Source organism: Psittacula echo, assembly GCF_963264785.1.
Source record: "Psittacula echo genome assembly, chromosome: 1".
Lineage (NCBI taxonomy): Eukaryota > Metazoa > Chordata > Aves > Psittaciformes > Psittacidae > Psittacula > Psittacula echo.
The window spans coordinates 11,383,455-11,455,543 of NC_137735.1; the positions used below are offsets into that span (position 1 = coordinate 11,383,455).

General features: G+C 39.1%; 2 protein-coding genes across 6 annotated transcripts; one reads left to right on the forward strand and one right to left on the reverse strand.

Annotated features, from left to right (window-relative positions):
* Positions 1–7,839: 7,839 nt before the first annotated feature.
* TRMT44 (tRNA methyltransferase 44 homolog) lies at positions 7,840–25,764 on the reverse strand (the record flags this gene model as incomplete). Its single annotated transcript, XM_080634435.1, has 11 exons — positions 7,840–8,072; positions 10,369–10,485; positions 13,127–13,508; positions 14,129–14,312; positions 14,922–15,028; positions 18,370–18,441; positions 19,738–19,845; positions 20,687–20,755; positions 21,759–21,978; positions 22,791–22,908; positions 25,335–25,764. 11 exons carry the CDS (start codon positions 25,762–25,764, stop codon positions 7,840–7,842), a joined length of 2,040 nt encoding a protein of 679 aa, XP_080490561.1.
* Positions 25,765–29,005: 3,241 nt separating this feature from the next.
* On the forward strand, positions 29,006–60,606 carry ACOX3 (acyl-CoA oxidase 3, pristanoyl; the record flags this gene model as incomplete). 5 transcript variants are annotated; one of them, XM_080622335.1, is made up of 17 exons in its annotated part: positions 29,006–29,167; positions 30,271–30,504; positions 31,473–31,544; positions 32,970–33,059; positions 34,706–34,849; positions 35,714–35,802; positions 44,181–44,277; positions 44,682–44,864; positions 46,215–46,337; positions 47,895–48,015; positions 48,515–48,634; positions 49,303–49,416; positions 51,083–51,198; positions 53,808–53,982; positions 54,434–54,501; positions 55,210–55,296; positions 59,483–60,606. In XM_080622335.1, the coding sequence occupies 17 exons, from the start codon at positions 29,006–29,008 to the stop codon at positions 59,600–59,602; spliced, it is 2,115 nt and encodes a 704-aa protein (XP_080478461.1). In that variant the 3' UTR covers positions 59,603–60,606. The 5 variants fall into 5 exon arrangements, 3 of the variants coding, with proteins under 3 accessions (XP_080478461.1, XP_080478462.1, XP_080478463.1); XM_080622336.1 differs by lacking the exon at positions 59,483–60,606 and adding an exon at positions 58,141–59,476 and having other exon boundaries at positions 29,015–29,167; XM_080622337.1 differs by having other exon boundaries at positions 29,099–29,167; positions 30,276–30,504.
* Between the last annotated feature and the right edge of the window lie 11,483 nt (positions 60,607–72,089).

Below are 72,089 nucleotides of genomic sequence, written 5' to 3' on the forward strand. Positions count from 1 at the left end.
GCTGAGCATCTGTAAGCAAACCAGCACGTCTATTATTTTTACTGAGACACATGGAGTTTAGTACTTAGCTACTCATGTAGTTCTAGAGTATTATCTTAAGGACATGAAGTAAAAAAATATCCATCTTGGTTTTGTCTGGGGGAGTTAATTTTTGTCATAGCAGCTTGCATGGAGCTATGTTTTAGATTTGTGCTGTGAATAGTGTTGATAATACAGGGATGGGGGCTTTCCTATTGTTTTTTCCTATTGCAATGGTCATTTTACTTCTAATTTATGTGCCTTCTTGCTCAGAGCAAGAAAAGAAAAGAGTTCACAAAGGCAGCTAATGGTACTATAAAGATACTTCTGCATATAAGAACTCCCAGGAGACACTAATCTGTATAATTTTGCAGCCTTTCCTGGTTTGTTTTTTGGCCATTACAGGTACAGAGAAGCCTTGAAAACAAGTTTGTGAGATCTCTCTCTATTTATCAGGAGGTATTGCGACAATTCAGGACTAACTTACCAGAACAGGAGAGCTGGCAAAAACCAGCCTTCCTTTCCATCCACTGCAAGACCTAGAACACCACCAGGCATTTTTAGAAAAGGAAACATTTCAGAGGAAAAAAAAAAGTTGCAACATTTCTTAAATGCCCAGCTTCCTATTAATAATTTGCTTTTCAGCTTGCCAGGAAATTACTTGAAATAATTTAGTCTCTCTCATCTTATCAGGGCAATTATCAAAATAACACCACTTACTTGTAATATACTTCAGTTACTTCACTTAGGCAGTTACATTTATACAGAAGGAAGATCCTAGAGAGAAGTAAGTGCAGGTTGTATTTTCAAGGACGAAATACAGGAATACCCTGGAAGAATGATGCAAGAACCAGTTGCTTACAATGTCTAATGAAGTACAACGCAGCCAACAGCCCTAGCGCTGCAGGAGCAGTTCCCAGGACCCGCTGAGCGCGGGGAGATGCAGCCTTTCTGCAGCTTTCTCACTTTCCCCACCTGCTGGCCACGTGGAAAGCAGCACGGCATCAGTACGTTCGGAAACAATAAGAATCCGATCCGCGTGATGCTGCCCTCACACCGAGGAAATTCCACAGGCCGGGAATGAACTTTCTCTGCATTTTTTTACTGTTAAAATCGAGATCTCATCTATGATGAGACATACCAGTAAGAAATAATGCAAGAAAGGGCAAAACCAGCTGATCATTAAAACTTTTCAAAAAACAGTAGACTCAAAAGCATTTCCTATCCGCTTAGATTCCAAATACAAGAATATGACTGCTTGGCTAAACTCAATATTTATATTCACAGCGTTATCAGATCACTGCTAATAGGCAACGTGTTCACTGTGGGATTTAAAGTCTCTGAAACGATCTGACAAAACAAACATTAAATAAAATAGAAGGAAAATTAGAAAAAGATCAAAATGATTACATCTACACTGTTCTGCAGTATAACAGGTAAGGATGACAAAGGCTGTACTGGATGGATTTCCTCATGATGCACCAAAGGCCAGTGAAGACACTAAGGTGCTGCAGAGTGAAAGCATTGCCCCTGGGAAGGCTACACATTCAAAATAACCAAAACCATGACGTATTGGCAAAAGGCAACTTGAAAACTGTTCTCTCACTATTCTGTACCTGAGAAAAGGGCAAACAATTTTCCCTTCCTCTCCCAGTTCCACATTTACTCACGGGATTAAAACCTGCTAACACAAAGCTTAGAGTTCAAAGCAAAAAGACTTATATTTCATAGCTGTTGTATCTCTGTGTGCACCCCACTCACAATATTAATTAGCACCAGGGACTGAGGACAGTTTCCTTACTGCTACTACAGCAAAGCAATTACCCAAGTATTCAACATTCAGGGCAGGCTTTCTAGGAGAAGACTGTTTCGATTTTGTGTACAGTGTCTGGCTAGCTGTCAGTAACAAGACTGACTGGCAGCTTGAAGGAGGGTGCTTTCACAGCATGGCAGGTGAGCCCAGCTTCAGCAATCAGCACCTGCCCCTTGAACATCCGCAGCACCACATACCGGGGAAGGGCTGGATACACAGCTCTGGAAACTAACGCAGACGGATCTGCTGATCTCTGAACAAAAATTTGCCACGATGCTCCTGCCATGTAGGAATCCAAAGCTGCAATCACCCATTTAGAGATGTTGAAACCTGTTATAATAAAATTGTAGAGGGAACAGAGGAGCTTGGTTACAATTGCTAAGCAGATTTCGTCTGGCAGAATCACAGTAATGCCCAACTAGAAATAGCTTAAAGGAGTGCCCATAAAAGTATGGTAAATGAACACAAAAGCACTTATGTATTTCTACCTGATAAATATGGACATTAAGTTATAATACAAAAAGACCTCACATAAACTCAGCAAGCCCAAATAATAGTGTTCACTTACCACATGCAGAGCCCAGTCATAAAACCATTGCCATACATATACAGAGTCACAGACTTATGAGGGTTGGAAGAGACCTCTGGAGATCATCTGGTCCAACCCCTCTGCCAAGGCAGGGCCACCCAGAGCAGCTTACACAGAAACATGTCCAGGTAGGTTTTGAAGGTGTCTGGAAAGGGAGACACCACAACCTCCCTGGGCAGCCTGTGCCAGTGCTCTTCCACCCTCAACGTAAAGAAGTTCTTCTTCATGTTGAGGTGAAACTTCCTGCGTTTTAGTTTATGGCCATTGCTTCTCATCCTGTCACTGGGTACCACTAAAAAGAGTCTGGCACCATCATCTTGGCACCCACCTTTGAGATATTGATATGCATTAATGAGATCCCATATCAGTCTTCTCTTCTCTAGAGAAGACCCAGCTCTCACAATCTTTCCCCATGAGAGGGATGCTCCAGACCTCTGGCCATCCTTGTGGCCCTCCCCAGGACCCTTCCTGGTAGTTTCTTATCTTTCTTGTACTGAGGAGCCCAGCACTAGACACAGTACTCCAGAGGTGGCCTCACTAGGTCAAGTAGAGGGGGAAGATCACCTCCCTTGACCTGCTGGCTACACTCCGGGACACTTTTGTCCCTCCTGGCCATAAGGACACACTGACAGTTCATAGACAATTTATCATCCACCAATACTCCCAAGTCCTTCTCAGCTGAACTGCTCTCTAGTAGGTCAGCGCCCAACAGTGATACTGCCACAGGCTTCAGCAAGAGGAAATGTGCCAATGCCCTGGAGGAAAAATCTTAATGATGCTACTCACAGGTCCAGCAGGATACGACAGCAGAGCAAGGTGACTGTGACAGATAATCCTTGTGGTAACGTGGTCATTACGCTCTGGGTGAATTCCCAATTGACTGCAAGTTTTGTATGAAAATACGCTTCCAAATATATAAGCAGAAATTACCAGCAATAACAAAACATAGTGCCTGACTTCAGTTGATTCCAAATGTTTAGACACTTCAGTGGACACCTGTCTCAATATTTGTTTCAGCTGTCACTTGGTAGGACTGTTACAGATTTTACGTTTCATCTGTTGATTCTGAAATATTTGCCAGTATGATGCCCTAAGCAAAGCTATGGATTGCTCACCCTTGCCTTATTTATACAGCTAAAGCTAGATTCCAGCTCATTAAAACATGCTAAGATTACTGAAGGTAAAGAGTTAATTCATAGAATCCTACAATGGTTTGGGTTGGAAGGGACCTTAAAGATCATCTAGTTCCACCACTCTGCCATTGGCACCTTCCACTAGACCAGGTTGCTCAAAGCCTCATCCAGCCTGGCCTTGAACACTGCCAGGGATGGGGTAGCTACAAGTTTTAATTTAAAACTCTGAATCAGAACAAACAAGCCTCCAAACCCATAAGCAGCAGCCTGTTATTACAAAGCATACCTAGAGGCCTATATTTGCTGTCAGGCAAGCTAGAACACTTCCTCTAGGAATTGCTCTGAGTTAATCATTTGTAACATGAAGTGGTGACAGTAACATCGTAAACAGAACAATCCAAACTGACACATAGAAAATTTTCCTGGTTTGAAATGTGCCAGAAAAGAGACTGTTGTGAAGCTATAGGTGGATATTCTATGAGTAAAAACTTTGTCTTATGGTTTTTTTCTTTAGGTTTAAGGACCTGATGAAAAACTACAATTCAGTCCTTCACTGAGGCTTAAGAGAGAACATAAACACATACTTTTTGGTTCTTATTCAATTCAGAGTATTTCTGTAGACTTACTGGAATTGTAGTTCATCTGAAGATGGAAATACAAAATCTCTAGACCCCAGCATTTATGGTTCTAGACATCTAACTTCCCTTCATAGTCTCACTCTTGTGAGGTATCTACAATACCATGTATTTTCCCTTTATAACCTACACGTCAAACAAAGCCAAATTAACTAATGGGAAGTGATACTAATAAAGCATGGAGTAAAATGACAGCATCACCTGAAAAATCAGACTTTAAGCTTAAACCTCTTGTGGAGCAAGAGCTTTGTTATCAGGAGAGAAACTGATTCTTACTCTGTATAGTACTTCATCACTAAAGCTGAATATTGTATTAATGCCATTTTAAGCATGTGGATCACAGAGAAAGCAACAAGATACAGAATTTAGAGAAAGCAGAGCTATTTCACACCTTCAGCATTTACCTTCACATTTAAATGTTCAATTACATAAGGCTGGCATTTAGATGCAAAAATGTTCTCCTACCACTTCTCCAAACAACAGGGAAGTTTGTGTAATTACAGGAGATTTGCTGGCTGGCTTGCCACCTGCAGGGATGCCAAACAGGAAGCAGAACAGCCTTTGTACATATGTAACAAACTGCATGCTGGTGAGTTCAGAAACAGTCTATACAAAGGAGGCAGGGTACTACAGTATCATAGTATGCTACACTAGTTCTGATAGCATTGCAAAAATAATAAAAGAGGTAGTTTTAAAGCTAATTCACTGGTCTTGTGTGCATTTGTGACTTCAATGAGTCAAGCAGGTATTTCATTCACCAGCCATTGGAAAGAATGAAATGAAAAAAAAAAAAAAAACCAACCTTCTTCCAACTTCTTAACCCTGGCTTCCTGCAAGCCCATCTGAGAGGCTCCACAGGTGAACTCTATCTAACTCAGGAAATCACATGTTTCAAGTCAAACACATCCTACCCCAACGTGAATCATTAAGGAAGACCAATGACAGGAAAACAATTGAAAATCTGTTTTTGCTCTTTGCACCATCTGGAAACAATCTCCATCTGCAGATCACATGAACTTAAGTTTTACAGGAGCCTTCTCCTCATCAAACATTATCAGTATGTTTACCACAGTAAGTAAGCATCCTGGGGAATTCTTCTTACCCTGCATGTAGCCAAGTAAAGGCTAACACAAACGACTTCACACTTGATTGCATGCAAGTTTATATAATTCCATGGCTGTTCTCAAATCTGTCCCCTCAATAAGCTATTTTCCTGAGATTCCTACACCAGTAAGAACACCATCAGCTGTGTTCCCTTACTGTGCTGCCCTGCTTCACAGCAGTTGCAGTTCACCTGGTTTACACTATTCTTTCCTTTACTACAATAACCCTAACTGAACTACATCCAATTTGCCCCTTAGAATGTGATTCACCCAAGGGTTTACCTTCTTTTTGAAATGCCTAATGCTAAACTCAGGACATGGTGTGCTGCTTTTGTCATTTTCTTCATAGTAGCTGGTATGGGGTTATGTTTTGGATTTGTGCTGGAAACAGTGCTGAAAATTTGGATGTTTAGTTTTTGCTGAGCAGTGATAACACAACATCAAGGCCGACTGGGTTTCTCATACTGCTCCACAAAGTAGGAGAGTGCAGAAGGGAGGGGACACAGCCAGAACAGCTGACCTTAACTGAGCTATTCCATCCCATATGGTGTCATGCTTGGCATATAGAGCTGGGAGAAGGAAATGGGGGACATCCAGAGTTACATCATTTGTCTTCCAAGTAACTGTTACGCATGCTGGAGCTCTGCTTGCCTGGGGACAGCTGAAACTCACCTGCACATGGGAAGGGGTGAATGAATTCCTTTTTCTACTTCACTTGTGCATGTGGCTTTTGCTTTGCCTATTAAACTGTCTTTATCTTAATCTGTGAGTTTTCTCACTTTTACTCTTCTGTTTTTCTCCCCCATCCCGCTGGATTTGAGGAGGAACAACAGTGAGTGGTTGTGTGGGGCTCAGCTGCTGACACAAGGTCCAACACTGCAGACCAGAGCCACAGGGAAAGACTCAGAGCCCACCACAGCTCCTGTACTACCTGGCATACTGGGTAACATGGTCTGTGATCCAGGAATAAGGTGCTGCTGCAATAATCAGGGTCACTGTTCTCTATCAAGAGCTACTGCTTCTTCCAGGAATGTAAAGAGGGAAGGGAGAACATACAACACTTCAGATGTGCTCCTGGCACGTCAAAGACATTTAGACCCTGCTTCTTCTGCATGCACTGGACTGGAACACATTGGATTAAAGTTAGGGTGTTAGAAAAGTGGCTTTGGAATGGATTTGAAAAGTGTTCCAAATGTCATCTTTCATTTCTCCTCTGCTTTGTCCTCAATTATTTCATTCCTTTGTTCTTCAGATTCCTTGAGCTCTTACAGAGTTCTCACACAGCTTACTCATTCTTATCCCTATACCTCTTTGTCTTGCAATCCATTTCTATGTCATTGCTCTCACCTCCACATTTCAGATACTGAATTTTACAAGCACTTTGCAGTTAACAGATATGAATTATGACACTAGTTCAGTAACTGTTACTAAGTAGTAATTAGGATTTCTGCTAAGTTTACAGAATCATTTAGGTTGGAAGAGACTCTTAAGGTCATCAGGTCCTACCATTAACCCAGCACTGCCAAGTCCATCACCAAACCATGTCTCTAAGTGCTACATCTACATGTCTTTTAAATACCTCCAGGGATGGTGACTCCACCACTTCCCTGGGTAGCCTGTTCCAACAGTTTAACAGTCCTTCCAGTGAAGAAATTTTTCCTAATATCCAATCTAAACCTCCCCTGGCACACCTTGAGGCCGTTACCTCTTGTCCTTGTCAAACTTGTGCTCCAGACACTTCACCAGCTTCTTTGGATGTGCATTTAAAGTTAAGCCTTTTACATAATACTCTACCACAACAAATCAGCACCGGCACAAGGTGCTAAGACATTCCTCTGCTATCTGATAAGTCAAGCCCTCCCATTCCAATGTTACTGTTACTCCTTACTTTAAAAATAAGAGGGAAAGGACAGTATGGCCTACATAGCCCTAAAAACCTACACTTACCTGTAAAAACTTCCACAATGATTTCCCAGGAATTTATTCTTCAATTTAACACTCATTTTGAATCAGTATGAAAAACATTGACAAGAGGACTAGGGCCTGACCAAGAAACAAAGGATAAGATGTAGTATACACCATAGTAACAGGGAGAAGAAGCTGTCAGATCAGGAAAGTGAAATCTCACCAGTTTCTGACTGATAGAGCCTGAGTCATAAGAAACCACAAATCCTCCTGGACAATTTCGAACAAACCAGCTGATTTTCATGGTTTGAAAATGCTGCATCATGTACTTTTGATCTCATTGAGGATCACGAAGAGTGCCCTAGGAAATTAAGCTTTTAAACTTTTCAAGTTATACAAACGCATGTTAGACAAGCCGTAACAAAATCCAAAAGTATATACATACTTTACTATGTACCTTTCCCGTGTTAATGAAAAAATAAAAGAATGAGAAATACAGAACTTGTAAATTAAATGGAAAATAAGATGCATAGGAATTGGGAAACCTCTCCCTGTTGTACAGATCTGCATGCACCAGGCAGTCCCAAAGTCAATCGCATATTTGGTTATGTACATCAGTTTAAACATAAGTGGCAGCATTTTATTACTGTATATGTTTCTTCTTTTTAATCTTCTGAGACTGCCTTAGTTCCTCAGTCCCATGAGCATACGGGCAAGATTCAGAAGGCAAAGAACAACCATCAGGATGATGAATGAAAAACCAACAGAGACGTGTTTTAAATGCTTCAGCTGAAAGACGGCGTTTCACTTCAGGCTCCGTTTTCCTTGACGGTTTCTCTTTTCTCCAGTCACGAATATGAACTCTCCCATTTAGAACTAAGATTCAGAAACAAACAAAAAGCAGCTGTTAATAGACAGCCATGGGAATTATACTGGAAAAAATGCACAGTGACAGTCTGTGAATAAAATATATGTTCTACAAATGGATCACTCAGGCAAAACGTAATGTGCCATGTGCACAGGAATAGAAAGAACTATACAACAAAGCAAGATGATACAGACATGGTCTAAAAGCAGAATTGATTGTTTTCCCTGTGAGATGCTTTATTGTGATGCTGAATAGTTTGAGGCACCTTTGTATCAACTTTGTAGAAGTTTATTTCAAATACAGCAGTTAGGATCATTTAGACTAAAATCCTCTGAATTTAGATTGCAAATCCTGACAAAGAAGTTTCAACTTCAAGAACTGTAATCCTTCCTGTGTTCAAATTGCCCCACATTTGAAATGTGATTACCAGTAAAAATCTAGTAAAAGTCTTCTATTACTTTCACTACACAGAAATGCTCTTGCAAAGGCAATGGTTTACTGACCCAAGAAATACACTGCATCAAGGAAATGACAAGTCTTATCCTTCATATGAACAAACAGGGAATTATAATTCGTCACTTTGGGCACTTTTTTAATTCATTTGCTGCATTAGGACCATAAACTGCACACACACATTTGGGAACCTTTGCCAGCTCCTTAAATGTGTGAACAAAACAGAATAAAAGTTATTAAGAGAGAAAGAAAAAAACGATTAAAAACAACAGTGAAAATGAGGAGGGAAGAATCTGCCACTTCTAAGTTGCCATACTCTACTTACTTTCATATTCTGCTTCAATCATACCTTCTGTATCACACACTCGTATCAGTTAACTGATATCATCGTTCATTCTGATAACTGCTATTCCAAAGGTAACAAGTGAAAGCTTAATATCACACATTTAGGCCTGGATGAATTAAACCCTCAAGGTTTCCCTGTGATATACAAATAGATCTGAACTCATACAACGGCAATCCAGAAGTGTGTTCAGCTTTAACATCTCTCTCAAACGATGAAGAAAAACGAGCAGATCTACTGCTATTTAGAATCAAGCGTATTTTTAACTAGAAAACTAGACCTGTATTGGACAAGATGCCAGATCAAAAGAAACTGCCACAGATCAGCCACTCTAAGCCCCTTTTTGTGTGTATGTGCATCCATCTGTTTTCCTTAACTTTAAAAGAAATACACTTTAGAAAAAATGACAAAAAAGCTTCAGCCATGTTCTTCTCTGTTGTCTTTGGCATGAGCAATGTCCTTGTAGACCACTTGCTGATAGAAGTCACTTGTTAAAGTGACATGGTGAAGGAAAGAATCAAACGGTCCCTACTGAAACCCCATGGAGCTTCTAAGCGATGTAAGTTGCTAAGAAAGATATGGCCTTAATCCTAGTCTTTCTTCAGAGGTAATGTGCAGACAGCATCCATGCCAAATTAAAATGCTCATTCCATTTAACAGGTTGTAAATCTATTCTACCTATCCCTAATGACATGGAATCCAATTCAGACACCTAATGAATGCAGTGTGACCAGCTCTTTTCAGTGGATGGCAATTCAAAAGGTTTTCTGTATGGCTTCACATTTTGTAATTGCCAAGTTTACAGAAATCCTTAGTGAATGCCAAACTTGCCTAAGATGACCACTGGAAGCAAGTAGGTTGCATTCTTAGGATTACTTGCCATGGATTAGTTGATCAACATTTACAACTGATGTAGAACTGCTGGGAAACAAGAAGTTAACCCACTTTCAAACCTGAAGCAGCCTTAGCACCAATAAAACCTTGAAGATCCTGTATTACCGCAAAGCTAGACCTTACTTTTGAGAAAGACAACCAAAATCAAAATCAAAGTAAATAAAAAACTCCAAACAAAACAACAAAAACCCCACAACAAAACCCTCAAAAAATCCAAACAAACAAAAACACACATCAAAACCCACACAGAACGTACCACTGCAATGGGGAAAAATACCCCGAACAAACATACAAGCAACAAAACAATTATTGACAAACCCAGGCAACCACAGAAACTTGCTATTGATTCCTTCTGCCATGCCATCACAGTCTATGTAAGCACATCAAGTCTCACAGTTAACAGATTCTCATGAAGACTTGTTTTATTTTGTGTCAGCATTTACACTGTGGATCTTGATAAGGCCAGACAGATATTGAAAGTGGTTAAAAAAAAAAAAAAAACCACAACAAAAAACCACACCACCACCACAGTAATTTTCCAGTTGCATTTAACTCCATATGGAGGAGACAAAATAAATTATTAAAGAAAAACAAACCAAAACCCCCTTCTTTACCTTCAAATACTTGATGATTGTTCTTGAGAAGTGTCTGCAGGCCTCCATATTCACTCTTTAGCCTTTTTAAAGTCTCTTTATGCAAGTGTTCTGCTACTTCTTTCAAGGAAAGGCTTTCTGCAATAAATAATGGTATAACTATCAAAATGTATATATATGTAGAAGTTAAATTTTCTTAGAACTTTATAAGTTAACGATTATGAGCAGAATCTATGATGCAGTACTGCATCAACTGTACTCCTGATATTATGCATGATACATATTTTATATGTATATTGTCTGTAAAATAGCAGCTTTCATTCTACAGGACTCAAGTCAGAATTTCCGCAGTAAGGCATTTTTTATTTTCTACCTTTTTTTGTAGTAACAAATAACCCTCATTCCAATAAGCACCGTTTACATGCACGTATTTAGAGTAAAGAAAATGACTCAAGGGATATCCTGTAACAGTAACATACGACAAACAACAGGTAAGTAAATAATAAAAATGGATGGAGGAAAATGGAAAGATGGTGGCGAAAATGCTTATAAAATTAATAACATCTGTTCTTTTTCTTCCTAAGACTAAACTAAAAATTCCTAATCATGTCATAATCAAATGGCACTTCAAAGCACTTCTTACACGATTCCTACAGAATTATAGCTGACTGTTACGTTAGAAAACTTACTATTCTCCACGGATGGATGTAGATGTTCCGTTTTAGTACAGAGGGAGGAGTTGTAGGTTTGGTTTGGCTTTTGTAAAAAAAATTGATGCAGGCCTAGTATTTAAGTGTAGAGCAAAAAAACCCCACACCAATTCTAAAATAGTCTTATAAGAATATATAATTCTTATAATAACTTATAAACTTATGCTTTATTAGCATCCTAGCGTACAATAGAACATTGCAGAATAAAAAAAAGTGCCTTTAATTGCTACTGTACTGCTCTTGGTATTGCCTAAAAACCATTCCTCACTTGGGAGTATTGTGTGCAGTTCTGGTGTCCTCAACATAAAAAGGACATGGAACTGTTGGAACAAGTCCAGAGGAGGGCCACGAGGATGATCAGGGGACTGGAGCACCTCCCGTATTAAAGATGGGCTGAGAAAGTTGGGGCTGTTCAGCCTGGAGAAGAGAAGGCTGCGTGGAGACCTCAGAGCAGCCTTCCAGTATCTGAAGGGGGCTATAGGGATGCTGGGAATGGACTATTCATTAGAGACTTTAGTGATAGGACAAGCAGTAATGGGTTAAAACTTAAACAGGGGAAGTTTAGATTGGATATAAGGAAGAAATTCTTTACTGTAAGCATGGTGAGACACTGGAATGGGTTGCCCAGGGAACTTGTGAATGTCCATCCCTGGTGGTGTTCAAGGCCCAGTTGGACAGAGTCTTGGGTGGCATGGTTTAGTGTGAGGCGTCTGTTCCTGCCCACGGCAGGGGGGTTGGAACTAAATGATCTTAAGGACCTTTCCAACCCTAACTATTCTATGATTCTAAGGTGCGCTCATCTGAACAATCCTAAACATTTCTGAACACTTCCGAGCATTCCTGCCTCTCTAGTGCTGTACACAGCAAATGGCAAAAGGCCACCACCAGGACAACCCAGACACAAAGTTACTACCGATTGTGAGTCTGACAAGTGCGTCTACTACCATTTTTGACATCTTTCCCAGATGAGTATGATAAATTTTGGGTTTCCAGGTAACAGTGCAGCTAACTCACATTGTGTTATACATAAATTATAAATGTCTTTCAGCACATGGGGTTTCCAACATAAGCAGATCTTTGCTGGCAGATGAGAGTTCTGTTTTCTTATGGATTAACAGAGTTTGGCCACAAACTTCTTGGTGCTGAAGTATTTTGTTGTAGCAGGATCTGAGCAAAAAACTATTTCCATATACATCAGAAACAATTTAATACGTATATAATTCAATTCCCTTTCAATGTCATGCCAAACTGGACCATGCCAAGTGCAAGGTCCTACACCTGGGTTGGAGCAATCCCAGGCACAGCTACAGGTTGGGCAAAAAAGAGATTCAGAGCAGCCTGAACATGAGCCGCCAGTGTGCGTCTGCAGCCCAGAAAGCCAACCGTATCCTGGGCCGCATCAAAAGGAGCGTGACCAGCAGGTCGAAGGAGGTGATCCTGCCCCTCTACTCTGCTCTCGTGAGACCTCACTTGGGAGTATTGTGTACAGTTCTGGTGTCCTCAACATAAAAAGGACATGGAACTGTTGGAACAAGTCCAGAGGAGGGCCACAAGGATGATCAGGGGACTGAAGCACCTCCTGTATGAAGACAGGCTGAGAAAGTTGGGGCTGTTCAGCCTGGAGAAGAGAAGGCTGTGTGGAGACCTCATAGCAGCCTTCCAGTATCTGAAGGGGCCTATAAGGATGCTGGGGAGGGACTCTTCATTAGGGAGTGTAGTGATAGGACAAGCAGTAATGGGTTAAAACTTAAACAGGGGAAGTTTAGATTGGATATAAGGAGGAAGTTCTTTACTGTGAGGATGGTGAGGCACTGGAATGGGTTGCCCAGGGAAGTTGTGAATGTCCCATCCCTGGCAGTGTTCAAGGCCAGTTTGGACAGAGTCTTGGGTGACATTGTTTAGTGTGAGGTGTCCCTGCCCATGGCAGGGGGACTGGAACTAGAAGATCTTAATGTCTTTTCCAACCCTAACTATTCTATGATTCTATTTCAGTAAGTTTAAAAACTGTCAATGCATTGGAAAAGACATCCTCTACCAGCAAAAGATAATGAAAGCAAAGGCAATCTCACCTCCTTGATTCCAGGTATTCGTATTTCCATCATGCATATCAGAACATGATTTTTGGGAGGTTGCATTTAACAGCAAGTTTGCCACACTGAGAACCACGTCATCTACAAAATCCCGAGGGAGGGAAGCACAGTTTCTGATTTGTTCTACTTTTAATCTGGGTTGAAATCCAGGCATCCAAATTGTACCAGCAGTCTCAGTCTCATTTTCAGGAAGTTCAGAGCTGGCTTCTTTGCACACATCAGAGTGATCCTTACATGCAACTTTTCTGTTACACATGACCACAGCACAGGGCTGACGATTATTAATATATTGTGTTATCTGCTTGTCAATCAGAGCATGTTCTGCAGGTGGATAGGTCCTGCTTTTTCCAATAAGGCTTACCTATTTAGTAGAAACAGATAAATAACTATTTAAAAAAAGGACTCCCATACACACGGCCTTCCAAGACACACGTCTTACACAGGCTTCTAAATCTACCTACAGGAGATATCCATTCAAACTCAATGCTCATTAACATCTGAGGGTTTCTTGATTTCAGTTTCCAAATATTGGTGCCACAGAAGAAATCCAGTAATCAGACCATAAGCCATCATGCCATAAAAGCACAGAGCAAAAAGATTACTTCTGGCCCTCAGGTTATTTATAAAATTAAAGCTGGATACCTCTTCCTACTCTGAGAACATTCCACTTTGAATTTCATAGACATGGAAAACAGAAAAATTAAGTTCAAATATGCAACACAGGCAGCTGCGAAAATTAAAGCAAAAAGAAAAAAAGCTTCATGAGTTTTCCATCCTACAGCCTGGCAAAAGAAATAATCATAAAACCCTCCCTTTCTGAGTGTTTATACTATCTTGGCAGAGCATACTGTCTCAAGCAATGCAACTGACAATAGTCTGATCTTCGGACAATAATGAACAAACATCCATATGCTTCAGACAGCTAGCAGCTTAAAGTAGCAATAATTAAAAAGACAAAAGCCCTACATAATCCAAAATTACCCTCTTTGTTGATGGAATTCTAAGGCAATCTTCCTCCACATTAAAGCCGCATACAAATCCCACTTGGGCAACAAAATCAAGATATTCTCTGTATTGGGTTTTCTTGCTTTGTCTTCGGCTGTATTTTCCATAGAAATCAAAGAAGCAACAGGGCAGCACAAAGTAGCGACATGAATACGAAGACCTACAAGGATAACAAACTGCTGAACAGAATGTTACTTCAAGGAATGCACAAATTTAACAAATAACCCATTAGATACAATAACGGGAATTTTCATTAAGTGACAGCTGCACGAAATAGTATTTATATGTCCCTCTTTTAGTAGATCTATTATCAGAATCAAAAATCCTGTTTCACAAAGTATTTGCTATAGCAAATTACTGCACCAAGTTGGATTGCAGGACTAAAGCTGCAGCTAATTAAGCTACTGCAGCTGGTTGCAAAGGGCACAATGGTTCAAAGTAAGGCAGAACCAACAGCAATTTAAAAAAACACACAAATAAAGAACAAAAAAACCACCACATTACAAAACCAAACAACAGATTCACATCAGTTCTGGGGTTTGAACTTGAAAAGCAAAATGCTGTACTGAACTCTATAAGAAAGTAAATACTACATCTGTGCTTCTCCACAGGAAATGAAATTATGTAAAAATAATTAATTGCCATCAAAAGCAGCAAGGATAGCAAATGTGGCAGCAAAGTAACAGTTTACACCAAACCCACACATGTAATTATGCTTTGGTTTGTTTGTTTAATTCCCTCCCTCCCACTTCAATCCCTCTGCAGATACCTAGCTGCAATTACAGGTATCCATGGTGTTAATTCATCTGAATGATTTCCTATGAGCCAGTCAGTGTCTGGAAAGAGATGAGTGTCACCAGGCATGATTGTAGATTCCTAAAAAAAAACCCCAAAACCAAAAAATGACAAAAAAACAAACAATACATTTAGTGAATTATATTACAGGTTTCTTTTAATCCATTTTATTTGTTAATAAAAGAACTAAGCAACAATATACAAATTATAAAAGCTTACAAATGCAAGGTGAATGAGAACCATAAACAGCAATGTTTTCCCTCAATCTGCAATTTTGCCAGGTAGGAATTTGTTACAGCTATAAAGAAGTAAGTTAGTGACACTGGTTGGACAAAGAGTGGAATAACAGTTTTGGTAAAGATATCTGGCACCCTAAAGATGGAGTCTTGGGTGACATGGTTTAGTGCGAGGTGTCCCTGCCCATGGCAGGGGGGGTTGGAACTAGATGATCTTAGGGTCCTTTCCAACCTGGACTATTCTATTAAGTATCATACATTGAATTAGGATTGCTTGCCATTCTCCTTCTGTCACATGTATGTATAGCCTTAATGTGGCAGAAAGCTATTTCATTTGGTATGTCTTACAGACCTAGCACTCACATAGCAACTAATCAGAGCACAGCTTTACTGTTATTTTCTCTTTATTCACAGACTCTTCCCAAATCAAATCCTAATAGACAGAACATCACCCTTCTCACCTGATCATTCACATAGAATAAACCTAACCCAGCCTAACACTTTCCCTCATCTATGTTGCCATTTCATCCCCTGACGAGTTGCACCAAAACTACCTTAGATACATGCAAAATCAGGAGCAAAAATAGGAAACAATAGGTTAGAGAAAGAAGGTTTCTTTGGTGGGCTTTGTAATAGTATTCTGCCTCATGGAATTTCAATGTACATGCAGTGAGGAGGCATGAGCACAGAGGTCTTCCCATCACAGTACTGACTCACAGAATAGTTTTCACACCTTGAACCAAGTTCCGCAAAGAAAGTACTTAAAGATTTTGATACTATGGAAGTACATACTCTTCTCCAAAACCCTGTACGAATCTCAAAATAATTATGGGCAGATTTGAGAAAAAGTTTTAAATTAACTCTCCAGAGACCTTTAGGAAAAGCCCTGAAAATGATGCCCATACTCTTTCTATAGACAAAATGCATGCTTTACGAGTTCTAAATTCACATGTATATACAAAGTAGTATCTATATAGCAAATAAATAAAAACACCAACCAAACAAAAAACACTTAGAGAATTTCAGAAATCTCAGACTACCTCAATTACATCCCAATTTCTCTCTTCAGAAAGCACTATGTTAGGTGTTTTAAGTATTAGTACGGTGTATTACTGCTCCCCCTAAATACAACATGTCTAACCATTTTTATTTACGTATACATACTTTTAGATATTATACATAACTTTCTTTTTGGCAGGTTAATAGATGATAAATCAAATGTTTGGTAAGATTTTCTTACAGTTGATTAAATAAGTTACTCCTACATTACTGTTCAGTTTTCATTGTTCAATTTAGGCATAGATGAATTATCAGTGCCACACTCCACATTTTGACAGTGACCCGTAATCAAATTTTTATTCACCATGTCTGACAGCAGTTTGGCAATGTGAAACACCACCTGTTATGTTCATTTATATTGTTCACGTTGGCAGCAAGTGTCACAGATGGCAATATTCATCCTGCAACTCATGCTTTAAGTAAAGATCACAGCTAAATTAGCTTAGAGGCTAGCAAATAGCTGTGAGTAGGTGATTTCTTCATCTGTGGCTCCTGTAGCTACTGGAGCCTTGCAAAATCATTTTACCCTTCCTGTTTGTTATATAACTCCTTCCCTCATAAATTAGTACTTTCTTCATATATATATATATATTGCATATTTTTATTGTTTTGTGTCTGGATTTTTCATGTGTTAAGTCTTTTTTTTTAATTTTAAAAAGACAAATAAAACATGCCCTTTTGTATTTTGTTGCCTCATGTTGCAGAGAGGGACAGCTGATGCTCCAAAGTTTCCTTATGAGTCAAGAAACCTGAGACACTGTAAACAGTCAGACCTTAATATGAAATGAATGTCCAAAATTCAACAATCTCCATCATACTGAAACGTGGGCAGAAAAACAGATATATAAAACAGGAAGGAAAAGAGAAGATACTATTTAGTATGATCTGAACTAACATAATATAATGTAACAGTGAGACGCTGGCACAGGCTGTCCAGAGAAGTTGCAGACGCCTCATCCCTGGAAGTGCTGAAGGCCAGGTTGGACGGGACTTGGAGCAACGTGGTCTAGTGGAAGGTGTCTCTGCCAGTGGCAGGGGGCTGGAACTGGATGACCTTTTAGGTCCCTTCCAACCCAAACCATTTTAGGATTCTACGATTCTGTAATAAGAATGAAGGCTTACCACAGCTTGATGTTTCAGATTGTACTGCAAGGCTTCAGGAAACAATCTGCTTGCAGAGTGCTGCAAAGGAATCTGTCAGTTTTGGCAATCTGCACCCAAAATGGCAGGGTGGCAAAGAGGAGGATGCACAAGGCTGTGAAAGCTCCACCTCCCATCTGTGAAAACTGCTGCTCTTTTACTGATTCAGCACAAGATGTTAGCATTCAAAGACATCTTGAATTAAATTTTAAACAAAACTACTAGAAAACAACTACAGGTGGAAAATTCTAATATATTTGAAGCTGCCAATTTTTGAGAGAAGAGTGAGAAATTTCAGGAGTCTGGAGAACAAGAAGCCATGAACCTCACCTCCAAAGGGCAATTGTTCATCAGTACCACACTTTTGACAAGCATCTGACCAAGAACACATGGGAGTTTGCGAATGTTCCTATGCTCATAAAAATGTTAACGTGGAACTTGAAATATAATCCCTCTTTCAGACTCATTTTCCTGTTCATTTTTTTATGAAGGCTATTATTGCTATTATTTACCATAAGCTCAGTAAAGCAGAGATTGGCTCCTTTGAGGTTCAACAATTTTGTCCCCAAAACAGCACATAGCACTAGAAGGTCAGAATCACTTTCAGTAATAAACAGCACACAACTCTGGATATTAGTATGCTTTATGAGGTACGGTGGTGCAAACAAAGCTGCTTAATACTGAACTTCCAGTAAAACCAAAGGCTGTTTCTGGTGTGCATGTCTGTATATGCAAAAGGAAATCAAGACAGTCTTCTCAGCTGAAAAATAAGGAAGTTGCGAATATACAAGCATTGCTCTCCTGATTTCCTTAACAATGTACAGTCCCACAAGATATATGTGCGTCATCATCCCAAACCCACAGATCACTTTAGAGAACTGCCTGCAACCTCATATGTTTGATTACATTTGCATTAACACAACCTGAAGCAATGAACAAATGAATAAAGTTATAAATCAGCAAAATTGACATACATTTGCATAATACCTCTAAATGAGTTCCTGGTCCATACATGTCCCATATTTTTCTTCTCCTCACATCAATTCCTCTACCTGAATGCTGAAATATTTCAAGAAGAAGAAGTATCATTTTTAAGTACTACTTTTAGCAGAAACTGTCAAACAGCCTCACAAAATGTACATATCAACACTGATTATTTCATTCATACTAAAATTTAGACACATACTGAAACACAGCCTCACCATTTTGGGTAGAAGCTTCTCATTTGCTTTTAAAATATCAAAACCTATCCCAAGGCCAGTATTGCTGTAGCACCCACAGGGCTCAGGGAAGAGGGCTACTCTAAGCAGTTCTTGCTTAAAATACACCCTTCAACTACTGAAGTCAATTAAGCTGCTGGAGTCCAAACACACTTTCCCCTGTGTGAACTGATGAGAAGAGGAAATAGGACTGGAAACTAAAGCAAGACATAAAAATGCATAAGTTACAGTATCTGAATTTCAGTAATCCTGTGCAGAACTAACCAAAATCAGGTACCAAGTCTCATAAAACTCTCACACATGATTTCTTGCCAGTCAACAATGTTTGTCAGTGCTACAGCAGTGATGACCTAATGACATACGAAAAGAAACCTCTACAGGGAAAATAGCGATTTACAGCACATCAATTTTTTCTGGCCACACAAGGATAGAAACTTATGCTAGGACAACTTGGGATTTTTTCCTACTCCCAATGACATCTATTGATCAAATAGGAGGTAGTAATTTCCTCTACACACTTTAACATGTTCTCCCAAAAGTAGAAAATACAATTTTCTGAAACGGACAGACTCAACTTCACTGGGTTTTGTTCAATCTCACTTTCTTCACTGTTTCAGAAACTATGCCTCAAGCAACTGAATTCTGCTGTTGCCACATTTTCACTCTCAAAAGTACATTACACTGATAGGCATTTTCACAATTAACAGATCACAGGATTGTTTCTGAAGATATACAAAAAAATTTTCAGGGCGTGACAAATGGAATTCAATTTCAATAAAATTAAGTTCATGGAAAGCATCTTGCTAGAGAGAATCTCTATGTTAAGATTCCTCATTCCTTTTTGCTTTGTCTACAGCATAACTAAATTATGTAATCACTTTTTATTTTCCCCCTTACTGTCTTACTTCTAAAAACTAGCCTGGAATTGAAGTGAATTACACTAATAAGAACAGATAAATAAATGAAAGGTTTCTGAAGCTCTGTTAGAATTTTATCCTGGTAACTCAAGTGACAAAAATCCTATTTTAGCAACACCAATTAATTTTGGCTATCAGCATGCCAGATAAAAGAAAACATAACAAAACTATTGATTATCTCTGGGTTTTAATTATTATTTTAAAAGCACTCTATTTACCCCTTCATTATTTAGAATATGAACCAGCAGACCATTTCCACATCCAAGATCTACAAATGACTGTTTCTTAGTCAACCCTTTTGCCTTTCTCTCTTCTTCCCAAAGAATCTAAGACAAGAAAAGAAAACATTTTAGACTTCTGCTCTCATCTCTCCTGTAAGAAAGCAGCAGAGGTTATTGGAAATTAAAGGAGAGAGCTTGAAGAGAATGCAGATGTGACAGAAAACATTCCCTGTAGTCACAGAGAAAATAACTTGACAGGTGGGAAAAAAACAAACCCACAAACAAACAACAAAACCACAAACTGTTTACAGAGAGGGGCAGGAATTATGAGATCATCAAATCATAGAATAGTTAGGGCTTAAGATTATCTAGTTGCAACCCCCTTGCCATGGACACTAGACCATGTCAGCCAAGACTCCGTCTAACCTGGCCTTGAACATCCTTTGGTGAAGGGATGGAGCATTTATAATTTCTTTCGGTAACTTGTTCCACTGCCTCACCACCCTCACAGTAAAAAACTTCTTCCTTATATCTATCCTGCACTTTCCCTATGTAAGTTTAAACCCACTACCCTTTGTCCTATCACTAAAGTCCCTGATGAAGAGCTCCTCTCTAGCATCCTTGTAGGCCCCCTCCAGATACCGGAAGGCTGCCATGAGGTCTCCACACAGCCTTCTCTTCTCCAGGCTGAACAGCCCCAACTTTCTCAGCCTGTCTTCATAAAGGAGGTGCTCTATAATTCTAGGATTCTACTGAAACCCATAAAACCCCACACCCTTTTGCCCAATATCTTCCTTTTTGCCTTGTATGCCTGTAACAAATTCAGGTCATTCTATTTAAAAAAAATGCAACAAGCATAAAATTAAAATACTGATTTTCTGTAGGCAGATTCTATTCATGAGCAATAGAAACTTATAGACTAATCTTAGGGAAGGCAGCTCCCTACCAGCAAGTAAGTGGCAATAGCAACATCTTCATAAACAAATTTCTCAGGATCTGTCACTTCAGGCCACACCTTAAAAAAAAAAAAAAAAAAAAAAAAAATTATTTTCTGCACCATCTGAAATTACTTCAAAAAGTGCTCAGAGCAATCTGGATACTCATCCATTTCAACAGGTTTCTGCACTTCACGAATTCTGTATTTTAATCTCATTAAAAATATACACAGAATATAAATAAGGACTGTCTGATTTTGTGAGTCACACAAAAGAATTGTGGCATAAAGAATGTCTGCTGTCAGCCAATCAAGTAAACAGCTACAGCTGTTCCGTAACAAAGCATGCATCCTTTTGCTTGACTCAGAAGAAAAATACTTGTACTATTCCTGAAACATTGATAACATGAACATTTGTAAATGTATTTTCAAAACATAATAGACATAGAATTATCGTGGCACAACAGAACATGAAGAATCAAAATCTGAAGTAAGAAGACAGAAAGTATTATCCCTATTTTGTGAACGAGAGAACCGAAACAAAGATTAAAATGCTCCAACACTACACTAATTCTACTGCAAAGCTAAAGACTGAACCATTACCTTTAACCAGAAGTCCAATTTTCCTCTCATTATATCTTTCTATTAGTGCAGAAATATCAACAATAAAACCTCTCAACATTTTCACAGCATGTTTTACAAAATCATTTCCCAATTTTTCTTGCTTGCAGCTACAGTCTGGTGTATAGGCATTAATTCATACAGCAATTAAGATGATCACAGTCATTTTTCAGCATCCCCAGGGTAAAAAAATAATACAACATTGCCCTTCTAACTGAAACACATACTAACATAGCATTCAAATTTGAGTAACAGTAAATTTAACCTATTTGTTATCCAGAGCTGCTTCCAGGCTAAGCTTTTGGAGAAGGAAGGGCTTTATGTATGCTTCCTAGTGTGGATGACTTCGTATTTAAATCCACTGCTTGTGGACTTAGTGAAAGAAGCAGCTTCACTAAACAAACTACAGAAAAATATAGGAAAGCATAAGAAAACATATTATTACTGCATTTACTAAATTTACCTTTACCATCTCCTTGTATTTTTCTTTAAGGTCTTGATAAACCTTGCTGTATTTTGCTACAGAAATGAGCGAGAGTGTACTTTTAAACTCACTGGACTTTTGCTCCACAGACCATTTAGCCAATTTGGACAAAAGTTCATTTCCAAGCCATGATAGTTTAGGGTATGTAATTCCATCTGAAAACCAGTTTTCTGGAAATGGAGCTACAATAGAAACAGACCTTTAAAATAAAATAAAAACTTTGTATAAATACAGTGTATTTCACAATTTCAGCTACCTCAGAAAGAATACAATGATAAAGTGGATAAAAAAAGGCAAATTAGAGATATAAAAGTAGACTGGAGAATAAGAAAATCCATAATACACAAAACCAAAATAAAACAGTGAAGTTACTGAATAATGGAACAGTCTCCCCTGAATTTTGTTAGACAGCTTAATATCTGCCTATTCAAACACTGCACATGAGAGTCCTTGCTGTATTTAACACATGGACCAAAGTCTCGCACATGATGAAAAACCTGACTTAGCAAAATGTGCAAACACTAACTCGTAAAAGTGAAATGATGAAATTTTCAGGAAAACAACAAGAAAATTTAGAAGGAAAATATCAGTTGGTATGTTTGATTATTTCATCATCTCCAGCTTTACTCATATTTTACTAGAGCTATGCCTGCAAATGCTCAGGACCAAGCTGCAATGGTCTATGTTTCAATGACTAGCTCAGTAAGTTCACAGCAGTTCTAGTCTGACCCTCAACCTTACCAACACTCTCAGAACCTGAGCTCTCACAAGCGTTGCTAGTTCCTCGTGATCAGAATATGCACACTTTTTTCTAGACCCCACATGAGTACATTCAATGTATACATTCAAAGTTGAAACAGATTTGTGTTGTTTTGGGTATTGTAAATGTTTAACAAACACTACTGTCACTTACTTAATCAAGCAGGAAATTCCCTAGATACCAATACTAAAACATGGTGTGATCCTTGCCATAACTCATGGTTTCCTTCCTCTCTTGCTTCCAGCACTTACCATTCTTCATCTTTTATGTACACAAGTTGAATTTGATAAATATTGCACTTTTTAATCTCGTATTTTCCTTCACTGTTTTCCTCCAAGGGCAGAAAGGTCACAGTTCCATTGTAAACATCTGAAAAGATACATAAATAGTGATAGGTTATCCCATGGTTCAAATTATCCTTTTTAGCACCAAACCAAACTTTCATCTCTTCACTATGTTAAGTGCAAATTAGTGAAACAATATCTAGGACAACACAGGAAAAAAAATCACAGTGCTAAGAATAAATCCATTTCTTGGTGTGTCTGACATTTAAAACTACTATCCTGTTTGAATTCCCCAAATTTAGCATACTGCTGCATGATGTTTTCAGAACATCCAAGGTTGATTGCCAAGACTGTTTTCTTTAAACCTATTTCAATAAAGTAAAAGCTAGACAATGAGATTTTTCTACCACAAAACTGGTGCCTTCCCCTACCCCACAGTAAATCCAGAATCCTGGGCACGTTCCAAATTAACTAAAACCCTGGTATTAGATTAATAAAAGCTAAAGAATAAAAAAATCAGTGCACTATTAATAATCAATATTATTAATATCTATCAATTTCGCCATGTTCAAACATGGGATCTATTTATTGTGTGATTCTACGATTATAATTGAGCAGAGCTACCTTCTTCCTGTCATGCACCTTTCCCAAACAGAGTTCCTGGATTAGGCACTGTAAAAACCACATTATCTATCCCTAAATTAGTATCTCATAACTCTGAAGGCAGATAACCTGATAGGATCTGGTTTTAGGTGAAGGTGCATGTATTATGTTAATATGTTCAGCAACAACACTACTGATCTTAAAGTATTAACCATGTCTAGAATAAAACTTTTATATCCAGTGACAGATTCTAAACACTAGAGATTCTGGAAGAATTGAAATGGGCTTACAAACCGCTGGCAATGCACTTGAGTGCCTATATTATATTTCAAGAAGATATTCTGCAACTTTGCCACATTTCATTCTTTAATATCAATCATATATGTAGCATAACTAAGTCCTACACAATTAAAAAGAGAGACTGTGTCCTTTTGAAATAACTTACAAATAAAAAAGCTACTGCAGCAGAGTATGAATTGCATGATAAAGCCTAGTACTCACATGCTACTGGTTTATTTTTCATCTTAATAACTTATTCCGTATATCCTTCCTATAAAGTGACTGTAAAAGCATTCACTTTTACGTATTTTATGGCACATAATATGTATGCATTATTGCTTTATAAAACACTTGCAAAAATCTTTTTAGACGTTTACTCAGGGTGACTTCTTCAGAATAACTGGCTCTCATTTTTGAAAACATTCTGACAAATGCAAATCTTCAAACCAAGAATGCTGCATTGGCTGAGTAACCAAATTTCAGTGGACAATTTTCTGAGACAGGAAAGGATAAATTAGCAATAGAGCAAACATTAAGTCTATCTTGGCCCATCCTTAGCCAATTCCCTCTCTAACTTTTTTTAAACTTTACTTTTAAATTTTATTTTTACTAATTAAATTATTCTCCCAAGCTTTTTGTTACAGATAGGCTCTCTAGATGTAGCTCAGGAACATCTCAACATCAAAAGAAAAAACATACACTTCCTTTTTATTTGAAGGCATCAGAGTAAGAATTATGGGCCCCAAGAGCATCCCATAAATGACTACAGGTCTTTTTGAATTGTAAATGTCATTGCTTCCAGAATTCTGATTCTTTTCAAAGCTTTACTATTACAATTTACTCCCCATCCATACTTCTCTCCAAATTTACCTTACAAAGGTGCCAACTGCTACATTGTATGTTTCTTAATGAGTAGGATTTACTGCAGCATATTACCATCATACAATGTAAAAAACCAAACCAAACAAACTCAACCAAAATAAATTTAGCTTCACCTTTAAGCAATACTAAGCAATAAGTCAACACAAACAGCTCAGCTTGCTCAGACAGGTGCCACAGCTGCCTACTCTTTTCATTAAGTGCATTTCTAAAGGCTACCATCATCAGGTGTGCACCACAAGCAGCATTTTTTGTACGGGCACATTACTCAGGGCAGAAGCATGCAGGATGACAGCCCTTCTTGCTTCTTCAAAGAAGACAAAAAGATCAGCCATCTTCTACACCTCTTCTTCAGGAGCAGGGTACCTAGCTTCCCTAAGTGCTTTTCTGATCTTAGCAGCACCTTACACATAACACATTAGCACCCCCACCCCCCCCTTACTCTGCCTCCCTAAGACTGTAGATGGGGTTATTTAAACAGGAGTCCTACAGGCGTTTGGCCTCTGTGATTTGCATTTCAACTCCCGACATTTCCCAGCACTGCAGGAAAAAAAGAGGTAAAAATAATATCTAAGCACACGACAATAACAAATCTGCACTCCCACAAGTAGGAACAAAGTGGTTTCTATCTAACTTGCGAGACAACCTCGGCCGGACCCGCAGCGGACACCGCACCTCACACACCGCGCCCCAGCCACGGCGGTGCTCCCGCTGCCCTCCGTCCTCCCTCGTCGCCGAGCTCCCGCTCACCTTGGACCGCCAGCTCCTTCATCGGCGGGGCGCGCGGGCCGGCGGGGCGCGCCCGGGGCAGCAGCGTCCTCAGGACAGCGCGGAGCTCGGCGCGGGGGTCCGGCCCAGCCCACGGCGTGAGGGGCGGCGGCAGACGCCAGCGCCCCGGTGACAGCTGGGCGCAAATCCCCCTCCAGAGCCGGCCCAGCTCCGCAGCCCCGGCAGACGGCACTTGCTCCCCCTGTTCCTCGCTTCCCCGTACGGCAGCGAAGGAAGGAGACTCTTCCCCACCCTCCCCAAGCGCCACCGTTCCCTCCACCTCAATGGCGGCGCCGCATAGCCGCCTGTTGGCCACTTGCGGCTTTTCCAGCCAGACACGCACCGCCGCCCAGAAGCCGTGAGGCAGCGCGGACCCGCCATCCCGCACACCCACTGTCCGCACCGGCCCCATTGCCCGCCCCGCCGCCGAGCAGGGGTAGGAGGCGGAGCGCGTCGCAGGCTGCTTCCGTCAGTTCCTGAGGCGGGGACGGAGACGGCAGCGGCGCAGGTAGGAACGGCGTCCTCTCAGCCCAGGTCGCGGCTTTGAAGCCCAAGCGATGCAGCCGCGGGGTGTCCGCCTCACAGCGCAGCGACGGCGGACGGGCAGTGCGTCCCGTTTACCCTGCCCGGGAGCCGCAGCGGCTGCCGTGGGGGGCGCGGTGGGTAACTGCCGCGGGTACTGCAGATAGGAGACATGGAGCTCCGTCCGTGTCCAGAACGAACGTGGTCTGGGCACTTACTGTGTTCATAGCGTGTCTTTGAGGGAGGGCGGTATCATTGTGCTAGCGGCTGCGGTACATCAGCATAAAAACACCTTCTTGAAAGCGGACTCAGACTTGGGAGGCAGACATTTGCCCGGTGCTTAGGGAAACAGATCTCGGTATATTTTTAGTAGTACAACCGGTGTGTTACTTAGTTTTTTCTTTGTGAGGAGGAGCGAGGCCCCGCTCCGAAGTGGAGCAGTTCCGATAGCGGTTGTGCAATGAAACCTCAAGGACTCTTAAAAAGTGATTTCCTTCCCTGCCTTTAACTTCTCCGGTGTTGCCTTTCTCTGGGCAACTGCCATCGGTAGCTCTTAATTTCATTTTCTAGCGGCTCTCCATTTGCGAGTGTTTCTGACAGCATGATGGCACAGTATCGTTATTGAGGATAATTAACGGTAATACACTGCAAACGAAAGTACTCCCTCGTGATCTGCACATTGGTGTTGTCCAGTCGCGAATGTGAGTTACCAGCAGGAGCACCTTCCACATATAGAGGTTTTCGACTCGGCGTTTCTAGTGAAGCTGCAGCAGGTCTCTGCAAGTTGCAAATGACATGAGTTAGGACTGCCGCATCCTCAGGCAGAGTTTGAAATATCAGTGCAAGGCTGCAGTTAACACTGATGCCATTCCTTGGGGCAGTCTTTCACTACTTTCCTATTGTAACTGCCTGTTTTGGTTTCCTAATTAGTTTTGAAACTGTTTTCTTGGAGCCAAATTATGTGAGGACAGACAAATTGAATTCTTTTTTGGAAGTACAGGCTCTTTTTTTACAAACACCTCTGTTTTCTCATTTGAGCAATCCCAGTGAGTTACAGTGTAAATAAAGTTAGATGCAAAACCTGCAATGTAAATTTTTGTCTGTTCTGAGCCAGAAGCTTTGAACTCCTGCCTGGTTTACCTCATTTCCCATTAGAAGAGTAATGTCTGTTTATTTAGCTTCAGGTTGAAATGCTCTTTCTCAATGCCTTCCCTTCTCCACCACCTGCTCTCTTTCCAAACCTGTTGCTCAGTACTAGAACTGCACCTTCCTAGAAACTATGTGGCAATCATGCAGAAATGCTACCTTGCAGTCCTCTTCTATTGTGTCCGGACTGTCCAGAAGCAGAAAATGACCTCCATAAGGGTATTAGGCTGAAAGAGATACAGCAAGGAGATATATCAAGATAATGAGGGAAAAAAAAGAAAAAGTAGTATGTCAAACTAATAGTTTCGGTGCTTTATTGTTCAAAGTCCATCCTGAGCCCTGAGCCTGGCTGCCTTTCTAGTACCCTTGAGAACTGCTTTTTCCAGCCAGCTTCTGTTTCCCTGCCCAATCGTTTTTGCATTTTACAAATACAACACACGTCTCGGCCGCCTGCATGAAGTGACAGAAATTGCCGGGTGTGATACAAGCAGGTAGCAGCAGAGGGCACTTAGACATCTGTTTCTGGAAGAGGTATAGCAGAGGAATAAGCTTTTACTCTTTGGGCGAGGTTCTAAAGCAAAGCGAGGTTCCCCTTGTCTCCAAAACCAGTGCGGTTGTACCTACTGATAGTGAAATCCTGCTGGTTCTGTGAAGTTTTGCAATGCACTTGCATGACCCATAGATACACACAACAAAATGCCAGCAGGCTTAATAGGGCCTAACTGCTTTTGATCATGTACATATGAGGTCAACTCAGCACAGAAAAAAAGTGTATTTGATAAAAAATATATAGTGGGAAGACAAACTAAAAATGTGACAAGCCATCACATAACAGCGTTGTGGTTTAACACCAGCTGACAAGTACTAGGGTTACCATGTGGCTATTTGCTCATTCCATCCCCCAGTGGGATGGGGAAGGGAATCAAAAAAAGGTAAAACCCACTGGTTGAGAGATGAACAATTTAATAATTGAAATAAGGTAAAATATAATAATAACAATAATAATAGTAGGAAAAAGAGAGAGAACCCGGAAGAGACAAGTGATGCAAAACACAATTGCTCACCACCTGCTGACTGATGCCCAGCGTGACCCTGGGCAGTGACTGTCGCAGGATGGGTGACTCCCCCCAGTTTCTGTACTGGGCATGATGTGCTATGGTATGGAATACCCCTTTGGCTAGTTTGGGTCAGGTGTCTTGTCTCTTCTCCCTCCTGGCTTCTTGTGCCCCTCCTCACTGGCAGAGCATGAGACTGAAAAGTCCTTAATCAGGATAAGCACTGCTTAGCAACAACTAAAAGATCTGTGTGTTATCAACATTACTCTCACATTAAATACAAAACACAGCACTGTACCAGCTACCAAAAAAAGAAATTATCCCAACAAAAAAAACAGGGCAAATAGGAATGAAAATTTGAACTTTAGGGAAGAAAGAAAGAAAGGTGAAGTTTAAGTGTTGTTGCAAAGATTATACCTTATATTATTTTAAATTTATTCTTGAATATGGCAATATGACACATAGGAGAAGTGCATACCTATGTGCTTACTGTTTTCCAGAACTCCATCAACCATGTAGAAGAGAAGCCCTATAGCTTTATATGTTCTATAGAAGTCACTACTATGATACTACTGCATGGATTTTTATCTCATCCTCCCCTTCTTATTATGCCATATTAACCAGTGGTGTCCTTTTTCATATTTTTCTTATTTGACAAGGTTTAGCTTTTATTTTAATAAGGAAGACTATATAATTCATTTTATATTTGGTCAAAGGCTTTTTTTTCCTAGGTTGTACCAAGCCAAGTGAATTAGAAAACTAAAAAGGCAATCTTTTAGTTGGCTCTGCACTGTTGTACTCATTCATTTGAAAAAGTCTGTGGATTTAATTAACAACCCTTTTGATTTCTTTTTATTATTAAAAGATTAGGCATCTGTGGTGCTTCAGTTTATGATGTATCTTTTCTTGTTTGGTGCAGTTTAGCTAAAAATGGCACCCACACTGAAAGAAGCCACTGACAACCAAAGTTCATGGGATACTTTGCTACCAGATTTAGCTAAAGGACCACTTTGCAGATATCGTAGGAAAGCTTCCTTCAACTGGAAGGAGATGGCAGTGTTCCTAGATGGTGAAGATATCATCCAGCTGAAGGTAAACTTTGCAAGAATTTTAAGAATGTTTTAATTTGGGGATCTACTCTGCTCTCGTGAAACCTCACTTGGAGTATTGTGTGCAGTTCTGGTGTCCTCAACATAAAAAGGACATGGAACTATTGGAACAAGTTCAGAGGAGGGCTGCAAGGATGATCAGGGGACTGGAGCACGTCCCGTCTGAAGATAGGCTGAGAAAGTTGGGGCTGTTCAGCCTGGAGAAGAGAAGTAACAGGTTAAAACTGAAACAAGGGAAGTTTAGATTGGATATAAGGAGGAAGTTCTTTACTGTGAATGTGGTGAGGCACTGGAATGGGTTGCCCAGGGAGGATGTGAATGTTCCATCCCTGGCGGTGTTCAAGGCCAGGTTGGACAGAGCCTTGGGTGACATGGTTTAGTGTGAGGTGTCCCTGCCCATGGCAGGGAGGTTGGAACTAGATGATCTTAATGTCCTTTCCAACCCTAACTATTCTATGATTCTATGATTCTAATATGTGATTTTCAAAGGGAGAGTATTTATACTCTGTAGACATGGAGCATTTATACTCTATAGATATGGAGCATGAAGAAACTGGTTTTGCACATCCAGTTTCCTGAACAGAACTTTTCAGCAACCTACTTAAACTGACTCATTACTGAACACCAGTACAGGTGAGACCAGGAGGTGCTATATTGCAGAAATTAATTTCAAACTGAGAAAAAACTATATTCTCCTATATTTCTTTACTGTACTGTTTGCATTAAATCATATATCCTATGCCTTTACAATGCACATGGTGAGCTAACTGTCAAACACGGTATTTCTGTCTTCCATTGACCTGACTTAACAATCTCCTGTGCTTGTCTTAATGCTTATGTGGCATTGCAGTTGGACAGATTAGCATGCCTACCTCTCTGAATGCTAACCCTATCATAAAGAGAAATTAATTGTAGCACAAGTGACAGACCATTTAAATACATTTTTTATCTCTCTGGAATTTTGGCTTTATAAATTTTTCTATCAGACAATTGTAGTTTGAGGCCTAGTATTATCCTAGAAGAACGTTAACTTGGTTTGCTAGTAATTGTAGGTTAACAGTATCATGTCATTTTTTGCACCTCAAGAACAGAATCTTCTCTGCTCTGGAAAGTGATCCTCTATTTGCACATCATCCTGGAGAAGATTTGTGCCGTGAGAAATACCAGGAGCTGACATTCCTGCGCTGTAAAAGGCTCTTTGAGTATGATTTTCTTACTCTGCAAGAGATCGGAGAGAACCCATTAAAGCTACTTTGTCTGGTGAGCTGTTTAGGAATGTATGATTGGTCTCCATCTCTCCAGTACTTCTTACATTGCAGTGTAAGTACAGTTCAAAGGGTATAGGGGTGTAAATTTGAATTTAAGTGTCTGAATAACAGAATTCTGTAGTTTTCTGCTGCTTTTATTAAAGCTATACCTTTTTTCTCGGTCCTTTGTTTTAAAAAATGGAATTCAGTTCCACTGTTTAGAAGAATCAGAGAGCTGTGGGATGAAGTTAGCATATCTTTGTTATTAAGCCCTGTCTCCACTGGAATCTCACCAGGAAAGTAAAGTGGAGCAGCATAGACAGGGCTACAGAAGGATATCTTTGATGCCTACAGCTCCACTTTCTTTTGTCCACTCCTCTGCCTCCTCTCTAGTGTAGTAGCAGCCAAAGAACTTGGTTCTTGGGCCCTGTTTGGTGGCTATGTCTTTGCTACAGATATAGGTATCAGAAACTTCTTTGCCTAACCCCCAGTGGCTTGATTCAGGGCAGAATCCAGAAGGAATGTAAAATTTCTTACTGACATCAGTGGCTGGGATTCTGTTCATCAGTTGCTGCTAAGTCTCTCAAGAAGAATACTTGACATAGCTGGTCAAATAATACTAGTTGAATTAATTATTACTATTCATATGTCAGAGGAGTTGTAGTTTTGTTATGTGAATACCTATCTAGAAAAAAACCAAAGGAAGCTTTAAAAACAGTGTCTAATCTTGAAGCAGCTACCTTCAGTTGCAATAAAATGAACTAGAATAGTCTTAAAGTTTTACTTTACTCAAGGAGACATCAGGACTAGTGGAAAGTGAGCTCATAAAGCATTTTTAAGAGCTTGTAATGAAGGGTTGATCAGGTTAGAGCTGTGGAAAGTTCAGTCCTCTCCAGCTATAGTCTAAATAGTAGTTTACTGTGCAGCCTACTTTCCCTGGTCTCTTTAATGGACATCACTGTTACAAATTATTATGCATGAGCAATTTGTGCTTTCTGTCACAAGGTCACAGAATTCATTCATAATTCTCTGGTTTTGCAGGTGTTTGCAGGTCCAATTTTGAGTGCTTCTAAGAGGTTTGCAGACTTTGTGAAGAAAATTTATAAAATGGAGGTAATTTCTTTTAAGAACTTGTGAGAAATGGGCACAGCCAGAACCGTGGCACCTCCTGCACCGTTGTTTTATTTCTGATCTCTTTACGTACCTAGGTACTTCTAACAGCAAAAGAAAAGACTAAGGAGCAGATTCAAGCACTGAGCCCTGACTACCTTCACTGCTGGCTATTATGCCACTTCCTGGATCTGGTTTAGACTGTCCAAGTTAACATGCAGAAAAGTTTAGGGACTTCACCCAAAAGGCAATATAGATGACTCCAATTTGTTCTCCATCTACATTCATTTAAGTGTACGCTAGCAAGTTTTGCATGCTCAAACACTCCCTCCTCCCACGTCTACGTCATACACTGTGCAAAGCATACTCTTGCTGTGATGCTAGAAAAATTACATTCTGAATGATGTCTTAATGCCACAGAAACACCGTACGGAGTCCAGTGGAGACTCAGGACCAAGTGCCTTGCAGAGTAAATGCAGCTTATCTGATATAGAAGGAGCCAATCCTAAACAGTTTCTCCTGTCTATGCCATTTGGCCGTGTGGGCAGCATTCACTGTCCAGCCTGACCCTTTTCAATTTTGCACGATCCATATGCTAAGTACACTCAAACTTAGCTTCATGCTTCTTTTGTTATTCTTTATCACTTCTTATTTTTTATTTTTGCCAGCTGTGCACCTTTGTAGCTTCTATAAGTTTCTGAAATCATGTGTTTATCTGTCTGCTCGTAGACAAAATATACTGCTACATAGTTTTGATTGGATACCCCATACTGAAGATCAGGATGAATTCTTTTAATGACTCTCAGCGAAAGCAAAAGCCTTAGGATATGTATTTGTCAGAATAATTTTGCCTGAAGCTTCAGGTTTTTTGTTTTGTTGATTTATTCTCACTTGTTTTTCAAAGATTTGTTACAGAAGAGTATACTACAGTCCAAACCAGTCTAGGGTAAGGAGTTGCAGAACGCAGATCTCAGACGGTGTTCCCAAATGCTGCTGAGAACCAAGCGCAGCCATACATTGGTGTGATATAAATTTATCGCCTTCAATAATTAAAGCTATTTGCAATTTTATAAACAAGCAGCCCCATTCTGGTTTTCCTCTAGCTCTGGGAGTTCCCAGAACTGCTTGTAATGCAAGGAGACTTGCAGATTTTCAAAATGCAGCAGTTGTTTCAACACGAACAGCTAAAAATTGATCAGTGAATGTAATAATCTGTACTTGCCTGAATGAGTCAGCCATCAGCAAAGGGAAAAAAACACCTTTAACTCTACCATAGGCATGATGTCGTAGGCTTAGGGTTACATTTGACTGGTTTCTTGCAATCGCAAGTTACTTTCAACAGCTTAATTTGCAATCATCTGATAGTGTTACCATTTTAATTGCTATGACAAAGTGCTCTTGAACTGTGCCTTTTATCTCCTTATTTAGGTTTTTGGATGTTTTGCTCTGACTGAACTCAGCCATGGAACTAATACCAAAGGCATACGGACTACTGCCACATTTGATCCTAGCACTCAGGTTAGTCCTTTATGCACAGGAATAATGTTTGGCATTTAAGATCTGATATTTACTAACACAGCAGAATGATTTAGGGATTTCTTTGCTTAACAAGAAAGAATCAGTTCAACCTCAAATGTAAAAAAGAACCCAACAAAACTCATATATTTACGTTATTATAAATAATTAAAATAAACCCAGCAATTTCTGGTATTTTGCTTTCACTTCTTTTTTGATCGTGATATAAAGTAAGGATAGCAGCCTTCTTTGTTGTGTCTCTTAAGGAATAGTTGGACATGCAGATTATATTGCCTTTTGTCTTTAAATATGAAGGCTTTATATACAAAGATTAGCATTATTTCCTGAGGATGAGAAAAAGAAATACAAAAAAGAGATAACAAGGCTATGAAAGAGACCCAAAGAGGAAAACAATAAATTGCTTTTTCCATTAGGGTAGTGCTTACTACTAATAATTTGTTTTCTGAAAGTAACATTACTGCAGGAATAAATTCATTGTCCTAACATTTATTCAGAAATTACTGTAGTTTTATATTAAGGGAGAAGATAATAGAAGAGGGGAGACTGATAGAACTTTCTGTTTCTTTTTATCATCTGCATGCAGCATTTATGCCAAATTGAATTTAAAATGTGTTATTTAATGTCCCAAAAAAGTAGGCTTATCGTCTTCCCCAAAGACTCCAGCTTTTTATTGCACTGTAATATGCAGAACTGGGTGCTATTACTGTCAACAAACAATGTCACATCTGGAAGTGGCTTCACAAGAATGAGAAATAAGAATCATAGGTTTGAAACGTAAGATTTTATATTCTTCAGGACAACATTCCCGTCTGCACTTTTTCATACACAAGCAATTTAGTGAGCATTTATGTAACACAAAGGGTCATATCTCTTTCCAGAAAAACAAACAAGCAAACTTGTGAGATTGACAGCATGAAGAGTTCCATTTAAATAAATTTAATTTTAGGCTGGTGATGAGTGCACTGCAGTAAAAGTGGCTGGAATGACTAAATCTGTGTGAAGGTCATGAACCTCTGAGATCCGATTTCTTTTATATCCAGAACACATGCAATTTGGAATCTAAAATTCTGATTGCTGAAGCTATGTCTAAATATCAGGATGCACATATTCTTCAGAATTCCTGCTACATGGTCCCCTAATTGTCCAAACCGGGAACTGTGCTGCCTTTTGCACTGTTAACCGGGCTTCCTTTCCATACAAAAACTGTGTAAGAAGGAGGTGGTCCCTGCATAGGTTTCAGCCTTCACAGCTGAAACAGCCTTCACAGTCCGTCACGTGGACTCACAGCTCAGCTTAACATGAGATCTCGGAAATGCTTCTGAGTCCATCAGTATGCTTTACTTTTTTTAACTGCTTAAATGAATAATAATAAGGCTGAATTTCAGGCTTTACAATGAAGTAATGAACTTTTTCAGTTCCAAATTCTTCCTACCTTCTCTCCAAAGTTGAATACAGTAAGAGAGATCCTAGCTGTGGGAGTGGAGCACAGAATGAAATCCTGGCAGCTAATGGATGTTTCCAAAACATTACCATGGTCATGATAAATAAATAAATAAATAAATAATTTAAATAGCAGTGTGTTGGTTTTTAGGCTTTATATTGTTTGCTACTTTCTTTCTTGGATACAGGAATTTATCATCCATACTCCCGACTTTGAAGCTGCAAAGTTCTGGGTTGGTAATATGGGGAAACATGCCACTCATGCACTTGTGTATGCTCAGCTTTATACTCCTGATGGACAGTGCCATGGACTCCATTCCTTTATTGTACAGGTAAAGTACAAATATTGCCTATCTTTTTTTTTTTGTTTTCCTTTCGGGAGGAGTGGGTTCAGCTTGATAACTTTCTGTTATGCTGTCATTTATGTCTGACAAAACAATTCTTTAATTAATGCCTTTAGCATTTATTGCAGTTGTAATGAGGATTCTGGTTTTCAATGTTCACTAATTTTGTGGTGGTGGTGGTGCAGCCAGTTTTATACTCACAGTTTTCTGCAAAAAACTCTGAAAAATACAAATGAGCTCCAGAAAAGCCTTGAGATTATCGCCCTATTCATGCAGTTAGAACTAGCCTGTGCTATATGAAATCCTGAAAGCCTGGGTGAGGCTTAAGATGATTTATGTCTGCCAGTGATGCAGGCTGATCTGCATGAAATCTGCAAGTTTCTGCCACAGATACCTGTTTCTAAGATTAAAGGCATCAAAAAATACAGCAGTGCAGCAGGGAAGTTGTACAGAGTAAAATGAAGTAGTCGCAGACTGAGTAGAATTTATTACAAAATTAGGGAATATCTCAAAGCTGGTTATTACATAAAAGTTCCATTGATTCCTGCTATGTTTGTGTACACCTGAAGAAGGTTTCAATGGTAGTCTTATGAAAGCAATCATCAGTGTTAAGGCATATTTAACACACACATGTAATTACTGTCATACTGCCAAAGTAATTTACATCAAGGGGTCTGTATCCTGAACGAACATAAGTTATATCCAGGGTTATGTGCTTGAGAAAAAACAAAGCATTTTCTTCAGCATAATAGCAGAACGCAAGTTGGGAATATTGTCACTGTTTGAAAAGTTCAGCCAGTAACTTTTCATCGTTCCACAACTGAAATAATGTTTTGTTCCACTTCTATGCAGATTCGAGATACAAAATCTCTCCTACCAGTGCCAGGTGTGATGGTAGGTGACATAGGAATGAAACTTGGGCAGAATGGGTTGGATAATGGGTAAGTCAATCCGTTGGAAGGAGGAAACATTCTAGATTATACCACACTCTGGTGGTGCAAATATCCTCCTGTGTCAGTTCTATCTTCTGAGATATTCACTAGTGGTTTTAAATTGTTAGTATTTCTAAAAAAACCCAAACACCAGATTGAATACTCTTGAATTTCAGTACTTTCTATCTGAATAACCATCAGCTTCTTTGATATTTTTGAATGTGGAGTGCCTCTGATGCTCTGTGAATATCCCCAAATGTTCTTTCAGTCATAGACTCTGCAACAATAACAATGAAAACAAACAAACTGAAAACCCCAACAGAAATCCACTAAGTTCTGGGTAAAGAACTGAGTCAGCCTTTCCACCCATCTGGGTGTAAGCTTTAATTATTTTGTCTGTCGATTTCCAGCCCACTGTAAGTCTAACAGAGGTCCACAGACAAGGATTATTCTTAGTAAAGGTGTAAGATTAATGAGACCCAGTTGAGAAACTAGGTGTCTTGTTTAAACCATGTGATTTCTTGACTAATCCTGCTCACTGCAGAAGAGAAGAAGGTTAGTTATTTTTTCTGTATTCTCTGTGTAAAGTTGAAATAAAAAAGTACCTGGGCTCCTTTCTGAGTCATGGACTTCAACAGCTCTACTGTGCCTCTGCTTTCCTAACCAAAGGTGTCTGATGGGGAGGAGAGACAGTGAGGAAATTGTGGTAGATTTCTGTATTAAAACAGCCGTTATGTAAAAATTGTGATTTAAACCCCTGTATGAGTTACGTAGCTCTGTGTAAAGTCAGAGACTTTAAATTGTAAGGTGAGGGTGGGCTGACACTTCTTTATGCCTCAGATTTACCTTTTTGTATTGATTCGGTTCATTACAGATACATGTATTATCCTTCATAACATGCTGTTTCAGCAAACAAAGTATAGACATCCTGAGGTTTATCCTGCTTTCAAATGCTTTGGCTTTCCAGAAGGTCATAGTTCTGTAGTTGTCTATACCAGCGTCCTCCTGATGTCCCAAATAGCCTGTAGTGGCAAAAATAGCATTGACTTTTATGTCTAGATAGCTCATTTTCATTGATGCTTTTTTGCCTGAAGACACATGAAATAAAAAAAAATAGAGAAAATTAAGTTTTATAAAGGAAAAACATGAAAAGGTCTGGAAAAGAAGGGGAAGGAGGATGGACTTTGGTGATATTTTTGCCTGCATCTGCATTACAAACTTGTACCCACCAGATGGCACAGCAACATGGGCCTGAGCAATCAAAATGTAGTTCAGCTTTGTATTTCTGTAGAAGTGTTCAAATTCTGCTGTTCATTCTTAATTTGCAGCAGTTTTATGGGCAACACAAGTTAGGGTGTGCTTATCACATAACATGAAATTGTATGTTATTTTAAAATCCACTTATCCCTTGATCTACTGGGAAAAAATAGAGCATATCTTAAAATAGCAGTAACAACTGACTAATCTGAAACTGTAATACACTTAATATGTAATGTAAATAAGAGATACCAGTGATTTCCTATCTTAATGTCAGATGGGGTGCTTTACCTTAGTTATGGCATCACACGTCATTTAAAGCAGTCATAGGGCATTCTAACCATTCTGTTTACTTTCCTTTGCTTTAAAAATTATTATCATTTTCTGCTAACAGCAATGCCTCCGTTTAAGGCAGCACCTGAGGATTAAGATAGAGAGGCAAGGGAGCCCAAGTTTACCAACAAATACCCTTCATTCAGCTGAAAACTCTAGGAGTCTGTGTTCTTCATCAACCTCAGCTATTTTCTCTGGAGGTCTGAGGCTAGATGCCAACATTGTTCATAAGAACCAGAGGACTAGTTTTTGTTTTCCAACATTTCTGCTCACACTGAGCTGTCAAAAATGTCAGGACTTGTACACCTTGTTCTTCAGAGGTACATGAAGGCCTAGATGAGGACTGTAGAGATCGTAGCCTACCATCAGCACTTAGTAAATCAGATCTATTTCCATGTATTTACACTGACGATAAATGGTCAGAGTGAAAATCAGAGCCTGACATCTCTGGCAGAGATGTCAAATTTTGTTCCTGTACTTTACAGCTACTGATTTTCAGTATGAGCACAGCTAGTGAAGCTTCTGAGCACTTATGAAGGACATGGGGAAGAAATTCCAGAACTTCCTTGGAAAATGCCATTGTTTTATGCTATGTAAGAGAACTCAGAAGGGGATTGTAGTTGTCCCTTCCGGCTTTGGAAAACAATTAATCTCTTGGGTCATTTGGCTGAAGGCTGGTTTCCTGCTAATGCAGAATGTAATGTTTTCAGTAACAAAAGAATTTCAGAAGTAATGTGGGAATTTTTGTGGTGTAAATCCAATTGACCAGCCTCCTGCTTCCAAGTCTTTCCAAATAATTGTCATAGTTTCATAATTGGAATGTCCAAAAATCCCATGGGTTTTGCAAGTCTGTAACTTCAGCTACCCTGACAAAAATGACAAAATCACTTTAAAATATTTTTCTTTCTCTCTGCTGTTTGCAAAAGTTTGTGTAATCAATACATAAATGATTAAAATCAGGACTGCAGTTTTTCTTATGGAGATTTTTAGATTGGTCTTTTTGTTACCAGAAAATAAATCAGTCTGCCACCAGGGGATGCACCTGCTTCACTCTTTATTTTTATTATACAAAAATGTCCACCTGTTGCTAGTGCTCTGGCAGTCTTTGAAATATGCTGTTCTCTGAGGTCCCAGAATGAAGTAGCAAAAACAACCACTGAAAAACCTCTGGGTATTTGGGATCCAGGGGCTTTTCAGTAAAATGCATAGCAGGTGCAACAGGAGGAACATAAAGGAAAAGCTTGGGAAAGTGCTGATGTGCATTTCTGTTTCTTCCCATTGGTGTTTCTTTTGTTTTGTTGCCTACCCTACCTGGTGTAACCTCACCAAAATTACCAGTGGCTGCAGTGCACGTCAGTAAATGGTTGCCACTGAGTGGGTGGTGAACCGGTTTCTTGTCCAGTTTTAGCAAATCACTGCTTTCCTCTCTCCAGAAATGGAAATGATGCCCAACTGAATCCACATGGCAAAGAATCTGAGAATCAGTTATAATTGTGTTTCTGAAGTGGTGTGTAACATGCCTGTCTGTGTAAAACCTGTTCTGAGCTCGTTCAGCAGTATCCGTCAATAATGTGTACAGTTTGTTGAGCAGATGAACCTATCTATGGTTAGGGAAGAACTAGTGAAATGAAGCTATCAAAGATAAATCGCTGCCAGATAGAATACTATTTATTTTAACTGAATTCTTTGTAGGAGAGAAATGGGTCTTTCTGGCGGAAAAAGAATTGTTAACTATCTAATTATAATGATGGACTTTGGAAAACCAAAGTTTTTAATTAGCTGTTTAACAGCCTTTCATGTGCAATTAAAATGTGATCAATCTCTCCACACATGCAACATGCTAAGACATTCAGCATGTTCTCTAGCAGTCACTGAGGCCAGATTCAGTTTTATGGATACTGAAAACAAAACAAAGCACCCAAGAGAAAATGGATAGAGGGGATTTATTGGGCAGAATAGCAACACAGAGTGTAAAAGAATCCGTCCTGGAAAGAGACAGCAGGTTCTGAAAGTCCTCACAACAATTCCTTGGGTACTGGTGAAGATGGTGTACATCACACAACCTCCAGGCCTTTACAGATGACTTTTAAATGGTTATTTCCTATTCATTTTCTTTGTTACTGTTTCAGTGTCAGTGCCAATTATACATTAAGATTCTGCTACTGCTAGTTTAAGGGCAGACCAATGAAAGTCTTGTCCTTCAAGGTTTTTTTGTCTCCTAGTATTTATCCTCCTAACTTTTAGATTTTGCAATGGTTGCAGTTGTTTCACTGGAAGATAGTAGCTGTAGTGCATGGTTGAAGCCTAAATAGTCTTTGGAACTTCTTCTTACAATCTGAAGCAGTAGTTTGGTGAAGGTGATTTCCGTACTCAGCTTCTTTGGTTGTTTGCTTCTACTCCCACACTGCCTTTTTCTTTGTGCTGGGACAAACATTTATGTAGCAGTATAGGGGACTCAACTAGGGAACTGGAAATGCCTGGAAACTAATCTGACGAAAAGAACCCAACATAACTTGGCTGTTTTCTACCGCATCATTTGTCAGGTCTGGTTCACTGCAAGGCCACAGAAGAGACTGTTCCAGTACAGGGAAAGAAACAGTACAGACTTGAATAGGAAAGCAAATGTAGAAATCAGTCCTGCTTCTCAAATAAGCAAGCTTATGCTTGTCTGTTGTCTTGTTTTTATTGTCTTGCAGTCTCTAATCGGAGTCACAAACAATTACAACAGTAATGAAGCAGCTATAAAATAAAACTAAATCTTAAAAATGCCTGTTCCTGTACTTACATTATCTGAATACAGTACCATCAATATTTCACTCTTTGTGAACGTTAATGCCGCTTTCACAGTTAAATATTTTGCAAGATAAATCTTGCAGATTTACAATTTAGGTCAAAACAATTATTTTTACAGTAGAAGCATTGATACTTTCCTGGTTTGACCTATTCACTTAGTTTTGACAGTCAAGGCTAAACACTGTATGGGTATACACAGTATTGTGCACACAGCTGAGATGTAGTCACATTGCTGAAGAGTGCTGCTTTATCTCCTCAGTTTTGTCACTCACATGTACCTTAAAGCTATGCAGCCAAAGGCAGTTCACACTGACAGGTACTTGGTGGTGCTAATGGGGAAAGATAGATTCAGATCTGGTCACACATTTGTTTTATCAACCACAGAAATACAGCCTCACATCTGCAGTGAACTTCAACAACCTTTTTTTCTTCCTTATTAGAGCACTGTCAGCTCTTGACAATTGCAGGAATCTGCACATCCAAAACTCCTTGCACAACTTGTACTTAGACTACAAGAACTTCAGCATGAGCAGGTCTTCATGTGTCTATGAAGTACATTAAAATAGGATTAGCAGGCATATAAAATGCAATGCTACTGAGCATTACTATTACAGAGCTGCATTCTTAGATTAGAGCCTTGATTGTAGAAACTAGAGCTAAAATTTTGCTTTGCCGTTTTCTCCAGCTTCTCTGTAACTCTTCTCAGCTCTAACCTTTCTGTGAGTTTCAGTCTGGAATATGTGGCTGTTCTCTTTCCTTCTGCAAGTTTTTCACCAGACCTCTCAAGTGTTATTCTGCCCAAGGTTTACTGTATCCCATAAACAGCCATGAGATCATTTCACGCTCAGCCTTCCAATACCGTTCACCTGCTTTCTATTTCTGGCTGGAAGGACTGAAGGAACTGTCACTGCACCATCTCTAACGTATTCAATAACAAAAGCTGTCAGGAAAGGCATTTTAGTGAGTCTGAAATTCACCAAAGCATGTTTGAGCTATTTGTACTATAGGTAACAGCTTATTAATTTAGTACTGGCAGAAGGAGCTCATAGCTGTTCCAGCTGCCTCTTTTTTATCAGTGTTACTGCACACCAGATGAACTACTATTGCATGATTTAAAGTCATTAAGATTAACTTTGCTTGAAATATTCCCTAAACCACTGGCCAAAGGACCCAGACGAGAATGCTACTGTTGGAATAGTGCTTCACTCTGCTCAGCTAGTCTAGGTAGAAATCTGTGTGATGCAGGCTTTTTTACCTGTGGACTGCATGATGCAAAATTACACATTGCTATAGAGCTCCGTGATATATATTTAAAGTGACAGCTATCTATTTTTCTTGTTGAGAGGTCTTAATCTCAGTCACACTACTTGCTATGCAGAAGAGGCCCTAAGTAGGGTAGCTTTCAAACCTGTGGTCTTGTCATCACCATGTGAAATGTAGCCATTTCCCAAGCTTGCTGGTACATGATATCCCCAGAACTGTGTGTACAGTTTCATTATTATAAGATACTGCTTCAATGCTTTAAGGAGATTTTTCCCCTGAATGCGTTGACAGATGCGGACCATGTCTATTCACTGTGCATTCTAGGCTAATAACCATTAGAAATGTGATCGTTGACTTCATTATATCTTGCTATTTATTTTTAACGTGTTTCGATATCAAGTTCAAATTGGCCAGTATGTCTGACAATTTCACATAGCAGAGTTCCTGGAGAAGAAGTGTAACAGCAGTTGGCAGTGATCTCGAGGTCACCTAACTCCCAGGTCCTGTAAGATTCTGCTATTATTTTCAACACTGGTGCTTATAGGCAATATATCTTATTCCTTTACACATAGGAATTTTCTGTGTGATTTTTAATGGCTAGTTCTGTCTCTCTCTTTTCCTTTTTAAAGTTTTTGCCATCTTGTATGCATTTATTTTGATAGCTTACAGAAAAAAGAAGGAAATAATGTCTCTGTAATGGACGATATTAAGGGAAAAATCTAAACTTTCAAAAGCTCTTATTTGAACTATTTTGATTTTAAGAAACTAGATTATTATATAATGATTGGAAATGTGTTCTGGTTCACTAGCTGTGAAAAATATTATAAAAAGGGTATACATGTGGGTTTTAGTCAAAATAATTCTAAGTAATCTTTTATGTGGTATAGAATTAGTTACATTATATGTATGTCGGACAGATTATAATAAAACTTTCCACAAGAATTTTTGCTCTTTCCAACAAAGGATTTCCTCTAGATTTAACTATTTGAGATTGTATCACAACAGGTGAAAGTGGGTAAAACAGCTTAGGTCATTCTGGGAGCTGTTCCATTCAGCACACATCTGCCACACGTTCAATATTAGTAGGCTTGAATTTCCTAAAAGTAGGTTATTAATATATAGATTTATATATTAGTAGATTGGAATTTGCTTTTTAAGATCTCTAGCGTTTCAAGCACATATCAATATAAGTTATTTTCTGCAACTGCAGGGGTTTGCTGAATGTATTGAATTAATCACTGCAGTGTAAACCACAAAAGGACATTTTGCCACCTTGTTCATTGTTATTACTACCACAAATCTTACCGTTCATTACACATAGGACTAAACATGCTCCGAATATCTATTTCCAAAGAGAAGGCCCAAGAGCTGGAGGCCTTTGAAACTTCCTAATCTGTGCCCCAAAAGTTGTATAATCTCTCTGTTAGGTCAACTCTTCCTTTAGTCTGGTTTATGATTCCAGTTTTATCACCTATTCAGTAGCTTTAAAAATAATATTTCACTGCTTTCTTCCATGCATCTTTTCCTACTTGGGATTGTTTCTAAACATCCATGAAGCTCTCTTACTTTCACCACTTAGATTTCTCCTTAAAATTCTCATTTGCTCTAATGACTTATAAAACAATGCCAGTGCTTAGCTGCCAATGTGCCGTGACTAGCAGGTATCATATTAAGAAAATATCCTTCAGTAGTTAGTGTCTGCTCACCAGAACTTTGAACACACTTGTAGCTTCATGCCTTATGCTTGGATTGTAAGCTTCTAGGAGGAAGCACCTGCTTGTAATTCTATCGATGTCACTGGGAAAAGAGAGTGCTAAACTAGGGACCTAAATCTGGCCACACACTCTCTTCTGTAAATAAAGTAATGAGTAATAATAATTAAAAAGCTCAAGTTCTAGCATGCATGCTACTGCTTAAAAATATTGGGGTTGCAATGCAGTTTTAGTTGTAATGGATTTTACTTGTGATATAGGGAACAGAGAAATTGAATTTAAGCAAAAGGTCTTTTTTGAATGACATTTTTTATTTTCAGTGATATGAAAAAAATATTAACAAAGATGAAAATCAGATTTTTTTTAAATTCTGAATTTGCTTCTGTTTTACAAAGCAGTCTCACAGAAACTGGCACTTCATAAATCTCTTTTTAGCATCATCAAGGCAGCTGGTTCTTGGTTAGGATAGCACACTTTTCTCTATGGCTAAGTCCGAAAATACAGTGTATCTCTAAGGCAGAATAAATTTGGTATGCAGATATGTTTCCTTGGAAACAACTTGTAATTTTAAAGCGCATGCAGCCATACAGGCCTTATGTAATTTATTAATGTGAAAGACCTGGCTCTCATGAGCCTTGTTAAATAGATCAGCCTATATTGGCAGGAAAAAGGAATTTGCTTTTATTACAAATACAGCTTTTCAAGTGCTATTAGATACTGAGGTATTCGTGCATGGAGCTGATCTTACTGCTACTGTGCCAAGTTGTATTGCCCGTTTGGGTGAAACAGTTCATACACTTTCTTCCTGAAGAATACAAATATTCAGGACATTCTGCCTATTCTGAAAGACTTTGATCTCCCAGGCATACTCTCCTTAAACTGCCACCTGGCTTGATGAGCAGTGTTTTCAGTTCAGTGATATGCCTGAGATCATTGTGCAAGCGTGTCTTCATTGTGACCTTTTTTTTTGTGTAATGTAGACACCATGTCAGGGTAGGTTTTACATTGCTTGTGTATTTGTTTCAACAGGTTTGCCATGTTCCACAATGTCAGGATACCTAAAGAAAACATATTGAATATGGCTGGAGATGTGACACCTGAGGGGAAGTACTCAAGTTCAGTCAAGGTATGAATCAAGGTTATCAAGGTTTTGTTTCATTAATACAGTTCATTAAATATATGAAGGTATAAGTAGGTTAAGAGAGGAGCATAGGCCTCTCATGTTGGGAAGTCCTAGATACCTGAACTTAGATAGGGCTGTTGTCAATTTCACAATACTCAGAATGCTGGGTTTTTAGTTGCCTTTCAGGGATGTCTCAACTCACTGATTTTACTGACTTTGTGCTCTTTTCGTTGAGTAGTTTAGAGAAACTACTTTGAATCTTGCCTGAACGTCATATCTGAATGTGTCAAAGACCAAAATTGGCCAGTCCAGTGGGCTTCTGATCCTGCTACCAGAGTTGTATCTTCATGGGGGATGTAAACAAAACATTAGCCTCACCGTTCAGTCTGTGCCTTTTGTTCATTCAGGATGCTAAAGAGCATTTCAGTGCAGCTCTGGGATCCTTATCCACTGGCAGAATTTTCGTCATGGCAATTTCCATTACCAATTTAAAGCTTGCCCTACCAATAGCCATTCGCTTCTCAGCAGCTCGCCGTCAGTTTGGACCAACTGATGATGAAGAAATACCCGTTCTTGAATATCAAATGCAGGTAAGTACTTTGGAATTCACATCTGCAGACTTTCATATAATTAAACTCAGAGCTACTGCAGATCAAAATAACAACACTGAAGTTAGTGAAATCAAAGTTGTCTGTGTCATCTGAAGCGTCATTCCTAGTGCAGCTAGGGAGGTTCTTGACATTCTTCAACGTCTAGAACCAGTGTCCAACTCAAGACATTCTCCTGGTATAATCAGGCTTTTGACATAAGTTCTTGGAACAGCAAACCCCCAAAACATTCTGTAATAGTTACCTTTTCAGAGAAAGACTGTCTTCTACACACACATGAAAGTACTGCAGATGTAAAAAGTACTATTTGTGTAAAAATGTTAGTGCCTCTTTTGCTGCTATACTAATTTTCTCTTTTCTTAGCCTTTATGCTTTGAAAGTATAGAACTCAATGACATTCACTGTGGTAAAATCTAAGATAGCACTTACTTTGAGAGGAATAGAACCAACGTTTGCAGATTTTGCGGATGAAAAACACATTTTGCTGTGAAAAAATAGAACAAGAGATGTAGGGTAATCGGGAAATAGAAAACTCAGCTCTGCTGAATGAGAAAGGTTAATGTATAAGAAGTGCTGAGAACGAACCGGCCCAGCTTGTCTTTGCAAAATGGGTGTTTTTTCCCAGGTTTGCACTTAGTCTTGCAACTTTAAAAGATTTCACGGGTTTCTAAAAACTGGTGAAAGCTGCCTTCATTTCACCTCTTCTGTATAAGTCAGGATCTGTTTCCTACTATTCTCCAAGTCTCTGTTTTTCTCAGTTTTGGCTTGTTCCGTCTACTTGCTGAATACCTCATTCGCTTATTGCTCCACCAAAAAAGCTTCCTCAAACAGTTTGTCTTTTCCCATGAAGGGCTTTGAGTTGCGCGGAGCAGCAAAGATGCTTTTTTTCTCTGCTTCCCAGACTTGCTTTTTTTTTCCACAGAATGCAACCAGCACTAATACACATTCAGCACTGAACAGGCAAGTGAAGCAGTTATAACCTCTGTCATGCTGTTACTGAAGAAACACATAAATCATGACTGGCCCCAGCATGCCAGACATTGTATAAACACAGGGCAAAAATACCTTCAGTGAACTTTTTCACTGGTTTAACAGGATGGTTATCACAAATTCATAAAATGCATGAATTAGAGTAATGTAACTGTGACTTGTGTATGGTTATACTTCATTATGTTTATAGACGGTTATATTTATGTTATCTCCATGAAACAGGTTTCCAATTTGAACAAAGCAAAAACAAATAGGTTGGTTCAATATTATAAGATACTTACATATATATAACTAAAAAATATATATTGATTTGCAGTCGAATCTGTTTAATTTCTATTCTAGCAATGGCGTCTTCTTCCTTATCTGGCTGCTACGTATGCCTTAGATTATTTCTGCAAGTCCCTGCTTGAGAACTTTGTAGAATTTTATGCAGGCTTATTGACAAAGCAAAGGAGTCAGAGACAGGTGAGATATTTACATACTTCTTCTTCACTGAGTTCTTGCTAAAATAAACTTGAAATGAAGGACCTACTTAGACATCCTAGGCCATCTTAAAATCAAGATTTCACAATATCTCAGAAATGTGGGAAATACAAAGTAGTGATTAAAGTTGCATTCAGAAAAGCATCCAGATTAGTTTTGATGGAATGGTTAAAGTTTTATAGATTTCTATGGGATTTAAGGTTATGTTTATCATAAATGTGTGATGGTAATGCAAATTCGACTGAATAACTTATAAATGATACCTCAGAGGGCATATATCAAAGGCTCTCTGAAATGATACTGTTCTTAATTTCTGCACAGACTAGAACTCTGGCTTGAGTTCACAATTCATATTCCTGTATTAGGATAAATATTTTTGGAGAAAAAGGTTAAGACTGTTGAGTCTCAATGCTGAATTTTTCATCCACAATCATACCATTCGAAGTAAACGTAACCCCTTTATAGAGGAAATAGTTTGATCTATCTGTCTCTGCAAGGATGGATTCTCAACCAAAATAACCACACTGTACTTTTCTATGGTTTTTTTTAAATTTGATTTATGTTTTAAATGTTCAACAATATTAATCCTTAGGGCCTTTGTGCTGCCTCTGTATTGCTCAGATCTCACTTAAACACTCAGGGGTTTTTTGAGCTAAAATAAAACTAATGAAAGATTTGTGTACTAATGCCTGGGTATTCTGATTTCTTCTCTCTGCACAAACTTCAGAAGAATCTGTTTGATGTTTTTAATTTGATATTTTACCTCTGGAGGTTTCCATTGCAGTCACTAATCTTAGGCAAAACTGTGGCTATCACAAAAGAAATCATGATAGAAAAAATCTGGTTGTTCACAATGTTAAGAATGTAATCCTTATGAATTCCTTTGTTTTACAGGGGATGTCAAACAAACAAAGAAACAAACTAAAACCAGGCTTTGGCAATATCAACACAATATCTCCAGAAACTGGAGTTCCAAACACATTTTCTTAGCAGGGCTAACAGAGTTAGTGTAAATTCAGGCTACTGTGAGTCTCTGGAACTTGAGGGGGTGCATTTAAGTTTTCCTACCCTGCAAAAATTGATACTTGAAAGGTTAATGAAAACCATGTAAGGCAGTAAATATTATAAATATCCCCTTGCTGACTGGGGAGAGAGGGATTGCTTATGTCAAAGAGGGGATAGGAGCTTTCTCTGAACATGCCACCTTCAACCACCTGCCTTTCCTTTGAGAGGAAAAAGTGAACTATCCCATGCCATGCATGTCAGCTGGCGCATCTGAGCTGAGATACACCCATGTGACCATTGCTTGGCACAAATTATTTCTGTCCTACATAAGAAAGTTAGTGCTGAAGGTTTTCCAGTTGTGGCAGGGTTTTTTTTGTGGCAGCAATATATATATACTCACATAGATCTCAACGTTACGTATGTATTGCCGGTAACTCTTCATTATAAAGCAGTACACGTAGCTATGGCTTTAATTGGCCATAAACTTAATTTGTGTAAAAGTTACTACTCATTTGTAACTTGCTTTTCACACAGGTTGATTTGGGACGCGAGATTCATGCCTTATGTGCGGCCAGCAAACCACTGGCTTCTTGGACTGCTCAGCAGGCAGTCCAGGAATGCCGAGAAGCTTGTGGAGGACATGGTTACCTTGCCAGTAAGTTGCAGACTACTGCATACACTGATCAGAAGGAGAACGGTTATGTTCATGTGTTCTTTGAATGTTGTTGTGTCATGGTGTGTGAGTGTTAGGAATATGTTTAGAAAGTTTTTTTTCCCTCTTGTCTGTGTTTTTAAAGCTCCTTTCATACCTGATACCACAAAAAAACCCACCAAACCCATTCAGCATCTGCACCAGCATTTGGACGGACTGTACGTGTGATTCAGTCTTCCAAAAGTAATGATCCAAAAGATACAGACTTCATAAATGAAAACTCCTCTTGTAAGATGAATGCTACATTTTAGTAAAATCTTTCCAGTATGTCCATTTTCACAAGCTAAACGGTGAGCTTTCAGGCTCATCTGATGGTATCAATAACTATACATATAGGAATAGACAACTGTCTTGCATTTTGTCAGAGAATAATTATTTAACAGCTCTTTAGCTTCTATTAATACATTACAATATATAGAATTGTGCACTTGTTCTTACTAAGTGAACCGTCTTGGTGATATCCGAAATGACAATGATCCAAACTGCACATATGAGGGAGATAACAACGTCCTACTTCAGCAAACCAGCAACTACTTAATGAGCTGGATGAATTGCATAAGAGGTAAGTTTTCATTGTGGAATCCTGTGCTGGACCCAACAGTGTGTAGCTAATGGAATTAGGAGGCAATTTCATACTGAAAGCAATTTACAGTCATTTAATCATTTTGTAGAGCATAAATAATGTGCTACAGACTCCATCATATGATACATTCACAATACAAAGGTATTTTTTGCAATAAATGTTCTTTCTCCTAAGTCTTGCAGAAGCTAGCTATCCCTAGTTTTGCTATCCCTAGTTAGGCTAAGTAGTATCTTACTCCTTGAAAAGTGAGGTTTAGTTCAATGAACCTACTCCTACACCCTCTCCTCATTGTACTTAAAATTGTTTGTATTGCCCAACTTGGTAGCAATATCCATTTTGTAGTTCTCTAGATTTTGTTTTCACTTTCTAGTAGCGCATTTTACCAGCATTTTACAGAACTCGAAAACTCAGCAATAGGAATTGAATCTTATGGGGCTACCCATCACTACCTATAGGTAGTGATGTCAGGTCTTTCAGCACTTGTCCACCAGTCCTCACTTGGCTGGACTAGGCCAGAATAAAATAAATATTAGGGCCAAATTGCATCTGGCCTATCAAATGTATGCATGGCTTTGTAATAGGCTTTTAGTTCCAAAGGCTCTGATTTCTTTTCTCATAAATAATTTTTATTTTCTTTGGTATTTCAGATAAAGCTCCTTTTGAATCCCCTTTGGGAACAATAAATGTTTTGCAAGACTACCATCATATCCTTGGCTGGAAATTCACAGCCAATAGTGTTGAAGATTGCATGGACTCCACAGGTAGCCTTCTGCTGTTGTTAAACTGATTCTAGAATCTTAGATTCCTTTCCAGAGTAAAGGATCCATAGATTTAAGATTCAGCCTCTGCTATATATTAGATATTTGTCCTGTTACTGTTTGCTGAATTTCTTTGTGTTAGATGCATTTCAGTTTACTAAGAAGATAATTTGCATTTCAAAGTATGTCCTGTTGCCCCCCAGCCTCAATTCTAAAATGAGGGATATTTTTCTTCCATTTTTGTTCCTCTAAAATAGCATTTGTGATCTAGGTTTGTTTGCCACTGTATTGTTGTTAAGTGAAACTATTGTAAGGAGCATTGATTGCCACTAGCTTGTATCACTAAAATATCTTATTTTAGAAAGCCATACAAGCAATTTAGAAATATGTTGAAAAGGCTTTAAGCATGTCTGCTTTTGACAATTGCTTTTGGTTGCATAGAGAGAAATGAGTAATGGTGAAAGAAAATCCCCTGCAGTTTTTCTGGCTTACTCTGCTATAATCAAATCAAGTATGATATTAGGTACTGTTCCCACTTTTATATCACTGTGAGCCCAGATTGGCCCTTGGAGGCAAAAATTAACAAAGTAATGAGCAGATAATGAGATAGTGACAGGGCATTGAGCAAAAGTGAGTTTGTGAAGCTGAGAACATACTAGGGAAAGAAACTCCAGCCATAATATATAAGGGGCAATCTAATTGATTTCTGGAATTCAGTGACCACTTCAGTGCTCAAGTAATTGCAAAAAAAGCTGACCTTTGGATAATGATGCATAGTATCAAGTGAGATAGTATAATAGCTGTGGGGTAAAATCTGAATAACTTCAAAATACAAAAACTTATAAGGCAAAGACTAGCTCAAAACAAATGCTTGTTTTCTTCATTGTTCTGTATCTCCAGCTTGTGAAACCCAGGAGAGCACAAGCTGATACCTAAGCACATGTTCTCTCTTGTCTTGTAATGCTTATTGTACAAGACTATAGTTTTAAAAATATCTGAATCTGTTTATTTTTCCATTCTGTTAGAAACTGGACTGTTAATATCAGTGCCTAAATTTAGGCAGCATGTGAACACTCACAATTGCCTAAATATACTACGTTAAATCTTAAGGTAAGACACAAGCAAGCAGAATTCATAAAAGGACTTTATGCTGTAGTGTTTTTTTTTCCCTTAAGAGTTCCAGGCTAATCTAGAAATGTAACACATTTATGTGTTACAAAGCAGGTCATTTAAATGTGATTACATTTAGCCACTTTGGCAATCTAGCAGTCATGTGCTTCCACTAAATGTGGACTGCCTTCTGTTCTTGTATTCTCCAAAACAACTTAGTACCTTGCAGACCTGACTCTTAATATGGGAAGAAAATAATAACCTAAAAATATTTGATCGAGTCTGAAATCTAAATTGGGCTGTGGATTTATCTTGTCTTTTAGCTTGGAGTGGGTTTGAGCTAGTGTATGGTCAGGCGTGGTATGTCTTCACTGTACAGTTACAATCTGATTATCTTATGTCTTATATATACAGTAATGTGCAACGTGTCATGTTAATAGATTGGTTAATGAACACTTTCATCCTGGATAACAAAAAATGAGACTGCAATAGAATCCTCATGTGAGTTCTTGCATTATAAATGTGAAGGTCAAGGATTTTGGTTATCTCTTTTTCACAGTTCCTTTAGCAGCATATAAATGGTTGGTTTGCTACCTGCTCAAAGAAAGTGACGTAAAGCTCAGGAAGGAGAAGCAGTCTGGACGAAGTAATTTTGAGGCAAAAAACAACTGTCAGGTAATACTTGTTCAGCTTTCTTATTTTATTTACTTGTTTTCATCCAAGTTTGTCAGATCCTCTTAATTTTACATTCTTGTGTCAAGTATCATTTCTTCAAGCATAAAGTCAAATAACTAATTAATAAAAAGTAATAAAAAGTAATACCTATCCATTGTATAGGACATGATAGCAGGAGGACAGTAACCATTAGCAGAAGTCTTCGAGGACATATTTCCACTCAGAAAAATTGCAGACATGTGCTGTGTTGTGTCTGTAATTTTGATAGCAACTTCTGAAGACTAAATCTACTACTATTAAATCTGCTGCAGCATGTGATTATTACATCTCCATATGCTCTTGTGGCCAAATACGTACTGTAGGAAAGAATCTTGCTCTGGCAGGTAGGTAAACTAGATGACCTAATAGGTCTTTTCCGTCTCTAATTTCTATAGTGCAAAGTACTCATGAAAGATACCAAACTGACAGTATTGGAACCTGAAAAGGAAACACTGACAATCTACATATAGCAGATCCACGCTCTCACCAGAGAGTTTTAACAGCTAGGGATGGCTTAACTCCAAATTTCAGTGTATATCGCCATGCTCCCCAAATTTTTCCATTAATTCCATGAGAAAATCTGTCTCGTATCCAAGGAAAGAACACTTGTCATTTGTCACCAAGGAGAGACATCTGTTCCCTGAAGATGGCCAGTGTCATTCACTTTATCTGCAAAGCTCATTAAAAAACAGGAAGGAATATTCAACTCTGCACTTAGAAAGAGCCAGCCTAGCTTCAGCTAGGGGATGGTCTGTGTGAAACCACTGGTAGAGTGGAAGAAACCTTTCCTGGTTTTTACCCTAGAAGCAGATTATTAGAGAAACTCCTCAGGGTCAAATTCAGAATGTGAATTGCCAGGAATTCACGTCTGATTGCCTGACAGTTGGCCAGCTCTTGGGAAGCTGGTGCCAGGGCCAGTGTGTTAGAGAATGCTTTACTCAGAAGTATGAAGGTTCTCTTTTACGTTCAGATGTGCTAAAATTTACTTAGGCACACAACTGCTTTTGAGATAGGCATTGATCTACCTTAGGTCATTAGCTTTTCTTCCTACAATTCATCTTCAGGACAGTGGGAATTGTTATTTTAAATGGTATGCCTCAAAAACATCTGAAAATGATTTGCAAGCTTTGCTTTAAATATGTATGCATATTTGATTTAAAACTTTCTGGGATGAAGGAGCACTTTTCTGTCAGCCCAGTGGCTGACTAATATATAATATTTGTTCCTGCTATGGGAGGTATGGAAGGGATTCATAGCTTATCCCAAGGTTATTTTGGTTTGGGAATGGCTTGATAGAAACAATACAGAAGTGCAAGCAAAGGTAAAGAAGGAAATAGAATTATAGCACTGAAGAATAGAACTTAATGCTTCATTTGGGATGTTATGATTTATTTCATTCTGACTAGGCAATTGACATACATATCTAAAAAAGTCCATCTAGCAGGGGGGAAGTCCTTTGTAAACCTTCAGAGGATAGCTGTGCGTTTTGAAGTTCATGCTTGTATCTGAGCTTCAACATAAGTGTGTCACTGAACATCTGTCAAGAGAGATGGTGATCTTTGGAATATGCCTTTTTTAAATGCCACAGTGGATTTAAGTGCAAGGATGGCACGAGTATTTAAAATAAAGAAAGGAAAGCTAATCAACTAATTCTAAATGAAACAAAACAAAACAAGCGAAAAACCCAAAACAAACAACCCACACCTAAACATATGTGCTAAAACCAAACACCAGTTTACAGCATTGCAACAAATTGGCCGCAACAGTAGCAGTTTCTTACTCCCTTCTGTTCACTGACTAGAATGTTTTCATTCAGCAGTCTTTTGTGATAGGACATATGCCATGATCCAGCAAAGCTGGAATATATAAAAGTAGACACATGTTCCCATGTGAGTACAGTTGCTTAAGATTTTATACTCCATATTGACCGTAACTGGTGATTTGCCTTTCTGATCAGATAGTTGGCAAGGATTAGTTGGGTAGTTCTTTCTAAATGCATTGCAATCTATTACAATTCATAAACAGAATCCACTCATGCTAACATGATCAGATTGTTTATTTATTATTTGAAGGGACCGTAATATGTTTTCGGTAGGTTACTGAATCACTTTGCAGACCTTTATTTTCTTCATAAAGCAGTGTATAATATTAAATAAATGTAAACCTACAATGGTTTACATTGGTCTTCTTCAACAAACCTGATTTGGCATGATCTTCTCTCTGATGAAGAGATCCCTGTCTGAGTGTAGCTGCCAAATTACACTAGTAATGTGTGTACAATCTGTGCTCCCTTTGGTATAAGACAGGACTCAAACTGGAACGCAGTAGAAAATTTGGATCTTATTTCTGGGAGGCATTTCATGATGCATTTCATGACTAACCTTTGCAAAGACATTGTAGACGGTTTTCTCCTAGAGTTTCTTCTTAGACTGTCTTTAATTTCAAGCAAAGTCACCAGATCTAAATCAACAAATCTCCACTAACTTCAAAAGAGCAATGCAGTTTTCTGCCAGCTGAGGATTGGTTCCTTGTATTTTGTCACTCAGTGATCTTCTTTTCTGTTTCCTAAGGTGTACTACTGTCGATCATTAGCCATTGCTTTTATTGAGCAAACAGTCTTACAAAGATATCATGACTACACTCATGATCCCAGCATACCATCTACTCTACAGCCAGTGCTTAAGAAACTCAGTGCTCTCTATGGACTCTGGTCTTTAAGTAAACATCTGGCTGTGCTCTACCAAGGTGAGATCAGCTCCCTGAATGTACTGCGCATGTCAATTTATAAAAGTCTTTTGGCAGGAGGAAAGAATCCTAATTAGGATTTAGATAAGAGCATTTTCTTATTGTCTGTGTACTAAAAAACAATTGTTCAGGGTAAAATTTTCAGGAGCAGGAATCTGGAGTGACAAAATAACCCAAAAGACTCTTAGCTCAGAGATGATGGAGGGCTCACAAGTTTTGCTGTGGTCTGGTGCTTGGGGAAGAGGATAAGGGATAGGCACCAAGATGCTGTAGTGTAGCTTGTTAGTGGAAAAGGCTCCAAATGCCTTAGATCAATGATTCTGCAGCCAATTCCAGTTACACAGAAGCATCTATTTAGTCTCTTGGAAACTGAACTAATAAACTTCTTTGTAAAAGGACTGTATCAGAGTAACCGTAACTGGCATAAGCTTCTTTGTGAATGTATTTGCAGGTGGTTATGCTTCAGGTGAACAAGCTGGTAAATTTATTCAGAATGCCATTCTGGAGCTCTGCTACAGGGTAAGCCGTGATTATTGTTTGTTGTGATTAGATAATGATATAGTATATGAATAATGAAAAAGGGATGTATCAGTTATTCTGTACTTCAAGAGGTAAATTAGCAATATGTTACATCAATAGTTTCTGAATAACTTCCTGTAAAGCTTAGTAGCTCATCGACCCTGAATCCAGTCCTAGTTTATTTATCCAAAAATGAAAAGAATATATAGCTTACTAAATAACACTCATTTGTAAGTGTTATTTTTTATATGACACAATCATTTGTGGCCTTACAATCTTAATTGGAAAGCCAGTGAAATACTGCAGTTCAGTTCTGTTATTTTTTTCTACTTATTTTATGTTGACTCATGAATTCTTAACACTGGTTTGTATTCTTCACAGGTAACTAAATTTCAAAGAAGAATCTGGACATTGTTTTTAGAGTTCAAAAATATGGGGTTTTATGTATGTAAACAGTATCATCTTGATGAAAATGTGCTGTAAAACCACCATTTAGGAGGGAGGAAAACATTTAAAAATCGCTGTCTTGGCAATTACCCTGCCAAAAGGACTTAAAAAAGCAAAATAAATCCAGACTTCTTGCATTAATTTCTTTTAAGTTAACAATACCTGGTTCTTTATGAAAATAATCTTTATGCCACTCTAGTTCACAGGTAAGCACAGGCAACTACAGAAGTTGCCAAATGCATGTTTTCTCTTTTTAAACAGCTGAAGGATGATGCAGTTGCCCTGGTTGATGTCTTTGCTCCTCCGGACTTCATCCTCAACTCTCCCATTGGTAAAGCTAGTGGAGAGGTAAGAAAATCCATTTTGTAATTTGTGAGTTTAATCATTAAGTATTGCCTGTAAGTAGCCATAACAGTTCACAGCTACGAAAGGAAAGAAAAGAAAGACACTTTTTCAGTGCAAAGTACTAGAGTTAAATTGATGTCAGCAGAAAATAACATTTTGCATTTGCTAGAGATAGTCTTCAATGGGAAATTCATACGGCATTGCTTTAATTTGCTCTTGTGGGCATCTGTGCTGCTGAACAGCAACAACAACAACAAAATTATACCACTTCCTAAGATTCCTTAAGTAGTAACATGTCTTCAGTATACAGCTTAATACCTTGGAGATGTAGTAAGGTGTATTTCTTCTCTGCCTAGGATTTTTGCTGCCCTTATTGGTATTCACATTACACCCAGTTTGTGTGATGTGCATGTAAATGGTGTAGAAATTATTTCTTTCTTTTAATTCTTCATAAAATGTGTATTTTAGTAAGAGAAAGAAAAATGTAAAACTTGTTCCAGCTAAAAATTATGTCAGAAATTGCACAATTCTTTGAGAATTCTGTTTATCCAGTGGGAATTCTAAGATATAGAGAGTATCTTGTACTAACCAGGGACAAGATTATCCAAAGGAGCTCAGTAATCTTAATACAGACTTGAAGGATGCAGTTTTGTTGGCATCTTTCCTTGCTTTAATGAAGATACAATCCATCCTTGTTAAGCCTGAGAGATATTTTTTTGTATAGTCTAAATTACACACACAAAAAAAAAGTTGAATTAGGAGCATAAGAATGGCCATACTGGATCCGGTTCACAGAATACTCTGTAACTGACAAAGGATGGCCAAGGAGAACACTGTATGAAACAGATGAAATATTGAGATGTTCTTTCCCTGGTGTCTCAGCTTTTGGCAGTTGGTGGTTTAAGAGATACCTCATGCTATAGGTTGTACTTGAATTACTCTGTTTAATAGCCACAGATGTATCTATCCTCTATTCATTTTTCCCATCCATTTCCAAATTCAGCTGTCTTTTGGCTTCCAAGACACCATAATTTCCATAATTTAACTACGAGCATTGTGAAAAAATACATCCTAGTCCCAGCCCTTATGCATTTACTATCTGTGGAGGCCTTTTAATTCCTCTTACAGGCCTTACTTTCCTTCTGTCTTGCCTGGTTCTGCCATATCCTTTCTGAGGTGTTATAACCAGACCTACAAGCAGGATTCAGGATGTGGTTGCACCATGGATTTGGCTATACTCAGTCATGATCTCTTTCTGCTCTTTTTTCCTTGACATATTCAAAGAGCTGTATTTCATTCCAAAGTCTCAGCAAACCAAAATTCTTGCTTACTGGCCAACCCCACTCAGCAGGGCCAAGCCATGACATTACTGTTATGCAGAGACTAGTGTCACAGTACGGTTGTTTGGTTTAGTGTGGATAGACCCTGTAGAGAATCACTAGAGCCTGGGAAGGCTGCCAGGATATTTGACAGGGTTGCTGAGTCAAGTGTACTCAGTGCTCTTCAATATTCTTTGTGTCTTCACGTCTAAAGTTGTCCATCGTTCCCATGGTGATCAAGCGATACAAAAGGCAGCCCAGATGTTTCTAATGAGACGCTGACCTAACAGAATGATTACTTTGGTAACACAGTCTCTACAAATAAAGGAGGAAAGACAAGCTGTAGGTACCCAGCCATCTCAACAAGAGGACATTGATCATCACAGGAAACTTTGTTTCCATTTCTGTAGATTTTTGAGGATTAAATTAATGAAAGAGGTCAAGAGGTTAGTAGTTATTCTGACGGTAACAGAAGGGACATCATCTGTAAGAATGTTAAGGCTATCTGCATTGGCCAAAAGCCCATTTTTACCATTACTTTGTCTCTAACAGAAGCTGAGAGCAGATGCTATAAGCAGGAATATAAAATATGGTGCAAGTACACAGAGATCTGTTCCTAGAGTACTACCCTCTTTCTAACAGTCAGCTGGAGATTTCTTATCAGCAGCTGATAAAGCTGTCATGTAATGGATTTGGCTATCTACTCTTTGGCTAGCTCATAACTCACACAAACAAGGAAGCCACAGAGGCTTACTAATACTAGAGATTAATTTTAGAGATTAATATTAGGAATATAATATGAGACACATGCAGATAGGACTCTAAAAAATACTGACTTCCTTGTATACAAATACTTAGTAAAGTTTCTTTAAATTCATTGAGTCATATTGAGAAAATAATTTAAGCAGTGGTATCCAAACCGTGCTCTGCAGAATTCAGGAGGGTTTTCTGAACTGCCTTTAAGCCTGTGGTTTTCAACTTGTGTAAATATTTTCAACTGAAATTTGAAAAAGGCTTCCAATCTCTCACTCAAAGAAAATAATGAAGCTCCTTGTCTCCTGGCTGTCTATATTTAATTCATCGCTACCTTTGCAACTTCTAAAGCCCAATGCAAACATTTTAGTAAAAATTACAGTATGATAAAGAATAGATTATCCAAGCATAACAGAGAAATTAATTTAATTCAGGATAACCTACGTTGCACTGCAGTGCAGTGCCTTGCACCAAGAGCCACAGATGAAGATCAGAACAGAAGAAAAGCTTCCAAATTTGCTATGGGCAGATTTAAGCACTAAATAAAGAGTTCAGAGTCTCTTTAAAAGAAACTTTGATGGTGTGGACAGCGTTTCCTCATAGAAGCTTTGACAATTTCAACTTAAGTATGCGAACTTCTCACCATATTTATTTCAAGACTAATTCTAAATTGTTAGATAATATTGAATCAAATCTGGAATGAAATAGTTAACACTAGTCCATGTAATCAAGGCAAAACTGTATTTTATATTCATTATATGGGCTGCGTCAACAGGAGCGTGACCAGCAGGTCAAAGGAGGTGATCCTGCCCCTCTACTCTGCTCTCGGGAGACCTCACTTGGAGTATTGTGTGCAGTTCTGGTGTCCTCAACATAAAAAGGACATGGAAGTGTTGGAACAAGTCCAGAGGAGGACCATGAGGATGATCAGGGGACTGGAGCACCTCCCATATGAAGAGAGGCTGAGAAAGTTGGGGCTGTTCCACCTGGAGAAGAGAAGGCTGCGTGGAGACCTCATAGCAGCTTTCCAGTATCTGAAGGGGGCTTATAAGGATGTTGGGGATGGACTCTTCATTAAGGACTGTAGTGACAGGACAAGGGGTAATGGGTTAAAACCTAAACAGGGGAAGTTTAGGTTAGAAATAAGGAAGAAATTCTTTACTGTAAGGGTGGCGAGGCACTGGAATGGGTTGCCCAGGGAGGTTGTGAATGCTCCATCCCTGGCGGTGTTCAAGACTGGGTTGGACAGAGCCCTTGGCGACATGATCTAGAATAAGGCATCCCTGCCCCTGGCAAGGGAGTTGGAACTAGATAACCTTAACGTCCTTTTCAACCCTAACTATTCTATGATTCTGTGATACAGGGCCAAGCCATCCTTTGGTGTTGAAGAAAGGCTTTTCCCTTCATGTCACTAACTGCTTTTATACTATCTTAATATCATATTATACTGTACTGCAGCTTACTGCTGAATATAAGGCCTTTCTTTTCTCATATTTCTATGATCTTATTTAAAGTTTTAAGCTTCAGTTAATTAGGAACTGTCAAATATTGCTAAAATTATACTTTTGCAGAATTTACTTCCCATATGGTTTTTTTAAACTGTTTCACATAAAATTGCAAATTGATGAAGATGATGAATTAACAATCTGCTTATGAGAGAAGAATTTCTTAGGCTCAGATCAAACAGTTCACATCTGTGAGAGAAGTTATGTTACTTTCCCGAAATGTGTTGAAATAAAGGTAAAACCAGACATGCACGACTACTTTCAGACACAGTCTTCAGGTTTGGACAGAACAAAGATTAGCTTAATATAACCTGGTTTCCAATTGCTACCTTTGATAATACAACTCATGTCAAGTTGAAAACAAGAAATTATAAAGGTTACTGTTTTCTTGCTCTCATGCCAAGGATAGTCTAAATGATTTTCACAGATACCTGATTACTGTACTTAGAAATTTTGTGTTTATTCTTGCCTGTATATAATTGCTCACATTTATTATCTAGAAATTCAATCAAAATCTCATTTTTAACCAATAAGTTAGATAATTTCTCTTACAGAATTTTTCTTTGGTTTATTTTCCATATGAATTAATCCTTTTTTATTATTATTTTGCAGCTATATAAAAATATGTGGGCAGAGATCCTTCAAGGCAGCAAAACTCTGAACAGACCTTCGTGGTGGGCAGAATTATGTATTAATAAACCTGTTATAGGCAGGCTGAGGTCAAGATTGTAAACCAAACAGCTTGCAAGAGTCTGGATGGGCCCAAGATGGATACTTATTTCAAACATCAGGAGGAAATGAGACCATATGTCGAACCTGAAAATGCAGGAGATTTTCATAAAGAAGTGCCAAGTTTTAAAGTAACTTTGAAATCAATTCCAACTTGGTCTCAGGCACTGTTAACATAATAATGACAGGAGCAAGAGCAGAACATATAGTCATAGAATGAATCATAGAATGATTTGGGTTGGAAGGGGTCTTAAAGAGCATCTGGTTCCAAACTTCTGCCATGGGCAGGGATACCTTCCACTAGACCAGGTTGCTCAAAGCATCTGCACACTTAATTAAATACAAAATCAAATACAAAATATATGAAGATTTATTATGATCACTGCTTTGCAAGGTTTCTATAAAAGAAATGTTCCAACCAGTCTCTTGACTTTACTGTCATATTACAGAAGTTAAGTGATTAAAAAACATTTCCCACCAGGGATTATGAATAAGCTAAACAAAATCAAAAACTATTTAGGACAGGCTGTACAGAAGCTTTATTATGATCATAGTGGGAGAACATTGAAAGATATCTCCCCCTCCGCTCCCCTGTTCTCAGCCAGCTGATTGCAGAGACCCAACCTATATACTATTTCAGGAAAAAAAGGAAGAAAAAGTTGAGGAGAAGCAATCATTTCAATGTTAACAAAACCAGATATCCATCCCTGGAGGGTACTCCTTAGATAGCTTGCTAACTGCCACAATTCCAGGGAATCGAACAGTAAATAACATGACAATATGACAGGATGGCCCTTAGTGGAGCCTGTATTAGTGACACAGCCTGTTTTGTCTTAGTTCAAAAGTGGGAAGTTGGAAACTATCACAGACTGCTAGCTTTTAATAAAGATAATTTCATAGCCAGACATCTTGATCTTAAATGTTGATAATTTTACCACTGGAAGTTCAAGGTCAATTAAAGGTGATCACCCTTAAAACACTGCAGTAAAAATAACAAGCAAAGAAAAACCTCAAACTGATGAAACTTGATTATGTTGGAAAAATTAATAAAAATTATCTTGTTAAACCTTACCTCTCTTTTTTTAATGGACTTTTTTCTTTGCCGGAGATAGGGTTGCCTGTGTTTCTTCTGCCTTTATTCTTTCTTCTTTTATAATGAGATAGCATCATTCGGGATGTCTAGTTATTGAACTGTGGAAAACAGTCAAAAGTTTAGCCTTCTTTGCTTTGAACTGTTTTGCCTCTTTTAATGATGACCAATAGGTGGCATCATCCCATGGGAAAAAAGAAAAAATAGATCCATACAGCTAAATACCTATCATTAGATATTATGGAATCATGGAGTCGAGTGATTATTTATTTTCTGTATCAATAGACAATCCAGGAAGTGTCTCCTGCTTGCATTTGTGCAGACTTGAAAGAAGTAGTCAGAGCACATTATGCCAAATATCCCGTGTGAACGCCAGTATCTGTGACGGTGAGAAGGGCAAATGGGGAGGAGATGCCCCTCTACATAAAGCACAGAGACCACTAGCATTGATCTGTCACTCCACATTTTGTATTATCAATCGATCATCAGCATTATTTCACTGTCTTACATGTGTACAATTTTGCCATCACCTCTGACCTCTTCATAAGCGATATGGTCTTATCCTGCCTCTTTCCTTGTGGCTGGGAAAGAGATTTACTGTATGTAAACCTCGCATATAAACTGTAAGTCTTATTTATGAGGCATTTGTGGCCTAGAGGAAAAAACAAAGGTGTTTGACATGTAGCTGAAGCCACCTTTATCAAAAATAAACCCTGAGCAGTCAGCCATGTCACAGTAGAACAGAACTGAAGACCCAGGAAACCCCAAGGATACCCACCAAACATGTGGCAGGATAAACAGACACCCTGTGGAAATATATCCCTAAACTGTTCCTGCTAATCTTATTTATTATGACTAGTCAATATCCAAATTCCCTGATAAAAGCTGAGCCCCTACATGCTGATAAGGACTGTACAAACTGTCAGGGAAGTGTGCTGTTTGTCCTGAGAAGCTTCTGGCTTCAACTAGGGCAAGCGCTGCAGAGAGTGCATCAGCAAGAACATGATTATGGGTAGGCAAAATTGGCTACTCAGTAAAACGTCACAGTTAGAGACACTAATCTGAGCTGTCACACAGCTTGCACTAAGCTTAAGCTTTATGGCATCCTTGGATATCCACACAGTTAATGGCAAAAGTTAGAAAGCTGCACACCAAAGCTGAAATAAGTAAAAGCAAAGCAGGAGTACTGTGAGGCCTTGGGGATTTATTCTGTATAACCCTACACATCTCTATACCCCAGCTGTGGGTGCTGGTGGCTCCTCACCAAGACCGTTTGCAAGCTAATGCAGGTGTTCAGCAGCTGTTGGGCTTCATGTGCTGCCAGCAAAGGCTATCTCCATTTACTCTCACACCCAGTAGAAAGCCACAGCACAGCAAAGCCTGGCTCATTCTATGAGCCAGAGCCATGCTATACTCAGTATTATTAAAACTCCACTATATTCTGTATGAATATCTGGATAACCATTCTTTAATCAGTTATGACTATGAATTTCTGACTTGTATGTTAAGTCAGACCTGTGTAATTAAAGGAGCAAAATATCCTTTGCCTCTGAAGTCAACAATAAGCCAAAGGTTCTAGAGGTTTTTTCTATCCAGCTTCTCAGACCAGCTGGGATTGTGTGAACTTGCAGAGCTGCAGCATGGAGGAAGAAAGATGTCATGAAATTTGGCATCCAATTATCTACTAAATCATAGGGCAATAATTCAACCACTACCACAAGATGTCATGATCACATGCAGTTTGTTCCTCTTCATAGGACATTAAATAAAAGAGGCCTCTGGAACAGGAAAGTCATTTCCCTCCCGGATCAAATGCCAAAGTTACATGTGTCATTTTAGCTTGGTTGGGGAGCTGGGTCAAAGGCTGTCAAATAGTTTCAGTCCAAAACAATTTGGCCATGGGAATCTGCCCTTTCAAGCTGCCACATGAAGGCACCAGAAGGTTTAATCCAGGTAGGCTGAAAGATCTCTAACCTGCTGTTTCCACTGTGCCCATGATGGTCTCTCTCCTGGATAGTGGCATTTTTCGTCTTCATGGCTTTGTCAAACCATCTACCTGCCAAGGGTATTTCAAGCTGGTTTCTTCCATGATGATGTGTTTCTGTTGATGTGAGTCAGTTAAAGCAAAAAACCTCTCTTCTAACAGAAAAAAAAATAACCACATTGTTTATGTGCTTTAGGACACTGAATGCACACGCTTCCCTTGCTGATGTGGTGAGATAAATGCATGAGTATTTCACATCACCTTTTGTAGGAGCGGTGGTGTCCAAAGAAAGGTTTAGCCAGCCAGATGGAAGCCCTGCATCTTTACAGCTGCAGTTCTGTGGTTACAGGTTTCCCAGAGGTGCTTGTTTTCTGCAGAGATAAGTAGAGTCATATGCTGCTGTTTCTGTCTGAAAGCCTGTTTCCTACTGTAATAAATGATTTAGCATGTGTTCTGCAGGGTAGCAAGTTCCTCTTCTGTTTGTCTTTAGTCATGTATGTCTTTAGTCATGTATTTTCTTTACGGACTTAATGTGCTTTCAGACCTGAGTGGTGATTTAATGCTAACACATGTTATCAGCATGACCGGTCTCTCTAAGATGCAATCGTACAGACATGAGGGAGACCTGTGTGTCCTCATAGCACTGCACCTTCATGGGCCTCAACAGGGTTTTGTTATTTCCAATTCTCATTATCCTGTGATCAGAGTTAGCCTCCAGAACATCTTAGCTCGGTTCACTGGCTAGATGAGCACCTTAAGCAAAGTGGAGCTCACTGCATGAGACATCCATGTGATAGTATAATGTGAGACAGGCGGATCCAGCCAAGTGATGATCAGCTGTGAGCACAGCGGACTGCCCACAACACTGTCAAATACAAGGATTGCATTTCACATCATTTCCTTTCAGGGGCAGAAGGAGTGATGCAGGTTTTGCTGAGAGCAACAGTTCTACTGACTAGCTTGCCTTTTTCTTTCCCAAATTTCTGCAGACTGGTTGCATTTGTTCAGCATCCCCACAGCATGAATCTCTCTTGAATAAAGGGAGATTTCCAGCAGGATTTTCTTCCCTGTTTTTGTCAAATAAACCAGCAAGCGTGTGGCTAGAAAAATTAGCAGTGGATTTCCTGAAGAAAATATGCATGGTTTTTATGTTTTTGTTTGAGAACTATGGTCAACTTCAGCATCCAGCATCTGCTGAGATTTGAAGAAGACTCCAAAGATCCAGTGTCAGTGCACAATAGCTGCCTTCACCTGCCCATGTTCTTCCATCTTCCTGCAGAGTGCCCTCCCCAGCTCATTTCACTTGTTTGTCATCTTCTCTGTACTCAAAACTTTGCTAAAAATTCATTTTTTCCAAGTCATAAAATATCCATTGTTATCCCTCCTTTTCGGCAAAGAATATTTTAAAATTTAAGTTCTTTGATAAGAGAAAATCCCTCAAGTCACAATGACAATTTCACTTAGATGGGCAACTGCTTGCAGTGTATTTGCTATGGAGAGATTACCGGGAGCTGGACAACAGCCCGTGAAAGGATCAACATGGAGCTCTAGTACGGTCAGACCTATGACTGATAGAGACATGCCTCATGCTTTCAGTAGGTGATTCATTAGCCAGGACACCTTCTAAGTCATCCAGAGAAAAGCAGCCCTACTGCCAGAGTGCTGTGCAGCATATATTCCACCCTACCACCTCCACAAGGGCTTTTGGGGTGGCCTGTACATAAGCAATGGATGAGCATTGCCTGAGAACAAATCCTCTTTAACAGTGTAATGCATTCTTTACATATAATGTAAGAATCAATAGACAGACATCATTCCCTGTAGCAAAAATGCAAGCTGTGATGATAGAATTGTTTATAATGAGGAAAAAAAGTACTCAACAAATAGTTCTGCACTGTATTTCCTTGCTTTTATCACCAGGATGTGATGAAATACTTTCCCTCACTAACACAGGAGGATGTTAAGCAACACATATTAAGATGAACACTTTAAAGTCAGCAGACCCATATAACTGGAAAGAAAAGATTATGAAGACTTGACTAGTAAATCTTGACTGTCCTACTCATACTCATTTCTCTTGTATTTATGAGTATCAAAGAAATTCCACCAGATTAGTTTGCTGGATATTGTACTATTATTTTAACAGGGAAAAAAAGTGGTGAACATGATTCTATTGCAAGCAAGATAATGGAAAACGTGAAGGAGGATTCAGCTAATAAAACAATTAGCATCCAGCAATACTGTAAGTATCAATTGGAAATCTTATTGAAATCAGACTTTGTCAGACAAACCAGATTTCATTCTTGGAAGAGTTCCAGGTATACTTGAACCCTGTGTTTTGAATGTACCTGGCACACAATGTACATGTTTACCTCTAAGACACCATAGTGAATGTCACATGACACTGAGTGAAAAAATCAGCATTCCATCCCTCAATAAAGCACACTTCAATTGGATTAGGAACTTCCTGACCGACAAGATCTCAGGAAGCCATCCATGGAGAAATCATTATGTGTACTTCAGGGATGTTATTAAGGATAATCCTAGACCTGCCACTGCTTATTATTTTCCTTGGCAAGCTGGAAGTAATTCTAAAATCTCTCATTAAAATGTGCAGAATTGGTGGACTGGTAAGAAAAGATGAAAACAGACTGGACACACAGCACAGTCTGAAATGCTTATGAAGTTTAAACAAGCCTGGGTTTAATGCCCTAAGTATGCAACAGCTCCTTCAGAAATATAGGGGTGAAGAGAGATTCTGTCATTCTAGGTCAGACAGAGCTGAAACAAAGTGAGTGCTTTCCTCTCCACACTGGCTGACTGCTCTCATCGAGAGCTGGCCTACATTGATGTATTAGGGAGAGAATTACAGTTGTTTTAAAGGTCACAGGAAGAGTAAGAAAACGTGAGGTCCTGACAACCATGATCAGAGAATTGTTTCTTGTCCAGCCCTGTGTTTAAACAAGCAACATCCGAATGCTGTCCTGCCTATGGCAACTGTGTTGTGGAAAAAAAGCTTCTACAAGTAACTCTGCTTTAGTCTTCACTTGCTGAAACCAAGTACCATACTACTGCTTCCTCAGGGCACAAACCAGTAAAGGATGCCGAAAGGAGCAACAATATTGACTTCAAACCTGGAGAAAAGTGTGTACACTGGGAAACTTGACGAACTCAATGTTTAGCATGTCAGACGTGCTTAAAGTAGGATGCAATTACAGTATTATCAGCTTGTCCAGAAGTGGAATAAAATATTGAATGTCAAAACAAATACAATTTGTGTCCCACCACTAGGGAGAGATTTCAGGAAATGGTTTACTTTGGAAGAAAATGTGTGCATATACACATATTATTTGGGATGACCAAACAGCAGTCTATGGTTTTGTTATATGCTGTACCAAGATTTTTAAATCTCCTTTTCAGAACAGCTGGTGCCATTTGAACTGCCCTCCAAAGAAGTCCTTCTCTGAGTGTCGTTAAATAATGATTATTTTTAAGCCCACACAAACACTTGGCTTTTCTATCTAGTTTATCAATGATGAGTGTTTGCAAAGTCCGGAACTGAGCACCGGCTGTATTTCACCAGCATGATGAAGGAGCCAGGAAAAACATATGTCCTGGGCAGTATTCTCCGTTGTAAATTTACTTTAGACACATATAGGGTGGAATTGGATTTCTGTTGCTTTGTTGGAGCCCGACATCATGGACCAAATGGACTCAGCAGCTTTATAGGAATTGGTCCATGCACTAAGATAACAGTGTACTGAGATGAGAGTGAGGGTATATTGAAAATGTGGGATCTGAGCATGACGTGAATGGTATGGAACAAGATGTGGATACTGTCCTGGGTTCAGCAGCAGCAGTCAGTTTTTCTCCTTAGTAGCTGGTGCAGTGCTGTGGTTTTGACTTTCGGCCTGGGGACAGTACTGATAAAACCGATGTTTTCACTTGCTGATCAGAATGTTTACCCTGACCAAGGACTTTGTGAGTCTCATGCTCTGCCAGGAAGGAGGGGAAGCCGGGAGGAAGCAGGAACAGGGCACCTGACCCCAACTAGCCAAAGAGGTATTCCATACCATAGCACGTCATGCCGGGGGATGTAACTGGGAGTTACCCAGAAGGGCACTCTCTGCTCAGCTGGGCTCATTTTCGGCGGGTGGGGAGTGGTTGTATTCTCTTCCCTTGTTATTTCCCTTATCACTATTATTATTGGTGGCAGCAGTAGTGATTTGTGTTATACCTGAGTTACTGGACTGTTCTTGTCTCAACCCGTGGGAGTTACATTCTTTCGATTCTCCTCCCCATCCCTCTGGGGGAGTGTGTGTGTGTGGAGTTGAAACTGCGTGGCTGGCTTAAACCACGACACAGTCTCAGTAGTGGGCTCTGTTCTGCAGTGGCCCCATGAAAGTCACCAAATGATACTTTGGATGTGTTGTGGTGCTGTCCTATTGGACTCAGCCAGGAGAAATCCACTCTCAGCCTGCAGAGTCCATCACGGTTATAACAGGAGCACGTCTTCAGGGAATTTTTATCTGGTTTTGGTTCACTTTTTGGTTTGGATTTTATTTGTGTTTTTCTTGTCAGGAAACAAGAATTCTACCTATCAGTTTGTCTGTTTTGGTAGGCACAGCATTACTTAGCAATGTTATGGTTTCTCCCCAGTGTCTGTCTAGTGTCTTCTCATTATACTTCAGCTGCAAGGCCACTTCCACAACAAAAGTTGGAGCATTTGCAGTTTTACTTCTGTTGCCAGGCTCCCTGTCCATTGTGGGAGGATTCCATATGCAACCAGAGGATGATTTTCCTCTGTGTTAAGAAATAGTCCTGGCAATGAACTGTTTGAGTCATCTTTCTGTTTGCTTGACTTCTCCCATAATAATATTATCCAAAACTTGATTCACCAGCTAATCTCACAAGACAGGATTTTAGATGTTTAAACAAAAAAAAATCTTCCCTTGTTTTTTCCATTTTGACCGAAGAAAGCTCAGCGTTGAAGGAGTTGTGCTGTATTTTGCTTCAGTTTAAGTCAGCAAAAACTTCTACAGAAAGGTACATTCCTGACATGTTTAATTTGCAACATAGAATCATAGAGTCATAGAATAGTTAGGGTTCGAAAGGACCTTAGGATCATCTAGTTTCAATCCCCTGCCATGGGGGGGTTTATGTTTTTCTTGGTTTGGGAGGAACATGGTAACATCATCCTTAGTAGTGAGGTGTGTCTTACCACTTCTCAGAACCATCATGTTACCTCTGAATAACCAAAATGATTCTCTCATATGGGAATGGGAACTTCCCATTGTAACTTCCCATTCAAGGGTGCAACGGCAGTCCAAGAAAAACAATTAAAAGGTCCCATACAGACTCACTCACAGATGTTCCTCCACCATTAGAGGAGACATCATCTCGTCAAATGCTATTCTTCAAAACAAGATTAACTGTATCCATGTTAGTCCTTAAATCTGTCATTTTCTTGAATACAGATTCAATGTTAAATTGTAATTAATATACTGGAACAGGCAGGCATGGCTGTTAGTCTAGAAATCTAGTATCATCACATGGTTTTTCAGATTCTGGTGGAGAGAGGTGGAGGGTGTAAGAGATGACATTGAAGATGAGAGTCCCACCATCCCAAGTGCTGTACAAAGCTCTTACAAATACATCTCCAAAACCTTGCACTTTAAATGGAAGACAAGAAATAACACACTATGTACAGATCAGTTTGTCAGTACTGCATAGCACTATGTGCAGCCTCTCACTGTTCCAGCTGTCATTTTTAGCCATATTTTTTTATAAACATGGTGACAGAGCAGTTTAAGGGTGCTTAGTTTAAGCTAATGGGAAATTTACCTGGAAATTTTCTGAGAGCTTCCTGATTTAGAAAGGAAGGTTATGAACAAATAAGTAGCCAGCTAGCCAACACATGGCATCAAGGATGGCATCATGGAGGCTGAAGTGAATGTCCTACCAGTGAATGAAAGGTTTCAAAATTAGGATTAGGCTATGATGTGTCTTGTAAATAAAGACCAAGAATTTACACTTAATCTAATGTAGAAGACAGTGGAAAGACACAGAAAGCAAAGGACAGTGCCAAAGTCCTGTGCTAAGAGAAAGTGCAAATCATCTCTTGTATTTGGCACGGAAATGATAAGGACAGAGGTGCCTTTGCCAAGGACAGAGAAAAGGAAATAATGGGTACATACTTTCATGAGTAAGTTTTGCTGTAAGAGAGAGAGGGAAGTCAATAATTTTTGCAGAAAACTTAAAAGAGCTTCAAAATTTAGAGATACTCTGGACATATGGACCGGACTGACTGACACTAATTGCTCATCCACAGTGGAAGTCCCTCCTTGAACCACTACTTTAAGTAATTACATCTGTTGCAAGTTTTCTTCCATTATTTTTGCTTCTATATGTCTCTAGGCAACACCTGGAATGATAATATTCTCTAAAAACTTCTAAAATCCAGGGGTTTATTGCACAATGTTGCAACATTGTCATTTTAGAATTACAGATTTCATACACGCACAGAGACACAGAGACACATTTACAAAAGTCAATCCCCGCACGTGTGTTCAGATGCAAAAATAAACAACTCTTAAGCAGGCTCGGTCAAACAGTTTTGCCTCAGGGTGTTACTGCTTTCAGTCAGAATTTAGCCAGAAATAAATGTGTAAAGCTAGGTGTGTGTATATATTTTTGAACATGAAGTCATGACACTACCACAGTAACCAGCTCCTTATGAAAGCATTATGAATAGCAAAGAGATAATAAGGAACTATTTCTGATATGGGATATTAATTATAAATATAATGAAAGTAAGACCATTATCTTGAGTTATACTGTAAAATGTGGGAGAGAGAATTCTCTCATTCCTTTCAAGATTTGGAGCAGAACTGCAAGCATATTTTACTTTTTATTTTTATATTTTATATAAAATATTTTATATTTTTTTATTTTTAAGTTTATGGGCAAAAAAGGATAATCTCATTTGTCTAATGAAGCTGCAGTCATATCTTTGAGTAATAAAGTCATGTAGAGGAATTACTGTAACTTTAACAATTGCATCTTACAGAAGATATTATCATTCTAATTACCCCAAGATGTTTAGAGCTAGCTCCTTTTATTTAAAAATCAGAGAACCTAATAGCAGTGGTATGCCTAAACAGCCCAGGGAAATCATTTGTTGATCTGTGGTTGCTATGAGAATATTCAGAACTATAGGTTAACATATAGCTATGTAAACTACAACTGCTTTGAAAGGTTTAATGCAGACTACATTTTGATGCATACGCCCTCTCTACTTACTTAAGCAATATGTTTTAAATGAGTACATTGTACTATTTCCACACTTCAAAGGCAAACTGTCTAAAGCCCTTCCTTATGAATTTCCCTACACAGTGCACCTATACAAACTCTGCTGTCCCATGCAGGCTACAGTGCATGTGTGTGGCAAAGCAAGCAAGTCAACACTTAAACCACACAAAAACCCCACCACTGAATAGTCTATGGTAAGCAGTGGCCTCTGAGCCAAAGGTTTTCAGATTATGCAGGGTCCAGGGACTGTCAGAAGATTCCCGGTGCATTGGAAGCTGCCTCCATAGCCCCAGGGGTGTGCACTGGCCAACCCAATGTTCTTGGTTGCAGAAGACCCAGGACAACAGCTCCATAAAAGCAGGACTTTGTTGTTATCTATCTGAGCCATGGCATACAGATAGGCCACATTCATGTGTCATCTCCTGGTCTGCCAGTTTGGAAAATATCTTGTTTCTTTGTCCTGAAACTTCGTGAAGTATGTGAGTGATGGGGTGTAAAATTGGATAAATCTGGCCAAGGTCACAGATACAGGTTAAATCTGAGCAGTAACAGTGTGTGTTTTGGAAGAGTCGCAAAGGGAGTGCTAAGAAGACAAGCTGTGGTTTCCTCCTAGCGTAAAGCATATGGCATGGCCAGAGCCCAGCACCTCTGGCCATGTGGTTTGACAGCACCTGCCCATCCCCAGTGGTCCAGACAAGAACTTCTGCAGAGGCCAGGGCTGAAACATCTGCACCGCACTCCATAAACACAGCTTACCATATGTGACCAGATTTCCAGAGCAGCCTGTGATTCAAGGGGAGGACTTCCAGTGAAAGCAGAGGAAGAGTGCATGCAAAAAACCTTTTTATCTGTGCTGCAGCATGGCCAGAAGCAGATTTATAATTGCATTAAGTTGTTTACACAGCAAAGTCACAACTGACACAGCTGTTTTCTCCTCCCACTTGTCAAATACCATTTTATTTTTGGCTATTTTGACATTTTGGTTATTTTGATGAAATATATTTTACCAGATTGTGTCTTCCCTGATTTGCCTCATAGTTTGAAGATACTGTGAAATGATTAAAGTCCCAAAGATGGATAAATTGGCATTTATACCATTACATCTTCCTCAGTGGTGAAAGAAACATGGATTTATAGACAGAATTTATCCCTTTCAGGGGGCTCAGCTAAACATAGGAAGAACTCTCTGTTTTGACCTATCACTTTGCAAAACTAAGTAATGCCCTCCAATAGCATTACACCAGCAGCACAGTATGATGAAGCAAAGTTCAGCCTTGCCTATCACCTCTCCTAAAAATATTCCTATCTGCAGGAAGCAACATCTCAGAAACTACTGTTCCTCTGTTGCCATCTGGCATTTTTGTCTCAGTAGAAAAGCCAGAAGACAGCCACGAAGGCTGAAAAGCAAGATTTCTGATTTGTGTGCAATTTTGGTCCAATTTGAGCAATTACCGTGGGTTTGTTTCTATTCTAATTTCCCACAAACAACAGCTCAGAAAATCAGTTGCAGAATCACTGCTACGTTGTCTTACAGAAACTATGTTCCAGAATCCTCCTACTCCTTTGAAACTGGCCCTACTGCCGTGTTACAAGATCTCAAAAGCTCCTCTGGGTAAAATGTGGACAGAAAAGAACGTTGTTCAGCCTTTCTTTTGTCTCTTCCCTTCATCATCTGTATACCTCCACCTTTCTATAAGCTTGCCTTCCTACAGCAATGTAAAGGGCAGAGTCATATCCATCAGTGTTGTCAGAGGGCCATACTTGTGGGCCACTGTCTCATGTAGCTTGGCTGTAGTCTTTTAGCCCGGTCTCTTCTGCTATAACCTTAATCCACCCTGTCACACCCCCCTCCAACCCTTTAATTTCACAACACAAGGCTGTGAATACAATATTTGTATACAAAGTCACATAATAAGGTGGCTCTGTGGGAACCTTATGCCTCAGATCAGGTAACAGATACAAGACACATAGATCTAAGGCTGCTTGGTCACAAAGAGGCCAGGACATACTGGCTCATGTGATGGTGAAAGGAGTGCATGGGGGCATTAGAAAGTTTGCAGTGCTGCGCTGAGAGTGTCTGAGATGCACTCACCAGGGTGTATGGT